The sequence below is a fragment of the Amblyomma americanum genome, chromosome 7, assembly GCF_052857255.1.
Source record: "Amblyomma americanum isolate KBUSLIRL-KWMA chromosome 7, ASM5285725v1, whole genome shotgun sequence".
In the NCBI taxonomy this organism is placed as follows: Eukaryota; Metazoa; Arthropoda; class Arachnida; order Ixodida; family Ixodidae; genus Amblyomma; species Amblyomma americanum.
In genome coordinates this window covers 111,715,682-111,786,596 of record NC_135503.1, presented here as the reverse complement: position 1 = coordinate 111,786,596, position 70,915 = coordinate 111,715,682, and the positions used below count along the sequence as shown (strand labels likewise).

At 44.9% G+C, this 70,915-nt stretch overlaps 2 protein-coding genes across 2 annotated transcripts in view; both read left to right on the top strand.

The window, feature by feature from the left end:
• The window catches only part of LOC144098010 (zinc finger MYM-type protein 1-like), an 11,070-nt gene extending 4,150 nt beyond the window's left edge, over window positions 1-6,920 (top strand). Inside the window, exon 4 of the mRNA XM_077630582.1 lies at window positions 6,868-6,920. Within this exon, the coding sequence (XP_077486708.1) occupies window positions 6,868-6,920 (53 nt within the window). The remainder of the gene's footprint in view (window positions 1-6,867) is intronic.
• Window positions 6,921-21,883: 14,963 nt separating this feature from the next.
• LOC144098009 (uncharacterized) lies at window positions 21,884-38,823 on the top strand. Its single transcript, XM_077630581.1, has 8 exons — window positions 21,884-21,959; window positions 23,419-23,527; window positions 23,906-23,997; window positions 24,981-25,085; window positions 25,988-26,026; window positions 33,256-33,303; window positions 35,559-35,612; window positions 38,695-38,823. Exons 1-8 carry the CDS (start codon window positions 21,906-21,908, stop codon window positions 38,821-38,823), a joined length of 630 nt encoding a protein of 209 aa, XP_077486707.1. The 5' UTR covers window positions 21,884-21,905.
• Window positions 38,824-70,915: the final 32,092 nt, after the last annotated feature.

Here is a 70,915-nt window from a genome sequence, read left to right as displayed (position 1 = left end):
CCTCAGGGAGGTGGGCCTGCGGTGGAACCGCGAAAGTGACTACGCGAAGTGTTCTATGGACAACCGTTTCATTAGCAACCTGTGCGACTACCTCAGCGCAACGGTTCTTCACTCCTTCTTTTAACTTTCAATCCCGTTCAATTCCTCCCCCCCCCCCTTCCTTTTTCAACCTATGCCTCATGGCACACTTCTCGAATAAAAAAAAAAAATGTCCCTCAAAAGAGCCGCTCCAGCCAATGGCGTAGACCGATTCTCAATTTTGACCGACTCACCCTTCTCTCTCTTCATGGATCCCGTTGGATCAATCGGGAGTAAACGCACTCTAATCGAATTGACCGCGACATTATAAAATCGGTCGATGCCGTCGGTAGAGGCCAACGCTCTGTGACGCTGGCGTCAAAACCACCTGCAAGTTGCACTCTAGGGCACTGACGTCAATTTGCGGGCGCAATTACAAACAAATTGTGGCGGCGCTGGCTTTGCTATCAGCCATGGTAAAAAAAAATCTAAAATGTTGCGTCGGTTGTAGTGCACAACACAGTTAATTGAACACAATGCCACGTTATTGCAGGCTGGGGAAAAAAGGACCGATATTCTAATTAACCAGGTTACACCTGCGGTGGTTGATTATGAAAAATAATTTTGGGTCACTTCCTCCTTATCGCTTCCCTTACGGCGCGGTTCAGGTGTCCAACGGTATATGAGACAGATAATGCGCCATTTGCTTTCCCCCAAAACCAATTATTATTATTATTATTATTATCACTGATTTGTCGCATTTAGGAGGTGCCCTGAATTCCACTTTACGAAATCTCCTCCCGCATGTATAATTTCTTAAGAAAAACCTTGAGCTAAATTAAACTGAGTTGAAAGTACAAAGCAAAGCAATGAACTAGAAATATTGTTAGCAGAATGCTGCTGCATACAGACAAGCTTAGAAAAGATAAAAAAAACGATATTAATGGAAAGAAAAACATTACACGCAGAACTAAGTCTCTTGAGGAGAGAATTAAGGTTTCGTAGCCGACTTGGCACCTTCTTCGCGATTGAGTAGCTGAATCGAGTGAAACGCTTTTTAACCTTTTTTCTGTTTGCTCGTACAGTTCCGGGAAAGGGGTCACCGCCGTCTAATTCAACTGAATGGGGGGCGGGGGGCAGTTACGTGCGAGCAATGCGTATTGGCGAGGCTGCGGGGATTGAAGCTCCCATTGGAATAATGTGAGAAACGACAGCAGATACAGAAGTAGAGTATGCGATACCAAAAATGTAAACCACAGATGCCCGCTCGCGAAGAAGAGGTGGAGCATCAAATGGGGGCCGAGTAACAAGCTAGTAATATTAATAGCAATATTAACAACAAAGATTAGCATGCATGGTTATTATACGAAATCAGTGGTTAAGATAGATGGCAGTATAGCTTCCGTTTCCATTTGCATCATTGTCAATTAAACAAGCCACAGCATAAGATTTTAAAATAACACAAAAATCATCATCTCTTTACCTTGCTATATTGTTTTGTTTAAAAGAAAAAAAGTGAAGAAATGATATACTGCAGCGTTTCTGTGCTGTTTTGTGGAAGTGCTGGAGTGTCAATACTGATACGAAGCTTGGTTTTTGATATGATCGCCGACCATCAAGCAGATTCTGCACTTTGTCCGCGTGATAGTGCGGCTATTATTGAAAGTAACTGGGGCGCCTACAGCTTCAATATACGTTTATATTGCTGCATTGATTTATTACAACAACAAATAATTGCCGGGAAGGGCAAATCTTAAAGGTCGAGACCCAACCGCAATTTTTTCTTTGTGAAGGTAATGCAGTATGAGCAGTGACCATCACAGTATCGCAATGATTATAGGGTCTTCTTAAAACCACATTGCAGGAAACGGTAGAACTGAGCAACACAAGGTCGAGATGAGGGACATACGTGGTATTCGTGGGCTGACGCACCGTAAATGTTCTAAAAAATAAGCACTGAATGAGGATAAGCACTGAGTGAGAATAAGCATTCACTTGAGACAGGCTCCGGCCGTGAAAAAAATTTCTGTGGGTGTTTGAAGATGAATAAACATTGTAAAAGGCTGCCTAATGGGCGAGTGGCATAGGAGAGGCGCTGTCATATGTTTCCAGTCTTTGTTCATGTCCCAAATTGTGACCTATGATTTAGTCTTCAACTTACGCAACACCTGATTAATTTAAGCCATTTTCTTCACTCAGCCGAGTCTGTTATACACATAACATTGTAATCAGTGTTTATCAAAACATTCGAATGCATGCGACCTCACCAAGTGTAAAAGACTGACAACCAGACTGACAAAGTGCCCAAAAGTGTAATCTTCTACTTGGGCAGAAGGTTGTATTTAGGCTACGTACTTACGATCGTGATCAAAAGTTTGTGGGATGCATATTGCCGCAAAAAAGGTTTTTGTAGCTTTGACTTGTGATTTAGTCGCGTGCTATTCCGACCAGCGTAAAGGATATCCATGTCAGCTCATATATTGGCACAATTCAGGCTGCCAAATTACGTGACTATGCCGATAATTTTTTATTCTGCACACTCCCGCAACTTAAGGTTTTGATGGCTACATGTCGCCGCTACAGGGGCGAAAGCCAAGTCGGGTGACCATCTCGGACGCCACAATGACTTTTCGAAAGACAAGAAATGCAGCCATAAAATTTGATCGGTAACCTTGCTTCCTGGACGTCGCCTAGAGAGATAGTGATCAATCTAGTGCGGAATCCACCATTTTTCGTCTCTTGCCGTAGAATGTGGGAGCAGTCCATCGGTGCCTACTTTCGTGAATGCAGCATTGTGCGAAATGTTTGTCATACTACTGGAACGTGATGCCCTCCGTGGAACTGATATCTGTTTTCAATTTTTGAAGATGTGGACTAATAGATTATATAAGTGGTAATGTAGTTTTTGAGCCTAAACTCCTAAAATCATGTACGATAAAACAGCGTGACGACGACCGGCGCAATTTCATTGCCTAAAAATAGCACAAATTTTCGCGCTAGTATATTTTGCAACTAAACCGCTACTTCAAGCCCTTAATGATGAGCTTTAATGGCGCGAGGGCGGTTTTGGATAAAGCGTGCCATGGTACCAAGAATTTTAGTCTCCACAAGGTGGGGTCAGAGACTCATTTTCCAAGCATTTCAATAAATATTAGCCGAACACCAGGCCTGGAAAAAGCTTGTTTCGATTGTACCACCCATTGGGTTAATTTTGTATCCAGCCCACCGGCTGCCCTTTGCCAAATCGTCTTTTGGGCGCCGAAACCATCTTCGATCGAACTGCCAACGCACGTTGTCCAACTTGTATGCGGCGCTTCTCCTATCATTTGAGTAGCTTGGCGTATTACATAAAAACCGTCACACTCGGATTCATGATTAATTCTCGAAAAATACTTTCGCGATTTAGTGCTTTTAATCCAGTTATCTGATTTGAAAAGTGAAAACGTGATTAGAGTTTATTTCCTTGTGCTGTACAACCAGTCTTATATTTTGTTACAGAGAAAAACCCACTGACAGAATATCCATTTTTGCTGTAGCATTACGGCACTAAGAGCAAATTACTATTATTGCCAAATGATTATGCGCTATAACGATGATAGAGTTTGCGTTTTTCGATGTTTGACGATAACCATTTTATTTACATCACTTTTGTCCGGTTTTCGTTTTAGAGTGTCATCCTATGCTCTCTCTTCGAGTATGAAGACCACTTGTGCAGGAGAGAAATCAGGGAGGCTCACCGCATCGCGATTTTTACAATGTAGCCGAGTGCCCATAGAACGCCAGATGTGACACACTGAATGCGGCTATTGCTGCCATCATTGGACTTCCAATAAGACAAAACTGTCGAAGAACGTTAAAAATATTGACAGAGGAATTTCGAAAAAGTCTCTGCGGAGGCACGTTGCCTAACACAAGTAGTGATTTTTATTTGTATATTCTCACCGCCTCTTTCACTGATAATTGTGCGGGATGAACGATATACCTATTCATGATCACCTCGATCTCTCACATTAAACAGAGTGATAGTTGCAGTTTTATGAGATTTTCTTTAGGTACTTACAATTTCAATAAAACATAATTTTTCAGGCATAAATGCAATGGTTGCCCAAGTTGTTCACATTTTTTCTCAGTTCATAAAAATGCTGATACTTGTTCGAGAGTCTCGTGTTGCACTGTTTTGCACATTTGCATTGGCAGCTGTTATTTTGAAGTTGAAATATTCTGCAATTGTTTTTGACAAGCTCGCGATACACTCGTACGATCACCCCACGTGAGCAAGGAAAATCAGGACGCCGTAATAATATATCCGCTGTATGTAAACGACCTACAAATGATATACTTCCTCCATCATACCTACCTGTGTGAGACAAATACGAATGACACTAAAAACTTGCACGCTTGGAAAAATAGATTCGAGTTTTCTCCTCAAAAACTAGCTGTTCTGCTCTCATTGAGTCGGGCCCTACGGGTCGATTCTAATATGCACTTGAACCAAACCGCGCACTACCAATTAAACAAGAAAACAAATGTTTAGGAGTCACTTTTGAATGGAAACCGATTTTTACCACACATTAGCAACATTAAAAAGAAAGCTTCTCAAGCACTCAATGTCCTAAATGTGCTCTCACAAAAACGGGGGGGGGGGGGGGAGGGGGGGGAGGTCTGTACAGCCTGCTTTTTGCAAATATATCACACTCTGCTTCGCTCTAAGCTAGACTACGGGAGCATAGCGCATCATTCAGCAAAGGCATCCTACATGAAACGATTAGACCCTGTTCATAATCTTCGTCTGCGCCTATCATCGGGAGCATACAGAACATCGCCGGTACCTAGCCTTTAGGTTTAATCTAATGAGCTCGTTCTAGAGGATCGAACAATCGAACTTACATGCACGTACATCCTAAACATTCGTTCTCTGCCGAAACATCTCTGCCATCCCATTGTCACCAAGTGCCCATCCAATCGATTATTGAACAACGAACCATAGTTTATCAGGACTTAGTGTACTGCGCTTTGAACATAAATTCGAAGAGTTAGCTGTATTGGATGCCCTACTGAGCATTGCCCAAATATATGAATATTTGCACCATGTTACAGCGTTCCTTTAGTATGTGACTTCCCACTGGCACATTTACACAAAAAGAAAACGACATATCAGCACATACTACAAGAAATCTTTGAACTGAAAGAAAAATATGACACCTACATTCAATTTTACACTAATATGGCTAAAAACCAGTCGTATTGGAAATGCAGAACTGCAAGGAACGAGTAAAACAATGATACGGCTTCCAAAGTGTGCACAGGTTTTTACTGCTGAGTGCAATGCCTTCTTTGTAGCTGTAAAGCAAATAGTAAAATAAAACACCAAGAACAGCATCATCTACACTGATTCCCTGCGTATGATCGAAACACTGCGCTGTAGAAATGCTGCTCAATTCTTATAGGTATCATCTTACGTAATAAGTAACAACACGAAAACATAACATTAAATTTTTCTCGGTCCCTGCCCACGTCGGAATTTTGGGCAATGAATAAGTAGATGCCTGCGCTGCGCAAGTACGATTTGGTGAAGTACAATACGGCAATTTACCGCACTAGGATTGTTTGAAGTTAATGATTAGTAAACTCAGAAATCAGTGGCAGGCCGCGTGCGAAGAGCAGATTAACAACAAACCGCATTTTGTAGGCCCAATTTTAGGAGAATTAAAAATATCTAGACTCCAGGAACATTTGAAAGAAGTTATTTTATGTTGAATACATATCGGATACACACACACCTTAAACACAGGTTCTTGCTGGCAAAGCAAAGCAAACACCACTGCGAAATGTGGGGTGATGAACTCACTACAACCACGTTTTAATTTCGTGTACAAAACATGAAGGAACAAGGCAAAAATATTTTACAACATTTTTCAATGAATTTATTCCTTTAGACCCCATGCTACTTTTCACTGATCAAGCACCTAATGATTTTTCAAGTGTTTTCAAGTTTCTTAAGGAAGCCAGTATTTTACACAATATGTATCTCCTTCAGCACAGCACACCCTAACTCTGTGTTTGGTGAATCGTGGCCGTAGTTTTGTGCCATTAAACTCCATATAACTCACAAACCAGCTTGACACAAATCGGCAAAAAATAGAAAGTCGTCCAAGGTGTAGAAAACGGATGCGAGAAGGCCATAGCATCGGCGATCAAAGCAGCACAGACAAGCAACCCCCTTGAAGCCCTGAAGGCGAGACCCATCATCCTCTTGAAAGTGTCAAGGGTATTATGAAAGCCCACAACCATGACTTTAAAATGACAGGGACAATAATCTTTAACGAAAGCGGTTTTTGATCATGGTCGATGACATCTGCAGTTATCTCCAAATTACAGGAAGGAGATTAACCGTTGAAATGGCACCTTTCGTCGTGAATACAACAACTTGTTTATTCATGCAGAAGCGCTTTAAATGGAGTAAAAGCACTTGATATTTTTTTAACGGGGGTTAGTTTAACTTATGTGCTCCACTCTCCTGACGGGATTCCGTCAAAACAATGGGCGTCAAAACAATGAATATTGGAGAAATAGGCACCGCGAGGGTTTTTCCGCACAAATTAATGCCCGGGTTGACAGGCGAAAGTTTATTGTGGAGTGCGAATTAGTAAGAAATCAGAACATTGTATGGGCACTTGAAAGTTTGCGTATCGATATCTGTATCGATGTTCTCCTTAGAAATCGCGCAAAAATGAGCTGAAAGCGCGCATATATTTCTGCCTGCAACATTTGAAACACGGAGGCTCGAGTAACAAGTGCAGCGTCGCAAACCTGGTCTTCCCTTCCTGCACCCCTACCCCCGCCTTGCAGGCGCGCCCCCTCAGGCCGGGCTGCACCCCGTGAAGTCCGCATCCCGCTCTTGACGCCATTGATACGTCAAAACGCAATGCAAAGAGTTAACAAATGAATAATCTTTATTTGAGAAAAAATCACGGCCGTCGGATGAGCGCGAACACCTTGAGCAGGATACAAAGCCCTTTTATGGAAACCTGTATAGGTGCCAAAACCTTGACAGTTAAAGATAACTGCGTTATGAATACCACCACTTAATCCCAACTGCAAAGCGCTGTGCTGTTAATTCCTACTTTTTTGTGCATAAAATTATGTTTGGTTCGTCGAAATGTAATCTGTCGCCTTTATGTATTTCTCTCACTAGTTTGAACCATCCACCAGCCGTTTTCTGAAAAAGCCAGATATCCATCAACTTAGGGAACAGTACCTTTTACTTCTGCTTACTCCATCTGTCTCCAAGTAGGGCGGAAGAAATGAATGCATATATTAAACGAATACGGCACGGGCCTTTCTCTTAACTCATCACAGCTGTTTTTTTTTACAACGGCAGTACCAAGCACTTAATTCATTTTTTTGGCCCGTCTTATGCTCGCTGGTCGATGCGCCGCAGTTTTATCACCCTCTACTCGAAAGCAATCCTCTTCTGGAAAGCTGCTTTTTCGAGGTGCATTAAGTCTTTTCCCCTAAACAGAGACAGGGTTCCATCAGTGGAATGAACGATGACCGCTTAGTGGAAAAGCATTACAACGAGACACTTCATCAGAGTAGTGGCTCTGCTTAGTCCTCCCCATCACTGTTTGGGAATTGTAGAGTCGTTATTTTTGGACAGAGAATATCCGCACAAGCAAAAGCCTTCGCGATGCACTAATTGAAGCTGCTCTTACTAGAGCCAGTACAGGTGAACACACTGGACCTAATTGGACCTTCCCTGAGTTGTAATTTTGTCCGAACATTGCTCTTCTTACCTGTGTTCTGTGTATGTTTTCGGACCGTCGTGCTTTCAGGGTAATTTCGCACAACATTGGGGGTTCCGATTCTACCAGAGGAAAAGCTGAGTCCATCAAGAACCAAGTGCACCGTATGGGATGTTTATGTCCACTTCCAACAACCAAGATGTTTATGTTAACTTCCTTGGTCGCGTAGAATCAAGTTTTGCTTGAGTTTCTTAAGCGAATTTGAGAACAGCTAGCAGCAATATCATAGCAGTATTATTGTAGTAATATCAGTTATATCGTAGCAGAAATATCGCAGAATGTGCACATCTTGCAGATTTTGAAGCTTACAGGAAGAGAATATGCTCAATAGGGACAACTAGAATCTCTGACATACTAAGCGCGTGCAATCGCTCAGCCTATACTTAACAGCTGAAGCGCCTGAAACAGACCTGCAGCACTTCATGCAAGGAACGCGATTCTTCAATTATTCTCTGTTAAATACGCAAACTACACTAATCGTTATTCACCACAAACTGAAGTAGCAACGGTGTCTGTTACCTAGTAGTTCAAGGTGTACCGAACAATATGGCATCAATATTCCTTCTTTACGTGGCCTTTATGCCGACAGCCAGAATTATCACCGTTACCAATTTTGACCTAAACGTACGGTTAGTTGGAAGGCGCTATGACGTAGCTGTGGCAACGTGCAAGAAAACATGGGACACGTCAGCGGTTCCTGGATGCTACGTACTGGTTTGGCCGCAAGCCGATGGATATTGCTGATTGAAAAGTTCCAACATATGCTGGCCAGGAATATATAAAGCAGCATGATGACCACTGTCTTTGTGCCAGCGCTTAGCGCCGATTGCTTTACCTGTCTCAAAGCTACATTGAGTTATTTCTTTTTTTTACCTCACCAACTAGGCGCTCCTAGAAAACAGCGCAGAAGGCAGAAGTATGATACAGAGCCCCATTAAAGGCGTCTATGGCGTCTATCTGCAAACAGTCGAATTCTGAACGCGTTTTGTGGAAGCGAATGGCACTGAAAACACATCGATTAGGACTTAAATATTTTATTACACTCAGAATTGCCCAACGTTGTCTCACGGACACCTCCCAATATCGAAAACGCGGACCGTGTTAAGAAATCAGGTTCTCAACGTAGTGTGTTTTGGTGCACGCATCAGCGCTAATTCCAGTCCCTGCAAAGGAACTCAACCGGATGTTATTTGGAGTGGGCTGCGTGTGTAGAATGCCTCTATTTTACTGTGGACGTACAACGACCCTATTCGGATGCTTCAGGATGTTCATGCTGCCAAGATTATTGTCGTTATGGAGACGTGTGCAGCCATCAAACATGCGGTTTTACATTACGCCATTCCACCGGTCATCTCCTACGAATACGAAACTTCCTACGCTCTCTCCGGGCTGACTACACCGGTCTCTTTTATCAGCATGCTGGTCGATTTTAGATCAGGGTTCTTGTTCCCAGTCGCGTGCCTCGGGTCCGCCTTGTTGGTTGTAAGTGTCGTTGATTTCCTGGAAAACAAATTGCCTTGGCTGAACCCAACTCTTGATTCCTTGATGTTGTTTGTGGCTTCGTTGTATGCAACCTCTTCACCGCTTCCCTCGACTAAACTTGAAACCAGCAGCGCGCTTTATGCGAAACTTCAGTCGGCCCTCAAGAAACGAGCTGAGTTCTCTCTTGTAGCTAAGTATCTTCGCCACGCAGCCTAGGCCTATTTGTCTAATAAACCGGTTTCCTGATTGGTACGTAACATCTCTGGCGCCAGGAGCTGTTGAATCCAAGGAAGGAAATAGGATAATTATTGCTGTAACATCCATTAGGAAGAATTATGCGAGCGAAGGCTTACAGCGATTTTGTTCGTAGGATATTTGAAGCGAAGCGACTCTTTCTTTAAGAAAAGCGCCAAAGCGGCCCGCAGACAAGTTACGCACTCTGATGCTCCTGTCGAAAAAAAACGCACTAGTTCTAATGGCCTATTATTTCCCTTTTTTCTAGCATCGATGGGTGCTGCTATGGGGATACTCTCTGCTGAGATAGCAATCGGTTATTTTTGGAGATAAGATGTGTGCAAGCTACTTTTTCATCGTGCTGCCTTAATGTATGCATACTGATGCGGCTGTTTCCTGATCTCAAAACGGATTAGCAGCCACTCACTTCTGTGTTATGCATGGGTTCTAGTTTCTTTCTGGTACAACCTAAATTCACTTCACTTCACTTCACTTTATTACCTTAAAGACCCCACTTTGGGGGTGTTACATAAGGGTTGGGAGTACAAATATAGGTTGAATATGATTGCTTACATGATATTTATGAAATGCATATTTAAATTGTTCACAAAACTTGATTGGCAGGTGATGGCATCAACGTAGTGGGGAATGCCATTCCAGTCTTCAGTAGTGTGAAGAAAAAAGGATGCGGAAAAAGTGACGGTGCGGGTGCGTTGGCATGACACTTGCAGTGGATGGCCGGTGCGATGAGATATGCGAGCGGGCGGTGTGATGTCGGGTGGTTGTCCGAGGGAACTGTAAAAAAAACTTATGAAACAGACTAAGAGAAGCAATGCGACGACGATGGGCAAGAGTTGATAAACCTGATTGTCGTTTAAGTGACGATACACTGATGTCGTATGAATAGGCAGAATGAATGAACCTCGTGGCGCGATTTTGGACAGATTCTAGTGAACTGATGAGATATGCTTGTTGCGGGCTCCAGATAGCAGATGCGTATTCTAGTTTTGGTCGAATGAGTGATTGGTAGGCGAGAAGTTTAATACTTTGAGGGGCGTGCCGTAGATGACGTTTCAAAAAACCCAATGACCGGTTAGCTGATGCGACGATGTTCGTTACATGAGAGCGCCAGGAGAGATCCTGGCACAAGGTGACACCTAGGTACTTGTATGAGTATACAGATTCTAGTGGAACGTTAGCAACGGAGTAATTCTGTAACTTTATCGGTTTCAGAGAACTTTTTTTAGCATTAACCAAAATATGAAGTGGTGGATTTTCACAGTCAAGGGCACAGTCATCACCGTTATGCGCCCCCACGGTAAATTCACTGCTGGGAAATTTTCACTTCTTTAATTGTTCACAGCCGCTTGCTGCAATTTTAAAGCTGGCGTCAGCTTATTCTACTGTGTGTTCTGTTTGCTGTGCTGCAGGTCGCTTCTCTTATTTTTTTTATGCGCTATACTGTTCACTCGAGTGTTCGAGATGAAATCAACTCTAATTGCTGGGAAACGATCAAATCGGTTCCCATTCAATTAATAACTGTTGCTAATGCAGCAATTAAAAGGCTGTCCTGGCGCGGTATGATGCTATCAGTTATAGAGCGGAAGGAAATTTTTAGTTAGTGACATCTATTCAACGAGCGCAAGGTAGGCGACATAAGGAAGTTTAATATGGAGAGATTCGAGCATGCTCTAAAGAACGGAGGTAGCCTAAAAGCAGTGAAGAGGAAACTAGGCATAGGTAAAAACCATATGTACGCATTAAGAGACAAGCAGGACAAAGTCGTTAGCAATATGGGTAAGATAGTTAACGTAGCCGAAGTGTTCTACTCAGACCTTACAGAAGAAAGCCTTAGAAGCAATGAAAAGGGGAAAAACAGCTGGGGAGGATCAGGTAACAACAGATCTGTTGAAGGATGGAGGGGACATCGTGCTAGAAAAACTAGCCACCATGTATACGCAATGCCTTATGGCCTCGACTGTACCAGAAGCTTGGAAGAATGCAAACATTATCTTAATTGATAAGAAAGGAGACGCCAAGGAATTGAAAAATTACAGGCCGATCAGCTTACTGTCCGTTGCCTACAAAGTATTTACTAAGGTAATCGCTAATAGAGTCAGGGCAACGTTAGCCATTAATCAACGAAATGATCAGGCAGACTTTCTTAAAGGATATTCAACAATAGATCATATTCACACTATCAGTCAGGTGATTGAGAAATGCGCAGAATATAGCCAATCTATATATATATAGCTTTCATTGATTACGAGAAAGCATTCGACTCAGTGGAAACCTCAGCAGTCATACAGACATTGCGTAATCAGGGGGTAGAAGAGCCTTATGTCAAAATACTGGAAGATATATACAGCAACTGCACAGCTACAATAGTCCTCCATAAAGTCAGCAATAAAGTTCCAATAAGGAAGGGCGTCAGGCAAGGAGACACGATCTCGCCAATGCTGTTCACCGCATGTTTACAGGAGGTATTTCGAGGCCTGAATTGGGAGCTGTTGGGAATAAGAATAAATGGAGAATACCTAAATAATCTGCGGTTCGCTGATGACATTGCCTTGTTGAGTCACTCAGGAGGTCAACTGCAAATCATGATCAATGAGTTAGACGGTCAGAGCAGATAGATGGGTCTAAAAATTAACATGCAGAAAACCAAGTTAATGTTCCACAGCTTAGCAAGGGAACAACAGTTCACAATTGGCAGAGAGAGCCTAGAAGTTGTGACGGAATACGTCTACTTAGGGCAGGTAGTGACAGCTGATCCGGATCATGAGAGGGAGATAACTAGAAGGATAAGAATGGGGTGGAGCGCATATGGCAAATTCTCGCAGATCATGAGTGGCAGTTTACCAATTTTCCTCAAGAGGAAACTGTACAACAGCTTTATCTTACCGGTACTCACCTACGGGGCAGAAACGTGGAGGCTAACGAAAAGAGTTCAGCTTAAGTTAAGGACCAAGCAGCGAGCCATGGAAAGAAAAATGATCGGTGTAACGTTAAGAGACCGGAAGCGGGCAGAGTGGGTGAGGGAACAAACACGGGTTAATGACATCCTAGTCGAAATCAAGAGAAAGAAATGGGCTTGGGCAGGGCATGTAATGCGAAGGCAAGATAACCGCTGGTCCTTAAGGGTAACGGAGTGGATTCGAAGAGAAAGCGTAGCAGGGGGAGGCAGAAGTTTAGGTGGGCGGCTGAGATTAAGAAGTTTGCAGGCAAAGGACAGGGTTAATTGGAGAGACATGGGAGAGGCCTTTGCCTTGCAGTGGGTGTAGTAAGGCTGATGATCATGATGATGATGACCTATTCAACGTTTAGCCGTTATTTCTGTTTGTTTTGGTGCAATTGAGGTTTAATTCTTCAGAGCATGCAGCCATCAGAGCTCCAATTTTGAGAATTTTTCCTACGAAAAATATTATCACCTATCCTTAATTCCTGGCGGTTTCAGGCTGTTCCAGGGCAGCTCTGCGGATATAGGGCATTCTGTGCCAGAATGCGGATATTTTAGTTATAACATGGAAGATGCCTGGCGGCGATAGCCGAAACCAAGTGATAAGTTTAATGTTAGGTTCTCTCTTCACGCTTTTCCAAAGTCGATTAGACGCAAAGAAAAATTCTCGAGCTGCGCTTAACTCAAATGTAATGTTGAATTTATGCGCGAGAAATTAAAAATGATTTTCAGTGATTAATTTAGTTAATTTTTTCTTATGAAGCGCAATCGTGGCCGCAATAGCTCTGTCGTGATGTGAAGGAACGTGGCCAAACACTCGGGCAAACTCTAGCAGATTAATTTATTTTTGAATTCTGAGCTAGCATCTCGTGTCTCGCGCATGCCGCATTTTTCTTATTTCTTCGGCGGGCAGCCGTAACAATGCACCGCCAGAGCGGGCCCCGCCGTCACAAAATGAGTCGTACTTCAGAGGCATTGAAAAGCATGGTCGCGGATGTTAAAAAGCCGCCCAGTCTGCAGGGCCATACAGAACGCTCCCGTTGTCGTGGGTGACTATGCGGCCGAAGACGAACTTGCGGCAGTGACTGTACCGACAGTCTAGGAATTGCTACCGCTCGCAGCATGTGGCAGCGAGTTTGCCGTTGTACACACAGGGATAGAGGGATAGTTTACTAAGTGTGGAGTGCGTACCGGAGAAGGCAGATTCCTGTTCGTTGATTTTTGCAACGTCGCCATAAGAAGTTGGTAGTTCGGAGCACTATCAATGACCGGAAATGACGCTTGGCAGTTTCTTGTCATGCTGCTCTAGAGATGGGCGCATCAGGCAGCCAAGGTAGACATGAAAAGCGGCGCAGCCTGAGACAAGACGTAGTAGTGACATCACAGCTTATGTCCTCGCATTTTAGATGCCATGTAATGTGTGGCTTACAAGACAGGCGCGTACAAGAAGTGAAGCTTGCAGCTTGCGAAATTTTAACAGGTGCAATCTGCTGAAAAGACTCGCTAATCCAGGCTTGATGTTTCGGTTGGATGCTCAATACAAGTATTGTTGCTTAAGTCAAGTATGCCATTATTCTTTTGGCGCGCGCGATTGGCGGTAGCAGCTGGCTTTGAGCGTTAGCCCTGCGTAAAAAAATTGTCACTAAACATATTTTAGCTAAAGGGTTTCACACATGGGTAAGAGGACTTGGCCGAGCTTCATGTAACGTTTGGCGCGGCTTTCGTTTACTTGACTAGCAGTGCTGTGCCGAGAACATCAGAAAGGTAAGCGAGAGCTGATTCTGGCCAGTGGGCGCGCATCCGTAGTAAAGAAAAGGTTTTTCATACTTTTTCAAACTTTGTAGTGTGTATGCCAGGCAACAGCTTGCCCGATACGACGGTGTTTGCTCAGGAAGAGGGTGACAAAAAGTTCTATTGTGGTCCAGCACGGCAGCCTAAAGTTATTCGCGTGCTTCGAGGAAAAGTGTTGGAGAAGGGAGGACTGCGGCATAACGTTGGAATCGGTCGAAGAGTGCCTCTCCAAAGTACTCCTGTGGGAAGACCAGGCTGCCTTGAACTGCCTCTGTCAGACGTCGACGAAAAGGGACTGAAACGTCGAATGTCGCTAGTCGTATTAGCGTACGGCCAGATGTGTGCTTGCTGGTGCCAGAATTGCGTCATTTTCTTAGTGTTGTGGTCCATGGAGGTTGGAGGCCGAGTGGCGGCGTAAGTTAGAGCACTGTTTCATTTTATGGGTCAGTAGGTTGCGTGACGAGCACAATGTTGGGCGAGCTGTTTGAAATGCATGGCGGGTAATAGCGTAAGAAAAAACGAAGGATAAGGCACCACAAAGGCGTGCGCTCGTCCTTGTGGTGCCTTGTCTTTCGTGCTTTCTTGCTCTATTACCTACCATGCAAATGGTTGCGCGTTTGAATCACATCCGCATTATGAATCACATCCCTAGTATCGCGATGCGAAATGGTACGAGCAACCAATCGACAATGATTAAGGTAACAGAGCAAGAGATCTTTTATCAATGAGTAACTGTGCTCTTCCTTGTTTGTAGAGTTGTAGAATACAAGTGAGTACGAATATCATCCCCATGAGTTCCCTACAACAGCTTTTATTACAGGTACCCATGGGCTAAGTGTTGAAGTAAATAACGTGTTCAACTCCTTGTTGCTGCGCACATGAGAGAATAGAAACGCGATATGGGCTGAACAGCGAACTGGATGTCAGTGTGTGTATTTAGACAACTAGGGGCTCTTTACTGTCGCCTGGCGTGGCACAGCCCATAGGGAGAGCTTAGATAATACGAATAACATTGAAAAATTCGCAATGGCGAGGGGGCGTGAGGTTTTAGGCGTCTGAAGAAATGCGACCACACAAAGTGCCGTAGCGCGGTACTACGTCAACGTGTGTCTTGACAAACACGCTTTCTGAACCTGTGAATGGAACAAACCTTCTTAAAATTGATGTTCTTAGTGAGTTGCTGCGCTTATGCGGATAAGAGCGCGGGATTCAAAATACAGCAAAATGGAAAGACAGCGAGAAGGTAGAGATTGCCCTCTGCATGTCCACTTTGCTTTTGGAATGCAAAGTACAGCAAAATATTGCCAGGTGGCGCTGAAGCAAAAAGACGTTGACGCTGCTGGCGCGCGGATTGAAGGACGTTGTAGTTCGCCGTTTCTCCCACTGAAGGGCGTGCTGCCGAGCCCTCTCTTACCGGATCCCTGTCTTGTCACCAACACCGCGACAAAACTGGTGGAGGTGCGGAGTACGGGACATGAGATGTCCCGTACCCCAACGGTTAGCCGGCGCTCCAGTTCTATACCCGTCAAGACGCCCGTCCACTGTGCTCCCCACCGGATTCGAGGCTTACCACGTGAGCCTGACCCATCGGGTATGTCCTCGGAGCAACTTGGCGCCGCCTCAATGCGTGGCGCGACCACCCCAATGCCTGGGGCGCCCACACCCTACTTCACGCTCCAGAATCCCCGCATCCCGAAGTCCTTCAACGGTGACATCTTTGAGGACGTGAAAGACTGGTTGCAGCAATACGAGCGAGTTGCCGCATTCAACCAGTGGGATGACGCCGCCGACCTCAGAAACGTCTACTTCAGCCTAGACGACGGCGCTCGGACCTGGTTTGAAAACCGTGAAGATCAGTTGTCCTCTCGAAGTGAGTTCCGGCGTAGTCTCCTAGATACATACGGCAGCTCACATCGTCACGAAAGGGCAGAACGCGCTCTGCAATCTTGCGTTCAGCTTCCAAATGAAAACGTTGCAGCGTATGTAGAGGACGTGACGCGCCTCTTCAGGCGCGCGGACCCTGCAATGCCCGAGGACAAAAAGCTACGCTATCTTGCTGGCCTTGTCCGCAGCCCTCCGAAGACTGTAGACGAGTTTCTCACTGAGTCTTCCACGAATAAAAGGGTTAATTCTTCAGCAAGGAGCGTCCGCGTACGATGGACCCGTGTCCGCCGCCTCCGTTTCCGGAAAGTTTCCATTCCACGGCACCGACACCTCCCTGCTACGCGATCTCATACGTTCGATTGTGCGCGAATAACTCCGCCAGCTGCACAGGGTCCCTCCCACAGCTCTAAGCTCCATAGCAACCTTTGTCCGCGAGGAGGTGCAGCAAGAGCTCCGGCCGTCCTTTCCTGCCGATGAGGCTCGTCCATCCTCTCATCCTGTCTCGCCTGACCGTCGTCTCACCTACGCCGAAGCACTGCGGTGCCCTGCTCCGGCTTCGGCGTCCTTCGTTCTAGCTTCTGCTGAAGTGCCGGGGCCGCCTGCACCCGTGCTGCAGCACGTGGAAGCTCCCCGACCATCCGCGCGCAAAGCCGACGTGTGGCGCACATACGACCGACACCCCGTATGCTTTCACTGCGGTGAACAAGGTCACCTGTATCGGCACTACCCCTACCGCCGTCTGGGCCTCGAAGGCTTTCCCGCCGATTCTCCTCGACCGCGCTATGGTGAACGACCCCGGGCCGCCGCGGATTTCCTTGAAGACCAACGTTGGCTTCAGTCTCATCGCCAGCAGGCCCGATCTCCATCCCCAGGGGTTTTCCTTCACCATCTACTGTGAGTTTTTCCCGGGCGGCGCAAGGCCGGTCGCCCAGCCCACGGTGGGAAATCTGAAGCCAGCGACCTTAGGGGGTGGGCTCGCTGGACATCGCTGTGCGTGGGACCCCCCATCGATGCGGACACGACATGCAGACGCCTTGACGGTTTCGAAGTCCGCGGTCATCGTTCACTCCGACACAGCGACGCTTCCTCGACACAACGACGCTTCAAATGTTTCGAGGTCCGCAGTACCCGCTCGCTTCGACACATCGACGCTGACACATGACGGCGCCTGGACGATTACGACGCCTACGCTCTCCTGTCCCTCCGACGCACTGGCGTCGTCAGAAAGCACACGCCACACCTACGAATTCCCGGTTCCAATGCCTGCAGAAAACGACGCCTGTGCCCGATCATCCCCTCCGGAGCCTCCAACTCGCGAGCGGCTTTCCTTAGACATACCTGTGATTCTGGATGGTCGCCACGTTCGAGCGTTATTAGATACTGATGCTGATTATTCTATTCTAAGCAGCCAGCTCGCCACCATTCTCAAATGGGAGGTGGCCGGCTTGGCCGAGTCACGGAATGTCTCCTCTGCGGGAATGATGCGGCCAGCGCGGAGGCAGAGGCGCCGGGACGCGCTGGTGGTTTCTCGCCCTCCAGTGCTGCTTCGCGCTGGATCTGCAAGTAGCAAGGCCACCCTTGTGGCCCTCAGAGGCTCATGTACGGTTGTTTCCGATGCTGTGTCTTGGTTGTATTTGATTCCATCGTACAATTTCTACATTGATGCTCCATCGAGAACTCTAGACGAGCCACTATGCTGGCGAAGCTCCTGTATGCGAGCGGCGCAACTACGCGGGAGCGGGCCGCATTCAACGCTAGCGCGTCTCGCGTTACTCTCCGCAGCGGTGTGCACTTCACACCGTCATGTGCGCTCCGATGCGCGCGCTCATCCCTATGTTATTTGGATACAAATCAAGCACTTGCGACACTCCTGACATGCCGGCTCGCCGTTCCCTCCTCGTGGTTCATGCGAGACCGCACGCTGAATACTCTCGTTTTTCTTCTCTTGGCTGAAGTGCACCAAAGCGGGTCTAGATGCTGAAACTTCGAAAACAGATGCAATCTCATTTATTGCATACCACCCGCCGAATGTTACGCGATACCTTCTTTAGCTCCAGGCCTAAAAATCCACGACAGCGAGCGATAGAAAACTGAAGTGGTTATCTGGCGATAAGTGCCATGCCAATTCAGAAACCGTGTTTTCAGTATAACAGGTGTTTACGCGCGTTGGCTGCGTTTTTATGGAGGAAAAACGCTAAGGCGCCCGTGTGCTGTGCGATGTCAGTGCACGGTAAAGATCCCCAGGCGGTCGAAATTATTCCGGAGCCCTCTGCTACGGCCCCCCTTTCTTCCTTTCTTCTTTCATTCCCTCCCTAATCCCTTCCCTTACGGCGCGGTTCAGGTGTCCAACGATATATGAGACAGATACTGCGCCATTTCCTATCCCCAAAAACCAATTATTATTATTATTATTATTATTATTATTATTATTGTAACAGGCGTTAATAGACGACGCAACTTGCGGCGTGAGAGCTCAACCACAATAATTACTTTCTCGCTTTGGACAAAAATTACCTCGGTGAAAATTTCAGAACTTTAAGACAATAAACTGTTCTACGTAGCCTGCGATTGCTTGTAAATTTACTTGGGCCCCCTCAGGGTGAAATTAAAGACTGTTTTTGGCTCAAAACCATTTTTATTGCAACTTTAGTATTTTTATACTTTGATGTAGGCATTTTTGAAACTTGGAAAGAATCCACCTTGGCGCAAGTAAAACCATACACACAAAAGAAAGACAAGGAGACAACGGACAGGCGCCAAGCACACAGGTTGGCGCCTGTCCGTTGTCTCCTTGTCTTTCCTTTGTGTGTGTGGTTTTACTTGCGCCAAGGTAGATTCTTTCCAAGTTTCAAAAATGCTTAACCAACTTGCCCCGCAACATGCCTTATTGATGTAGGCAGTTTCATGACTTCTAACACTGGTTATTGGTACTAGACATCTAGAAAAGCAAAACGGGTTTTTCCGAACTTCCGACAGCGAATGATGTTTAAAAGGGAAAAAGGATGATATTGTACATTTTCATACCTTCTTTCGATTTCTTAAAGATAATTATGCAATATAAAGGTGCTTGCTCTGAAGTATAGCGAAAGCCGGAATTTGTCAAAATGTCAATGAAAAATAGTGTGAAATGTTTTACAAAAATTTGAATTATTTATCAATTATTGAGCGGTGCTTGTTTTCTCGCCCTTTCTAAATATTCAAACTGCGCTCACCTCCCGAAAAAGATTTTTTTGTTTTTGTGCAATAATATTTCAAGCTTTGATTATGCACATTAGGGTAAGCTTCCGTAAATTTTTTTGAACAAGTTGGAGATGATCGAGATCACTGTCTGAGACTTTTGGCGTGGAATGACCCCATAGCAAAAGCTTCATAACGATAGCATAGCAAGATGACCTAAAAACGCAGCTTTAAATAGCGCTTCATAATTGCCATCGGGACGGCACAAATGCGCAGTGGTCACGCGAATCAGTTTTTGCATTGTGGTCACAACAGGCGATCCCTATTTTCATTTTCGTGCATAATTAAGTTATTTCTGTGTTTTATATAATTGGTTTTTGGGGAAAGGAAATGGCGCAGTATCTGTCTCATATATCGTTGGCCACCTGAACCGCACCGTAAGGGAAGGAATAAAGGAGGGAGTGAAAGAAGAAAGGAATAGGTGCCGTAGTGGAGGGCTCCGGAATAATTTCGACCATCTGGGGATCTTTAACGTGCACTGACATCGCACAGCACACGGGCGCCTTTGCGCTTTGCCTCCATAAAAACGCAGCCGCCGCGGTCGAGTTCGAACCCGGGAACTCGGTGTTTTTGATTACAAATTCGCGCTATCAGAAATTTTTTGGCCAGTGCTGTCTTCCAAAGAACGCTGAGAGTTGCGGAACACGAAGCGTGGATTTTATCATCGTTGAAAAAGTTAGTTTGGTCTAAAATAGACATTAAGTAAAATCTTGAGCTCTGATCTTAAACCTCATGATAGGAAAACTTCGCCGCATGTGCACGTGGTAGACGCGCGCGAAGCCATGGGTGAGTAGAGGGTCCCATGGGAAGATAACTACCGAAATTTTTCTGGCATCCTGAAGTGAGGATGACACTGGGAAGGCTGTTTCATTCATTGTTTTTTCCTGATCTAGATATAGTATTGTTGATGCCGTCGATGACCCTAAGGCTCAACGCGTGAGTTGTTGACATAAAAAAAAAAGATTACGTGTCTTGGCGATGCGAATTTCGGGCGCAGATCCAAACTTCCACTGCCGGTCTCTTTGAAATTAGATCTCGTCACGTGTTCTAGTTCCACCAGTCCACAAACAGCCATTAAGATTCAGGTATGCGGTTTTCGTCGTCGTCTCCCTCATGAATAATGTATTCCAGATAGCAAGCTTCTTTAATAAATAGGTATCTAAAAAATTACAGATATTCTTTCACCGAAGCTATGCGCTCACTTCCGTGGTTGCAGCAACTCGGTCTTTCAGATGTTAAACATGCGCTGTGCGCCCTAGTATTCGTTCAAATAATAGCGACAATAATAAAAAGCGCGCGCAAAAGACAAGCATATCAAGAGGAAAAGGCGAGAAAGAAGTGTAGAAGGTCTCAGCTTGGACTTACCGGAGGTCTGTCTTCATATTTCACTACAGGCGCTGCTCCTTGAAAACTTAGAACAAGCCGAAAACGGAATTCAGGCAAGTAGTTGAAAAGCAGTTTATAGAGCACATACGGCCGACAACGTTTTAAAGCCCAATGCTTTGCGGTGCAACTGCCAAGCGGAGTGTCAGTCGAATGCAAGCAATCTGTTGGTTCGCGCGTTTAGTTAAGAGTCCATGTATGTTAAAAAATAAATCCTTAAGGTGTACAGCGAAATACAAGGTTTGACTACCAGAAATATAGGTATTTAACATAAGGAATGCTGAAGGAGCGAAACCATGATTGGCCCAAAACTGGTCTTCTCTCATTTTAATGTTTTTGTCACATCGAATAGGGTGAAGCATTTTGTATAATGTCGTTTTAATGGGTTCAATTTGAGAAATAGCCAACGGATAAGTAGGGAAGGAGCAGATGCACATGTCAGATTACCGGAGTGTGGAAGCAAATGAGGTTCCTGAATATTTCCAGAATTTTGTGTGCGACTTAAATGACCTCTTGAATACTTCATTATCACAATAGTGTTGCAACAGTATTCATGGTTATCAGCGAAGATTGAAACATAAGCTCTTCCAAAGGTTTAGTTCCTATAAAAAAGGTTTTACCAGTCTGCGTGTTTGTTCACCCTGAAAGTTGCTTTTTTCGGCATCATTTGCTTGGTAGTCACCTAAGAGAAGTTGCACCTTGATTTTTGGATTTAGTTTGGGACAACACTTTATTTTATGGCTAAGAAGAACGTTCAGTTGGGCGAGTTGGTATATATGCATCTTTTGTAAAACAGCGCGAATAACGACGGACAAGAACAAGAAGCTCGTCCCGTGTCCTTCTTGTTCTTGTCCGTCGTTATTGGCGCTGTTTTACAAAAGACTTTATTTTATTCCTGCTCTTTAACTATTTCCTTTCATGGTTATAAATCCGGAGTGCTTCAGTGTCTGCAACCGAAGTCGATCTTTCAAATACTTCCACACCTAAAGTTCTGTGGACACACTAAAACTTGTAGCTAAGTGCCCAAGCTGGCGGCTTCAGCCTTTTGTTTTTGCTCCCGGTTATTATCCATATTATCTTGTATACTTGTAGTTTAAGCCGTTGCAAGAGGAATGTGCTGGAGCAACGCCAGGACGACACTTCTATTCGTCTCTCTTGTATGCATGGTAAGTGCTGATTGTCATCCTAGATTTTGGAGTTTCACAGAACTATTTGTGCTGTTTTCTTGCGGTTGAGGATATTTTAAAGCTGTTCATAGCCTTATCGGGTCGCAGTGGGTGCCGGGAATTGCGAAATAAAAATGCAAAGGCGCTTGCACATGGAGGGGATGATGTCATTGTCGGCGGTATTGTACAGTGAAAGAACAGCAAGCAGTGCATGCAATCTATGCTTGTATGCTTATTGCTTCTATGCTTGTATGTCATCTACGATTATTCGGCTATGCACTGAAACCAATTATTTTATTCTGCAAAATAACATAGGTAAAACATAGGGCCGCTTGTCTTACGAGCGTTTCCTTGATCAGCTACGTCCACTGGCGACGAGAACAGGGTATGACAAAAGTGTTGCCCTTCAGAAGAGCATTGTATATTTACCACGTGAGGTTGCATGTGCGGATTCCGCGCTTAACACTTCTTCGTTCTTAGAAAAGTGCCAATAACACTAACAAGATCACTTTTATTTCCGCGCTGGCGTTTGATACACAGCAGGCATGATATATTGGAATATAGCAGCCGTTTGGATATCAGTACTAGGTATTACAGGATTCAGTGCTGCCACAGTCTTTGAGGCCTTGGCACCCTTTTCGTGCGTCGTTTTTTCTTAGGGGCCCAAGATTTTAGCTGCAGGGCTGCTGAGAATGGTAGCTATCGTAACCTACTTCGCTGTCGGTGATATCTAGCGGGAGATGTCACGACCACAGCGCTGTGGCAAATTTCGCCCAAGGCGAGAGACATGTCTAAAGCAGTTTTGCCCTCAGTACGCCCGCTTAAAGCTCAAAACTCTAAAGAAATGCCCTCCATAGTGTCGGTATGCTCTTGCCCAGCTGTATCGCGCATGCCGTGGCGATCTCTTATGTGATTCACATCGAATTAACATGGTGAAAGGAATGGACGTGATGCCTTTTTAGTAAGATGCGCAGGCACGCCTTGCCAACGCCGTGTGCTTTGTTCGTAGGAATCCAATTAGGGCATGATATTTAAAAAAGTTTTGTTGTTTAAAAGGGAATTTGCTTTTTTGCAATTGCGAAGAAAACAAAACGCCTAGTTTTTAATATTTATATCCTGCGTTAAAAAAGACAATGTGGATCGGAAAGTGAAATAGCTACATTGATTTGATTAATGCTCTCCCAAAATTAAGCTCTTAGCTGAAAGGCATTCATAGATGTATTTCTGTTGCCAAACATCTTCGAAGCTTGCGTAGGTGACTCTGTGATAACAACTTGGGAAACGACTGAGGCCGCACTGAGCTACCAACAGTTGCAGACCAATGAAGCTCCTGTTTTTATACATGACATATCGAACTGTGTATAATTGTTCACATAATATCAGACCAAATCAAAGCTGCCTTACCAGTGTGCAGTGAGCTTGTACAGATGGCATTCCTATACTGTCTTGCTGCTTGCAGTGCATGAACGGATTCAACCTGTCGTCGCGGGCGTTCGGCTACCGGGATAAGCTGAAGCAGAACAATATATCCGCATATCTGCCAGATGTCACTGACCTCTCGAAATGGTGTAAGATATACAAAACGCGCACCTTCTTGTAATGCGTGAAACACGAATTGCCTCTGTTACATTCAGCCTGATTCAGTCGCTTGTTTGAGGTCTTGCCTCTGTTCACACTTCGGAATATAATAATTTCATGAATTAAAATGATAAGAGAGACCTGATATATTTTCATTGTTGCTGGCATATTTTTAGTGCGTCGATATTTGAACCTTTTTCAGTCATACCACCTTGTCCTCTATTTTGTGATAGCTTTGCAAAACGCTATTATACTTGCTTAGACTCCCATTAAAGCCACGTGACCAAATTTCAGTTATATAGCAGACTGCACGCATTCTGTAATTTCGCCTGTAAGGCGCTAACTTTTTTATGCTATTTTGTCTGCAGTAAACGGGCGAAAAGCCTCGGACTCAATCATCATGGGCCTGGCTGGAGTTAGCTTAATCTTCGACTTCGTGCTATTTGTTGGCGCTGCAAGGGTATGTACTTTCTGCAGACGCAAGCCCCAAGAAAGATGCACTGAAAGCTTGTGCTGGATATTGTTGCCTGAATTGGAGGTGGTGTTCGTATGCTCAAATTTCCAAACCTAGTGAATATATTAAGCGCCGGAGGATTGAAAATAATTGTTTATTTCAGTTTGTGGTATTGAAACAAGAAAAATTGTGTTCTGATTGTTTTTACTGAAATAAAAGTCCCCTAACAGGTAAGCGTTAATCATATGTGGGCATTAGGTACACGTTATCGCACAGCACTGCCTATCACTCTGTTTAGAAATTGCCTTACTTGTGCCTTGACGAAGCATATGCAGCTGGGATTAGATTCTGGCAACCCGTTCCAGCATGCTGACTTCTAACACGCACGGCGTGCGTGTGTTGTAAGTGATCAATGTCCTGCACATACCTCCTCTGCCTTGCGCTCTCAGATACAGGGTATGAGAAACAAGGACGCGTGAATAGTAATTAAAGGGACCTAAGCTGCATCAAAGGCAAAGGACCGAATACACTTCGAAATAAGCCGGGCGTATCTGGGTGACATTTTATTGAATGCTGTGAGGTTATTTCGGGCATGCAATTACAATGCCATATTTAGTGCACGAACAAACAAGATGCGTGACACAATAAGAGAGTGTGAGCATTCATACAAGAAGCACTGAACATGGTGATTTCGTTCAGTGCCACAATTCACTACTGGCATGCTTCTAACGAAAACAAACGTCCTTAAGATATCGAAGATGCTTATTGAGTGTACGAAAGCCTAGAAAGCTTTGCAAAGAGCGATGGTTCTAGCTACAGTCATGTTAAAAATGGGAGCCATTTTTATGATCTACACCACTATGATCTGCATATGCATGCTATGTGGTACTTGAATAAGGTATCATGCAACAACAAATTATAAACTGTCACATAGTGCGTTTAGGCGCTTACTGTTTCAAATCACTTTCTTATTCCACTTCCATCCTCAGGAACATGCTGGAATGATAGAGGTGTCCGGGTTCTGGGGTTCTATCGACTGCGCCGCAGACGCCGTCATTGGATTCTTATCGGCCAACTACACCCTACCACTAATTGTGAGTAGCAATCTCAGGTGTTCTTTTCTGCTATGAATAGCGTATATTTGTAATGTTAGGGATCGCTAACAGCGATGGCTAACTTGCAAGTGTAGTGGTCTGTGGCAATTCTTGCGGTATCCTAATAACCAACAAACAATGCTCATTCTAACCTACGACGTATGAAACACGTCAACAACTTTAAATTGCTAGCTACTTGTTGCCCTCAACTCACACCTAAAATTTTGCACTGAAATGAGTGGCAGGGTACGGTATAACAGCAGCACGGCACGGTTAAGATCCATTTATGGTATGCACAGAAGCTTTATGCTACTGATAGGGTGTGCTTAGGTAGGAAAGTATTCAGCACAGGAAGGTTTACCTCTAGTTGCTTCGTGTTACCCCCTGTAACTTACAGCGCCCTCTACCTTTAACTTGCGCTTGGGCACTAAAGTGGAGCAGCTTCGGCTGTGCGTGGCAGAAAAACCTTAATAGTTCTTCTTGGAACATGGGTTTAATGGACACCCTTCGGTGATCCTGTGTGTTTGTGAGTGTGGTAGTGTTATGAATGCTTTGGAAAAGGCCCATTCTGCTTTCCTGACAAGCTCCCTAATGCGAAAATTGCTATAAGAAGGAATTGCCACTGCGTTTTTATTCCCTGGCTTCCCAAAGCTTATTGATGACAACATGGCCGAAATTATAGTAGTATATTTCATTCCTCTTTCAATTGTCCTACCATTGTATATTCCTCGAGAAAAATACGATCGACTTCTTCATAAGTTGTGAACTGCTGCACACAGTGGCATTGAACGCTGGAGAAAAAACTTTAATAACAATCTGGACAAGCTACCACGATACCTTTCCGACGTAGATATTGATGTGCAAAAAGCCGCCTTGCTCTCAATTGATGTTTTGTATTGTAGCTTTTGGAAGATGAAAAAATGGAAGATGAAGAAATGGCGGTAAGTATTTACTTAGAGTGTAAATTCTTAGTTAATGTCTTGTAAATACAGCAATGAAATGAATCTTGTATAGGGCGTCAAACCCAAAACATTTTGCAAAGAACCGCATCATTCTGGTATTGGCGTTAGCAGTGTTCACTTAGGGGTTTGATATATTAATCGAAATCTCTGTATACGATCATTTTTGTCTTTTGTCCCTATCAAAATGTTTCCTCCGCTGGTGAAAATAAGAATTCTTAAATAAATATTTGTGGCAGAGTGCCGGAAGGCTCATGCGCTGAGCGAATTCGACGAATTGCACGCTTCTAATCATTCGTCACCATCAGCTGCAGATTTAAAGCGGTGGGTGTCTTGCAACCTCTTCTAATCCGTGGGTAGTTTAGCAGATTCTGTCTTTACGAATGCTTGATGAGATTTGAGAGGCCTTTGTATCTGAATGTAACAAATTCCAACTTTCATAGTTAGTTGGAAATTTAATCGAGGCCTTGGCGTCTGCGGGTCTTCCGCTTCTTCGATGTCAGTTGTTCTGCTGTTCTACGCTTCTAATAACATGCCTTCTACGACTGAAGGTGGAAGGAAACTAGCAGTGGGCGGGTGGCTCATGGGTTTTCACTGCGAAATAACTATGTCGATCGGTCAACCCCGAGCAAGATCTAGGAATGTTTGTATGCTTGCGGTGTTTGTGGGTTTGTACCAAGTGAAAACAATAAATAAAAATATAGCATCCACTTCTGGGATTCAAACCCACGGCGGCAAGAACATATCGGCTGCGCAGGCGGCTGCTCCAGAGCAATAGGCTACCACTCCAGTGGAACCTCGCCTTAAACTGCAGAACAGTCTCACGCTGTGCATTGTACAAAGTCTTCACCCACTAATACTGCAACCAAACTAATATTCGCGCTTGGTGATAGGGACAAAGACATGTGCGCTGCATGGGTTGGCGTTGACAACGCTGTGGCAGAAACGCGGCACTAGAGAATTACTAAAGCATTGCCAATTTTGCTGCACAAAACGCAGCACTAGCTGCACCTTAGGCCACCGGCTTACGTTAGGTAAACTGATGATGAAAAAGTTGAACACGCGCATCACTGGCTCCCTGGGTAAGTGGAAACCTTAATCGGCTTTCAGTTACGTGACGGTGGTGCACAACGACCAAAAAATAAAACAGAGCTTTCGCGCAATATTTCATGCTTAGCATGCTAAAGCACCAGCAATTTTTGAAGGTTGCTTCCTAGAAGTATTTCGCAAAACAGAACCTAAAGTACGTATTTTGTTATCTGAACTAAGGGCAGCCGCAAACACAAAGACACTGGGGATTGCTGGAGCTTGTCTTCGTTTGATAAATTCTAGAATTCAAGTTGTAGACAGAGTACAGACAACTTTATTAGTCGTAACGAAGAAAGACGGAGAATCTGTATTTAATGAGCTAAATGAAATGCACTTTAACATAGCCAATATATTTATCGAAACAAGGCTTTCTTTAAAAAGCCTTGCGCCTTTTAAAGAAGCTTAAGTGTTTACAGCAGCGCGGCCACTGCACTTTGTCAAAAAAGCTTATTCACACCCCCATTGTCCTTGTTTTCTGACACAAAACAATTTCTTGCGAAAGTACAGGCACTGGCCGCTGTACTGAAGTTTGCCCGTACCGTATGTCCAGACGCATTAGTACCGCCCATCCTGTATCTGTTCAGGAAACTAATGCTCAGTACTCTAGAGAGTCTAAATTTCTTGGTATTGTCAAAGAAACGCACTTTGACGTCTTTATACAAACAACCAATCACCCATAAGCCCAACAAATACCAGGCATTATTACAGCGGGCACTCAGACACAAGGGAAAAGGACGAAGCAGAAAGCAGAACAGGGGCAAATGAAATAAATGTGCTTTCAAAAGTCAAAAGTGCTCTGAAATCAGCAGATCCCAAACAATATCAGTGGGAATAAATGCGCGCAACCTGCACGCACCCTACCGTGCCCGCCGTAGGAGGTAGGTCCATGCCTCTTGGACGATCTCGCGAATTATGGCACTGTGACGCGCAGGAACACTGAAATGCAGAAAATGACCGATCTGGTGACTCATTTTTATGAACATACTTGACCGACTAATGGCGTAAATTTCTGAACAGAAGGCCACAAACTGCAGCTGATATGGACCACCTTTCCTGTTTTGATAAACTAATACGTAGCGATCTATAATCTTCTTGTGGCACATCGTCAGAAGGCTAAATTTATGAAGCATTTTGCAATAGACGTTTCATAAACGCAATGTTGCTGCCGGGGACCTATTTATCATCCACGTCATTTTCCCCCCTTAGGTTCCTGAGAAGGTAAGCTTAAGCGTGCTTTAAATCCGAGGAGGCAACGGCTCGCGCTTCAGCCTAGAACGCATGGCTAGATTTTCCTAGAACATAGAGATGTGAACAGCACATGAGCGGAGTTTAAAGCTACCTCATGCGCAAGCAACCGTAGGCTCTTGACCGTTAGGTCTAGTGCGGGAACATTCTTCAGAAGTAGTTCTGTGTGGAAGAAATCAGCATTTGCTCGAGATTTAATTGTTCGCACGGAGACGACACAGTTATCCGCACACATAACTGCTGCGTGGTACTGATCATGTGGAATGCCTATGTTTTTCAGATGTGAAATTGTCACCTGTATTGACTTCTTGAATATTGTAGTTCTGTTTGACTTCTGAGAGGCACAATTAAACGGTCTTCCTTAGAAGCCTGTGTTTCAGCCACGAGAAAAAACAATGCACCGTGTGTCACCATCATTGCGCAAATTTTTGTAACAGCATGTCTAACGAAGAGCAGATTGAATAATCGTAACAGTCACCGCGTTGAAGAGGCGTTCCTGGCTTTTTCTGACGATTTGAAAATTGACCTACGTTGAGGGTGCGGTAAAATCGACGGCAGGAACATTTTCAACACCCTTTTAAATGACCATGCGTTAAATGGTCTCCGTCATGTTTGCCACCGAGTGTGCCCCAACGCAGCGCACTAGTATTGTTGAGTCCCGTTGTTTGGTTCTACCTCATGGGAATAAAATCAGATGTCAGCGGACGTGGGGTTTTTAAAAGCAGCTTAATCAGTTATAAAATACCATGAAATAAAAACCCATAGAAAGGGGCCAAATTATATGCCTCATGAAATTATCTTCTTTTCTGCAGGATTCGTATAGGCTGCATCATGTCAAAGGGCGATCGGCAAGCGGTTTCCTTTGTAACGGCTCCTGCACTGTGCAGTCGGAATTCTGTGCGCTCTCTAGCTGTTGCTTTATTCTGTAAATTAACCAAGGATCTCGGGAGCGAATTTCTAGAGCAATGAAAAATTCTGAGTGGCCGATTCAGTAAGCGATCAATAAGGAAAACAATTATTGTGGGCAAATTGCTTCAGATATACCCCTCCACACTGGTCTAGTAAGAGTCAGGTTTTGAAAATGTGTATGAGTGACGACCATTTTTTCAGAGAACTTCACGTAGACTTTTCAGTGCAGCCGAGATTATTGTTAGGTTTATCTGCAGATAATTATTTAGTTCATTGCGCTGCACCTTGATTATTCAGGTAAATTTGTGAGCGAACTGCACACGTGCTGAAATATTGAGCGGTTATCAAGGTCAGATAGCTCACCGTTATGAGGAACCGCTCAAAACCGCGCATTTTTTTCATGTTCACACTAAAGCGTTTATTGCGTGCGACAATAACGACTGTCACGGTTCATTTGGCAGGATACTCTCTCGTACAAATGGCGAACATACTTTCTCGATAGTTACACCAGCGTTTATATAACGTGCCTATCTACGATCGTTATTAGCACATCTTTTCCGCTTGCTACTTTTTTATGCCATCCAAATTTAAAGGCGTGTTTGTATCTTTTCTCCTATTTTGTGTTAAATGTGCAACGTATACTGTTGACAAAAAACCTGAATTTTTAATTTTCTGATCTTCCTTTCCTGTAAATTTTGTATATTTGTCCTCTTCGGCGACAGTTTCATTAGATAGCTCCAAGTTATCGGCTGCACACTTCTTAAGGCTTCTTTAATTTTTCAAATAATTCCTCTCACATCTTAGCGATCATGTAGTCAACCGTGCAGTCTCCAAATAAAGAGCATTGTGTCCATGAATTAAAACCAAGTGGTTCACGCATGGGCGAGAATGGTCGTTACTTGTGTTGTCTCTGTCCGTCTTAGGCCCAGGGCCAATCCATGCATTCATTTGACTATTCGCTGTATGCCTCGATAATGCTTGCGGGAACATTGCCTCTATCTCAGTGAAACTGCACCAAGTACATAGAACTGCAGAGTTAACAAGGTATTATTCTAAGCCTCGCAGCAACATTAAAATCTACTCTATCACAGATGCAAGGCTGTCGAAACCTTTACGCGGTTATACTTTACTCCCGGAGTAATGTCTAGAAGGTTCTGTGAAAAGTCACACCAAAATATTTCGGAAAGACTGGGGGTAACTCCCGCTGCATAACTAATGCAAAAATTCTGTGCCTGTTCATATACCGTTCATTTCTCTAGGTTAAGCTCCTTTTAGCTCAAATGCACTAGAAAGTAAAAGATTGGGCAACAGCCGCTACATCACAATTGGTAGACAACCGTAAGCAACATTAGGAGGAAAGCGGATCATGCGAACTCGCAGCAAATAGTTATTTTTTATCTTTTAAATCAGTTATTTTCTGTCATTACTATTTTCTAATTACTGAGCAGCACATATAAAAAAATTTCCCTATTATATCCTACGTTTCTGTGAGTGTGGGCTTCCTTTCGTGGCACAGCCTTCGTGAAAAGTATACTGCCGAAGGGATTGGCTTCTAGATGATGTCACTACGGCGCGAAAAGAACAAGGACAAAAGAGGCACAAGAACACATCAGGAAAGGCGCCAGTTTAGCTTCTAATCTCTCTTTCACACTCAGGGACCGTAATGTTACGAAGGCGGGGGGAACTTATGTCCTCAACCGTCCCAAGCTTGGAACTGTCAAATTTTCTTAAGAGCCCTGCTACACAGCTTGGCAGCAAACCACTTGGGCTGCATATTTTCGACAAAGACAGTACTTCATAACGAGCCCGTCTGTTCCCGCCATTTTATGTTTAAGACTATTTCTTGGGTTAGTCACGGAAATGAACGATCAGGATTTGCTTATATGTTTTCACTGAATACTTACCAGGACCATTATGTTTGAACCACTCGCCTTCGGGATACGACATGTAACCAGCGTTAGGTAGCTTGAGAAATTATTAACACAATCGTTACGCCACTGCCAATGGCGCTGAACAAGTTTTCCACCGCCTCTGAACTGCCAACAAGAAGTGCAGCGGATCGCAGTAGCGTACGGATGATGTAACTGCCTGATCCGTGGCTCTTGGGAAGTGCACTATGCATCAGGGTCTGGGTTACAACCTGCGGTTCGAAATCGGTTGCCCAGGTAGCCCAGTTAGTGCACAGCACTGTGGCCGTAGAGTTGCCGAAACTTGGTTTGCGCCTTTGTGCGTACTAAAAGCGACGGCGTGCTTTATTTAAGTATAGGACAAGAGAGTAAACAAGTGACGACACGGGTGCAGAACCAACAGAATAGGTGCGGAAAAAAAACTGCCATTTGTACCTATGCTCACAGTAATTTGTATACATGTATGAAGTTGTCTTTTCGCTATGGAAGAGGTCATGCGTGCCGGAACGGCAACTTCTGCGACTCTGGCAGTAAAAAAATCGGTTACCTTTTATAATACATTTAGTTCTGTAGAAAACCGCAAAATGCACATAAGTACTCGAGCGTGCTTTTGCATTTATGCCAGCACCACGCAGTGTTAGCTTTTAGGTCTTTGCTGACGCTGCCGGATATCTTTCCGTCGGATGAAAATGGGGGACGCCCGCATTTGCTTTCTATCCGTGGTTGCACAGTCAGGAGGGAGCGCTCTTCTGTCTGTGCCGGTTTTCCGCCTTACTGTTGCTCCGTGGGCACGGCTGAGCTTACGAAAACGCTGTTCATTTCCGCTGCCGCCTGATACAGGTCGGAAGAGCTTGCTTAGCATTTGAGGATTTCGATTCGCGTTCCAAGCCTGCCGCTTGAGCGAAACAATTCTAATAATTTGTTTTTGTTTTCTCGAGTCTGCATGGTAACATATGCTGATAACTTTAGACAGCTTGATTGACCCCACAGAGATGATTGGATGGCAAAATCAGACAATGAGCAAAAAAATGTGTCAAGAATACTAAAAAAACACCCAGACATTCTGGACAAAAGAATCTTTGAGCGGGAACCCGTTTATGAACGCCATATTTTATGTAATGCACGATTTCAATATAACAAATTATACATCCGCAGATCAGCCGACGGAGGTCTTGTATCTTTTTCTCTTCATGTTTTTGCTGTCGAGAAAAACGCTAACTATTGATTTCCTATCGCTGTTAGATGCGATCGGTGGAAACACTTCTGAAGGAAGATTTTGTTTCCCATGTTTCCTAATTAACCCTGTCATTTGCCAGGGTTTAGCCACGGCCTAATCGGATAAACCGCGGAACCACAGAAATCAATCGATGCCATTGGCTGGAAGGGCTTCATTTAGGGGCATTTGCCGCTTTATTCTTGAGTTGTACCTGACTGAAGTAAACGCTGAGCGTTTCGCTTGTTCCTCGCTCATGCCGTTTTTCTGAACTGTATTTTCTTCAGATGAGGCTCATTTTTGTCGCATTCTCGCTCATCTCAGCCTCGGAACAAATAAATTGAAAGCCGGAAATGCTACAGAAACATCCCTCTCTCGTATCAAGCTGCCTTAGAATCACGGTTTCCGGCGGTGTGACGGTAATTCAGATTTACTAAGAGAGCAATGACATCACACGTACGTACTGGACCGAGTCTGTGACGTCGCGGTGTCACGTGGTGTGTGACTCCGTACAGGCGGACACCACCCCATGTTCCGAGGTCATTAGGAGTGACATAAATTGCGATTATGAGGTTGTAATTGGTCGTATTAGTAATTATAACAAACAAAATGAAAACTTTTGCAATTACAGTAATTTCTTTCTCTTCGGTCTCCTTTAGAAATTTAGTCGTCGAGTGGAGGAATCGGCCATTGACGTGAAGTGTGAAGTTTGCGGCGGCGCTACAAATAGATCTAGAATTGTGATTGTGCATGTTTTGACATGAGTTTTGGTGGAAAAATATTCTGAAATGTTTCAGTGGTTATAACGCAGAACGGAGTTAACTGACGACACTACCGTGTTTTTGCAGGCAGTGGAAAAAAGAACCCAACTGCTAATTAGCAGGGTTCCACCAGCGGTGAGTGATCACAAAAAATGATTTTCAGACATTAAGTTATCGTACTCGGGAGACACCATTTAATTCCTGGTTACGAGACCTATTGCCGAATGTATATTTTCGTAAGAGAAATCTTGTGTTCAATTAAATTGATTCTGAAAGTACCAAGCAACTACGGATTAAAAAGACAGGTTTGCAGAATGCTGTATAGAGAGAAGTTTAGAAAAGGCACGAAAAACGATATTCTTAGGGAAAAAATATGACACGCCGAACAAAGCTCCTTTAGGTCAGAATCAGGGTTTCGGGACCGACTTGGAACCTTCTACGGGATTGCATGGATAGACCAAGTGAAGTGCTTTGTAAACCTTTTTGTGTTTCGGTGCTACATTTCCGGAAAAGGGGTCGCCGCTATGTGAGTCACTTGAAAAGGTGGTGGGCGGAAGTTACGAGCTAACAATGCTTGTTGGCTGAGCTTCGGGGAATGGACATTGCGATGTCGTGAAGCCTATATATCTACGCTTAAGAAAAGCAGTCAGTTCTCTCAACAAGAGACTTTAGTCTGAGCACTCTTTCTACTGCGCCTCCCTGACAGGCAGATGTCTGTCTAAATGTTCACCGGCCGGCCGATATTCTTAAAAGAGTAGCCAGTAATCAAGACCTGTTCAACTACAAGGTGTCGAATATATAGATAAGAACGCGAGGAGCCATTTTTTGAAAAATTTAGAAGATTTACTTGTTCGCTGCATAAAAATGCCGACGATGGACACAGATACGAGAACACATAAGTCCTCCATATGACCGCTGTATTCGTGCGCTCAAAAGGACTGCGCGCTGGAAACTGGCGCTTTGGTTTCAGTCGCCATTATTTGGGAGAGAGCAGAGGAGCAGAGGGACGCATCTGCAGAGTGGTCGTGTGAAAAACAGGCGAGTTAATCAGTGGAGCCATCTGTCGACGAGTGGTGCAATAATGTCAGCCGACCACCCTGTCTGGCCAACGTTAGGTCTGACAGCATCGCTGCTAGGCCCACCAGTTCTGTTGCTGTTCGAGGACGCTCAAGAAGTTGACCTTGAGTATATGCTGATGTACTTGCCGCGCACAGAGTGATTTAGTGCGTTAGCAGTTGTTCAGTCGGTGTGTGGAGTATCGCGGCACAGCCGCGCTTTATGATTAAAATGTGTCGTGATTGAAGCCCGAATTGGAATAATGAGGGAAACGACAAGTACGAAAGGAGAGTATACGATTGCAACAAAATTAACACAAACTGACATAAAAAAAGCTTGAACGGGTGCCGAGAAAGGCGGTTCCCTTTATCTACAATAATGTCTCCGCACGTCAGTCACATGACTTTTAATACGAGCCAACTTGCCGCAACTAACCCAGCGTAACCGATTTTCCCGACTAGAATTTATGTATCAGATTGTAAATACACACTACCACGTTAACGTCTCTGATATAATAACATTTTCGTCCGGACATGCAACGAGGGAGAGGCATCAACTAAATATGGTACCATTTCGTGTAAAAAATAATTGTTTTAAATCTTCTTCTTTCCACAGGACAGTAAGAGACTGGAATAACTTAAATAATACGAAACATACTCAACCTTCCCTTTCTTTTTTTTCCACCAGTCTCGGCTGGCGGTGAGGAAGCTCAGATATGCCTTGTTTAGCTTTTGCCGTGCATTTTTTGACTATTTTTGCAGCGCATTGCGTTAACAAATAACATTTGTTGTAGTAACCTGGCAGTGTGCTTTTGTCTTGACTTTGTTCTGTTGCCTGCGATTATTTTTGAGCTGTATTATATTTGCACCCTGCTAAAATGTCTTGTGGATTGCACTATCTGTAAATAAAAGAATAATAAATAAATATAATAAACCATTGAGGCACACTCGTTTATCGTAGATAAAGCCCCAAATGGGGGCTGAGTACCATGCTACTACTTGTAATATAGTAATAATAATAACAATATTAACAGTTACATTAATTACGCGCAGATGTTATGCTAGATCATTAGATAATAGAGGTGGTAATACAGCTTCCCTTTCCATTCGCATCGTTTTTTGGTGCTGGTTGGGCACTTTTGCCAATTAAACTAGATACGGAATAAGACATTCAAATAAAATGAAAATCATCATCTCTTTACCTTGACGAATTGTTTTGTTCCAAAAGTAGAAACGAGGAATAAGTGATACATTGAAAAGTTTCTGCGCCATTCTGTTGTGAAAGTGTTGGAATGTTTATACCGATATGAAATTTTGTTCTTAATATCACCGCAGACGGTCAAGCAGATTCTGCACTTCGTATACGTGATAATGCGGCTATTATTAAAGGTAAGAGTTTATGTTATTTTTTACGTGTGGTAAATGGGGCGCCAAGAACTTCAATATGAACTTCAATTACTGGATTGCTTTACTACAGCAGCAAAAAATTGTCTAGATTAGCAAATCTTAGAAGCAGGGACTCACCCGCAATTTTCTTCTTTGTACCGGTAATTAAGGGATTAGCAGCGACCATCACAGTGTTGCAACGATTAAAAACTGATCATAAAATCGCATTACAACAAACGCGAGAAGTGAGCTTTACATGGTCGAGGGGAGGACCACGCAAGACATTTGTGAGCTCACATACAATAAATGGTTTCATAAAGGAGGACTGACTGAAAGCAAGAATTCGCTTGAGATTGGCTCTGTCCCGGAAGAAATTTGCTTTGGTTGTTTGTAGATGAGCAAACGGTGCAAAAGGCTGCGTACAGCCCGAGTGGTGCAGGACAAGTGGTGCCTTATGTTATTAGCCTTAGTCCATTTCACGAATTGTGAGCGATGGTTTAGTCTTCAACTTACCTAACAGCCCGGTGATTTATTTTTTTCTTCATTCAGTCGGGTCTATAATAGACGGAGCATTGTAATCAGTGTTTGTTAAAATGTTCGAGAACATACAAGCTCGCCAAGCGTAGAAGACTGTCAACTAGATTGAAAAATTGTTGCGCATAAGTGCAATCTTCTACTTGGGCTGAAAGTCGCAGTTAGGCTATGTAGTTACAATCGCGGTCAAAAAGTTGACGGGACGCGTATTCTGGGTAAGCAGTTTATTGCAGCTCTGACTCATGCTTTAATTGCTTGCTACCGTTACTAGCGGATAAGGCATGAACGTTCACTTATATATTTCCACATTTAAGGCGACTGAATTACGTGACGGTGCCGAAATAATATTTGGCCGCACACCAGCGTTCCATAAAATTTTGATCGATATATGTGGCGACTACAAAAACGAACATCAACGCGAGAGAGCATCACGCACATTACGGTGATTTTATAATAAAAAGCGATGCACTCATAAAATTTGATTGCGAACATCGCTTCCTGGTCCTCTCCTTGCGATAGAGCGGACACCTTAGCGCGCAATCCATCAGTCTTGTCTCCTGCCGTAAAATGTGGGCGCAGTCCGTCGGTCTCGGGTTTCATAAATATAGCGATAGTGTAAACAGTTGGTCATGCAACTTCATTGAAAACGTCATTTAGCGAATTTATAATGAAGCGATCAAAATTTGTTTAAGCAATGCGCCTGATGTGCTAGAAAATAAGTACTGGCTTCTCTGCGTAGACCATTCCGTGAAACTGATATCGGTTTTCTGTTCATTAAAGACACCGAGAAATAAGGTACAAAAGTGGTAATGTAGCTTTCAAGCCAAAACTCTTCGAACGAGGCGCGAGAAAACTGCGTGAGCCGTTCACATAATTGAACAAGACCGGCGTAGTCTGGCTGTCTAAAAATAGACTATAAAATTTACGTTGTAGCATGATTTTGTGATCAAATCGCGACAGCTTTTATGGTGCGAGGGCAGCTTTGGTCAAAGAGTGCCATGGCACCAGGTATTTTAGTCTACACAAGGTGGGGTCAAATGCCTATTTCTCCTGCATTTCACCCAAGAAAAACCAAGCACGAGGTGAGGAGAGAACTTTGTACTGAGTGTACCACCGATGGTTACCCGGCGGAAATGGGGATCGATTCCCGCACCTTCTGCAAGCCAGACGGGAGCTCATATCATTAGGCCACCTCCGCTGTCAACTTCATATTCCTTGAGGCGGAAGAATTCATTTGATTCACAATAACAACTAGAATACCATGACTTGGCTGTAACGCATATAATGGCGAACCCTAACCACCATAAAACTGTTCTTAGGCTTCGTTCACAGTTGGGCATTCGGCGGCGAGAGCGAGCGAAATCCGCAACGCCGAAATGATGTCTCGTTCACGCTTCCTGGCCACACGTCGCCACTCGTCGACTGTGTGTACACAGGCATGACAAGAGGTTAATCGATGCTGTCTACGTACCATAACCGTATGCACGCTTATGTACGCTAAATGCAGCTTTTTTGGCGGACGTTACGACATTTCTAACATTCTCATTTAGAAAAACAAGTTTAGCCTAGTGGCGCCATCTGGTGGTTAAGAGTGGAACTATTGTGAATATACCGACGCCCCTTGTAAGCCTAAAAGAGGCAGAATCATCGCTCAAAATAAAAAAAAATTAAGCAAATATATCACTCCTACCTTTTGCTTACGGGTGCGATGAGGCAAAGCGAAAGACTGCTGGCCCATTTATGGCCAGGGAACGCGCTGAGAAAGGCAGTCACAACGACGAATCCAGTCCGAAGTAAGGCATCCTGCATTGTAGGGTATCCTCCAGGTTTGTCGCCGCGGGAATGCAACCTGGTACTCGCCGTCCTACTGGCTGATGAGAATCAGAGGAATTTTTTCCGGCGGCGGAAATCGGTCCTGGACCGATCAGGCTTTCCGGTTGGTATTTTGGCGGAATCTCTGCCGCGGCAGTGGATACCGGAAGTTCTCGCCGCCGTATGTCCAAGTGTGAACGCGCCTTTATAGACTCACAATATGCAGTTTTCAGTTACACTTTGAATACGTGGATTCTCTTGGGTTAATTATATGTCCAGCCCCCTTGCTGGTCTTTGCCAAATCGTCTTTAGGACGCCAGGACCATTTTCGCCCACTCAGCCAAGGAACGTTGTGCAGTCGGTATGTTCCGTTTATTCTGTGACTTCAGGAACTTGCCGTATTCCATAGAAACCGTGAGATTCGGATTGATACTCATTTTCAACCTTTTTTTCAGGAACTATCGGTTTTGTTCCATTTTACTGATTTTTAAAGAGAGAAACTGTTCATATTTTATCGTCTTCTGCCGTACAACCATTCTTCTAATATTCTATTGCAGAATGACTTCACAGACGGAATATCGACGTTAAGGCTTTAGCATAAAGGAGCTTAGAGCAAGTTAAAAAAGCCATCGGGTCAAACCACTGTTATTGCCAAAAACTGATATGCTGTAACGATGACAGGTTGGAGCTTGGAAAAGTTTGACTTAAAATACGCATTTGATTTACATCTACTTCACAGAGTGTCATCCTATGCATCCTCTTCGAGTATGAAGACCATTTGTACCGGAGAGAAATTAGGGAGGACCATCACACCTTGATTTTTACCAAGGAGCACACTGGCCATGGAATGCCAGCTTTGACATACTGAATTCGGCTGCTACTACGAGCATTGGACTTCTAACAAGAGAAACTCTGTAGTAGGATAACGTCATAAATAATGGCAGATGAGTGTCATAGAAGCCTCTAGGGAAGGAACGTATCCAATTTCTAGTCGTCGTGATTTTTTTTTGTAAACTCTCGCCCAATCTTTCACGGGTAATTGGGTGGGATGGAAGATATGTGAGTTAACGATCACCTTAGAAGTTCATGATAACTCAGTGGTAATCTAAGTTCTATGGCACTTTCCTTTCGAAATTACAGATTTCATTAAGCACACCATTTTTCATGAATAAATGCTACAGCAGCCTAAGTTCGCCAAAATTGAAAAAATATTGTCAAGTACAATTTTACACACAGATACGCATCTAGGTTCACTTCATGTTTGTTTTGGTCATTGCACGCCACCAATATGTAATGGAATGCATCGTATTAAGAGTGCATCCCAGTAGCTGTTCTCACTACAAACCTTGCTCACGATATCAAGGTTCGTACAAGCCGTCTACCAGTAAGGAAACGAGAATAACTTTAGAAAAACTTAGGTCTTAAAATGTTCTTCTCTATGACCAGCGTGTCAGCCTGGTATTCATTTCTCCAAAAAGGTTCCGATTACCGGAAAAAATGTAAATAAAGGACTCTCTCTCGAAAGTTTCAGCCCAGCAGCAAAAGGGGAGTTTCCTTGCAAAGCGTAAAATGGCTCCTGTAATCGAAGCCGCCTGAACTCCTATTTTAAATGCTTTATTTCCCTATAATGTAAATTACTGCCATCTTACATTGGAAGTTACATGTGAATCTAATATAGACAAGGTAATAGTTGCCGAACAAAATAGTGCCTATTGTTGCTAATGCGCCCTATAAATCAGGCACAGGAGGTGTTTGTATAAAGCAAAATATAAAAACAAACTCTCACTGCTACAGAACGGGCTGCGTACTTGCTACTATTATCTGAAACATGCAAACAACTTATTGTTAAATGTAGCGTTTTTAAAACAAAATATCTCGAAACGCAACACACATGCTGCTGAAGAAAAGTATATCCTTAATTTGAGAAGGAATTATAGCATTCAGATGAACGCAGACACCTTCAACAGGTTACAAAACCCTTCCATGGAAGCCTATATAGGTGACGAAAACCTCCAGTTGCAAACCCAACTGCAAAGCTAGCTGCTGTTTGTTGCTAAATTTTTATGTATAAGATAAGATGTTTTGTTTGTCCAAATGGAACTCATCGAATTTATATATTTCTCTGATTTGTTTGAACTACCCCCCCGTCGCTATCTGAAGTGAGCCAGGTATCCCTCCAGATTGGGAACTACCGCTTTTCCTTATGCTCACTCCATTTGTCAAGTACGCCCAAAGAAATGAATGTATATGTTAAAAGAATACGGCGTGCGTTTTTGTTAAATCAACGAAGTTATTTCTTTTTAGAACGGCAGTACCAAGCACTTAATTCAATTTTTTGGCACGCCGAATGTTGGTTGGTCGATACGCCGCAATTGTACCACCATGTGCTCGAAAGCAGTACTCTTCTAGAAAGTCTTCTTCGAGGTGCAATAAGATATTTTTTCCCCAAATAGAGACAAGGCTGAGCGCTGACCGCCTAATTGGAAAACTTGATATCGACATCTTTCATCAGTGTAGTTGTCGTACTTAGTACTCGCCATTTTTTTGGAAAGTGTCGAGGCGCTGCTTTTGGACCGAGGATATCCGCGCAAGGTAAGGCTTTCGCGACGCAGTAATTGAAGCGGCTGTTACCACAGCCAGTAGGGGCGAGCAAGTGGACCTAATAGGACCTTCCCTGAGTGATAATCCTGTCTGAACATTGTTTTTCTTGCCTGTGTTCTCTGTGTGCGTACCATTGTGCTTTCAGGGTAACTTCACAGAACATTTCGGGTTCCGGTTCTACCAGAAGTATAGCCGAGTCCATCAAGAACCAAGCGCACCGTATGAGATGTTTATGTTAACTTCCAACTACCAAGACGTTTACGTAAACTTCCTTCGCCGCGTAGAACCACGTTTCTCTCTAGTTTCATAAGTGAATTTAATAACAGCTAGCAGTAGTATCGTAGTAATGCCAGTAATATCGTAGCAGTGCTATCGCAGAATGTGAGCACCTCTCTGGTTTTGAAGCGGCCTGAAGACAAAATGCTCAAGAGGAAGCACTTGAATTTCTGACACATTGAGCGCGTGCAACAACTCAGACTTAACATAAAAGCTGCAGCGCCTGAAACCGACCTGCAGTACTTCATGGAAGGAGTGCGATCTCCAATTATTCTCTAATAAAGTACCCAAACTATACTAATAGTATTTCAGCACAACCCGAAAAGTAACAGTGTCTGTTACCTAGTGGCTGAAGGTGTACCGAACTAATGGCATCAATATTCGTTCTTCGTGTGGCTTTTATGCTGACAGCCGGACCTATCAGTGTTACCAACTTTGACCTAAGGGTACGGTTAGTTGGAAGGCGCTATGACGTGGCTGTGGCAGCGTGCAAGAACACATGGGACACGCCAGACGTTTCCTGGACGTGACGTACTGATTTGGCAGCAAGTCGATGGATATTGCCGACTGAGAAGTTCCAACATATGCTGGCCAGGAATATATACGGCAGTGTGATGACCACTGTCCTCGTGCCAGCGCTTAGCCCTGATGCCGTTACCTGTCTTAAAGCTACATTTAATTATTTATTCTCTTTCTACCTTACAAACTGGGCGCTTCTTGAAGACAGCGCAAAAGGCAGAAGTGTGGTAAAGAGCGCCATTGAAGGCTTCTACGAAGAAAGATTTATCAGCAACCAGTTGAAGACTGAACGCGTTTTTGTAGAAGCGAATGGGAGAAAGAACCCGTCGAAAAGCACCTCAAATTTTTTTTACTCTCAGAATTGCCCAACGTTATCTCGCGGACAGGTCCCAATAGCGAAAACGCGGACCGCGTTAAGGATTCAGGTTCTCAACATGGCGTATTTTGGAGAACGCATCAGCGCCAATTCAAGTCCCTGTAATGGAACTCACTCGGACGTTATTCGCAGTGGCCTGCGTGTGTACAATGCCTCTATTTTACTGCGGACGTACAACAACTCTCTTCGGATGCCTAAGGGTGTTCATACAGGCAAGATTGATGTCGTTATGGAGACGTGTGCAGCCATCGAACATGCGGTTTTGCATTACGCCATTCCACTGGTCATCTCCTACGAATACGAAACTTTCTACGCTCTCTCCGGGCTGACTACACCGGTCTCTTTTATCAGCATGCTGGTCGTGTTTAGAGCAGGACTCTTGTTTACAGTCACGTGTCTCGGTGCCGCCTTGTTGGTTGTAAGTGTCGTTGATCTCCTGGAAAACAGATTCGCTTCCCTGAACCCAACTCCTGACTCCTTCATGTTGTTTGTGGCTTCGTTGTATGCAACCTCTTCACCGCTTCCGTCAACTAAGCGTTGGGGTACTACCAGGATGCTAACTTACTCCGCTAAGATCCTTCCAATTCTTCCCCTCTCGAACTGCTTAAGTAGTGAACTGAGCGCCAGTCTTAGCGCTCAATCTCATCTGTATGTTATCGACACGATCGACAAGACGGAAGATGCGCTCGACCGTGACGATCTCTTGCCATACGTCGTTGACAACTCCGTGACGAAGCTGGCATTAGAGAAACTTGAAACCAGCAGCGCGCTTTATGCGAAAGTTCAGTCGGCTTTCAAGAAACGAGCTGAGAAGTTCTCGTTTGTCGCTAAGAATCTGGAAGGCTACCTGATCTGCGCCGCGCAGCCTGGGGCTACTTGTCTAATAAACTGGATTCCGGATTGGTACGTAACATCTCTGGCGCCAGTAGCTGTTCAATCCAAGGAAGGAATTAGGATAATTATTGCTGTGACATCCATTAAAAAGAATGATGCGAGCGAAGGCTTACAGCGATTTTGTTCGTAGGATATTTGAAGCGAAGTGACTCTTTCTTTAAGAAATGCGCCAAAGCAGCCCGCAGGCAAGTTACGCACTCTGATGCTCCTGTTGAAAAAAAAAAAACGCCATAGTTCTAATGGCTGACTATACCTATTATTTCCCTTTTTTCTAGCATTGATGAGTGCTGCTACGGTGATACTCACTGCTGAGAGTGTAATCGGTAATTTTTCGAGGCAAGATGTGTGCTAGCTACTTTTTCATCGTGCCGCTTTAATGTATGCATACGGATGCGGCTGGCTGGTGATATCAAAACGGATGATTAGCAGCCACTCACTTCTGTGTTATGCTTTCTTTCTGGTACCGCCTAAATTCTGTAAGTAATTTTATCGGTTTCAGAAAACATTTCTTAGCTTTAACCAAAATATCGAGTAGTGGATTTTCACAGTCATCACCGTTGTGCACGCCGACGGTGACTTCACTCCTGGCGAATTTTCGTTTCTTAAATTATTTACAGTCGCTCGCTGCAATTTAAATTCTGGTCTCAGCTTATCCTATTGTGTGTTGCATTTGCTGTGCTGCAGATCACTTCTTTTATTTTGTTACGCGCTATACTGTTTACGCGAGTGTTCGAGATGAAATCAACTATAATTGTAGGGAAGTGACCAAATCGTTTGCCATTTCATTACTGACTGTTGCTAATGCAGCACTTCAAAGTTGAACCTGGTGCTGTGCGATGTTCCAAGTTCTAGCGTGTACGTAAGGAAAAATTTATTTAGCGACACCTAGTCGACGTTTCGACGTTACTTCTTTTAGTTGTGGCGCAACTGAGGTTTAAGTCTTCAGAGGGTGCAGGCATCATAGTTCCATTTGGGGAATTTTTCCTTTTCCAAAAAATGTGAGCGGCAAAATTTTGATAAAAAGGAAAATTTGTGGAGATTCAGGGATTCTCAAGAACGAAAGCTGTTAACAACCCGGAATCCCTGACGATTTCAAGCTGTTCCAGGGCAACTGTGCTAAACTTGTTAATTCTGTGCTAGAATGTGGGCATTTTAGTTAAGACACGGAAGATTCTTGGCAGCGATAGCCGAAACCAAGTGATCAGTTTAGTGTTGTGTTCTCTATCCATGCTATTCCATAGTCGGTTAGTCGCAAAGAAAAATTCTTGAGCTGCGCGTAGCTTATATGTTAGGATCAATATATGTGCGGAAAATTCAAAACGATTTTCAGTCAGTGATTTAATTCATTGGTTTTTATGAAGCTCAGTCTTGCCCGCAATAGCTCTGTCGTGATGTGAAGGAACGTGGCCAACCACTCGGGCAAATGCTGGCCGACTCATTTATTTTTTAACTCCGAGCCAGCATCACGTATCTCGCGCCCCTCACATTTTTCTTATTTCCTGCGCATTGTTCAAGCGGGCAGCCGTAACAATGCACCACCAGAGCGGCGCCCACCGTCAGAAAATGAGTCGAACTTCATACGCATTAAAAAGCATGGTCCAGGATGTTAAACAGGCATTCCAGTCTGTAGGGCCAAATAGAACGCTCACGTTGTCGTGGGTCACTGAGCGGCCGAAGACGAAGTTGCGGCAGTGACTTTTCCGACAGTCTAGGAATCGTTACCGCTGGCCGCTTCTGACAGCGGCTTGGCCGTTGTACACACGAAGAAAGTGGGGTAGTTAACCAACTGTGAAGTGTGTACCGGCGAGGACAGATTCCTGTTCGGTGATTTTTTGCAACGTCGCCATAAGAAGTTGGTAGTACGGAGCACGATCAAAAACCGGAAATGATGCTTGGCAATTTCTTGGCATACTAGTCCAGGGATGGACGCATCAGGCAGCCGACGTAGGCGGAAAAAGAGGTCAGCTTGAGTGAACAGGTAGGAGTTGCATCACAGCTTATGTCCGCATTTTATGTGCCATATAATGTGTTCCGTACAAGCCAGGCACGTACAAGAAGGGTAGCTTGCACCTTGCGTATTTTACTGTAGTCTAACGGGTGCAATCCGCCAGAAATACCTTGGTACAGTACTCGCAAATCCAGGCTTGGTGCTTTGGTTGGATGATCAAGCCAAGTTGAGTAGCCTAATTAAAGGATGTCATTGTTCATTGGAGCGCACGCGATTTGCGGTAGGAGCCGTCTTTGAGCCTGGGTCCTTCAAGAAGTATTGCCATTGAGCATGGCCGAGCACTTTCCATGGAGGCCCATGGACGCACCGAACGGCGTAGGCGGGGGGGGGGTGGGGGGGGGGGCTGTGTTCATACTTGTATATGAATAAATATGAAGCATCCACAATGGCGACAGGCCGTGGGGTTGTGGGCGTCTCAAGAGGCCCGCCCACACAAAGTGCCGTAGCGCGATACTACTGAAACGCGCGACATGACAAACACGCGTTTAAAACTCTGAATGTGACAAGTTTTCTTTTTATAATTGGTTTCCTTAGTGAGCTACTATGCTTACGAGCAGCAACACCACACACAACAGCGCAGGCAATAGAGCGCTGGCTGTCCATGTTTCACTCTACTTTCCTTGACGTACATAAACAGAGCGGCATGGTATTGAAGTTAACTGGGAGCGCTGGTACCGTCCCCTCGCATAGTTCTTCGTAAACTTTCATTTGCTGCGATTTCTTGGAATTTCTGATTTAGCGGTGCCAATGTGAATGACCATGAAATCACCTGGACGTAATGTTTCATTGATATGCGGATCATTTTATCCATCACTGTACACCTATGTATCACTGTTGCGGAATATGTGTTTTCTATAATTGTGCATTTCTTGAAATGTTCCACTTGCTCTCGCCTTGCATACTGATCTTTAATTTAGAGTTGAATAAACTTGGTTTGCAGTGTGTCAGATATTTTTTGTTTGGTTCCTATAAAAAAATACTGGCTGAATATAGCTTGCTGTGGCCAAATGCCGAGAGACATCTTACAAAGTAACCACTTCCGCAAGAAATGAAAATGGCATCTGTTTATTTTAAACGACTAAACACTCGTAACAAAACTGTTCATACCTGGGCGCTGGTGCATCCTTTGATGCCTTACAATGAAATCCTTCTGCTTTTATGTTGGTCAGCTTGCATATATGACGAAATGTACGCTTATAAGTAAAGTACTTTTAGCTCAATCAATCAATGAGTATGCAATATATTCAAGGCAGGGCAGGCTTTTGACAATTAGTGCTGAGTAGTGTAGCTGCAGACTTGCTTAAATAATATCGATGGTTGATGGGGTTTAACATCCCAAAGTGACTCAGGCTATGCAGGATTCCGTAGTGGAGGGCTCCGGAAAAATTTCGACTACCTGGAGTTTCTTAACGTGCAGTAACATCGCGCAGTACACGTGCATCTAGCATTTCGCCTGCATCGAAATGCGACCGCCACGGCTGTGATCGAACCCCCGTCTTTCGATTCAGTAGCCGAGGAACATAACCACTGAGCCAACGCGGCGACGTTAATTATTATTGAGAGCAGTGTCGCCTCATAAAAAGAAATGTGTTCAGAACGTGACTGGTCCCGTAGCCGTGTATGCAACCCGTGCAGTTTCCTCAAGTGCGAAAAAACGCAGAAAGATTATCTTGCTCGCCTTTTGAGCAAGCGTTCTCGGCCATAGGCTTTGTTTATTTTTATCCAACTCTCCCAGACTCTTAAAAGCGGATCTCAATCAGGCACGTTACGAATCAATGCGTTTTTAATGCGCGCAGAGATAGAGAAAGAGAGAGAGAGAATCCTGCATTTAAAGTGGCTATTAAAGATGGCTATTAGAGCTGTATAAGGCACAGAATGAGAGATTACACAGGGTACTCACGTCTTTCACGCAAAATAGTGAACTGCGAATTTCAGCAGACAGGAGCACTTGTAATTCAATAAGAGTTGCAAGATAAGTTGATATAAAAAGTGCCTTTAAAGGAAGAAATGTACACAACAAGACGCCAATGCGTCTAGTTGTGTACATGTGTATCCACGTCTGAGTCACAGCCTGTTTTGAGCTGCAGGGTGGTTCAGAGTGTTAAGTGACGAAGAGGCGCATAATGATGATAGCTTGTAAGGACGGTACAACATAAATGGCAAAGTCTCGGTGAAATGCTGTCTGCCATGATGAAAGAGATCAGCGAATGAGTCCTGGTCCACGAAGCATCCGAGCCGCAGGTCACCAGGAGCCGACGGCCAAGGCCCTTGGACGCTTCGAACGGCATGGGCAGGGGGGCTGTGTAATCACACGGGAGCGGTGTCTCGGGTCCGTCGGGTCTGTAGGTCGGGTGGGCCATGGCGTCTGTTCCATTTCGTTGTGTCGGGTGGTCGGGGCGTGGGAGCAACAGTGAGGTCGGTTCGCGTCTGGCAGGCTGGGGCACTGCCGGAGCCTGCAGCCGACGGATGGTGGGTAGGTAGGTCTCAAACATTACTGGCACATACCCACTGCGTGGGAGTGGCCAAGACACAGGCAGTTAATTGCTGAATACAAGAAATTTTTGACGGGAAAAGGAGTGGTAATAGCATGTAGGCTGATATATTGGAAGACGCAAGGACTAGGGTCCTGTTAACTTGGATATCGAAAACGGGACAATAGCTTGATGTGCATAATAGTATACAATGGCTGTAATGTTTCAATGTCGTACTGACTGAGAGCGGGAAAAAGAAATTAGAATGGGAGTCGCTGCGTTTCTTTAAGGAAATTTTGCACAGCAGAGCGCACACTCCTGTCGCTTCGTCCAAGCAAAGAAGCGCCGATGGAAAGAAGAAAAGCGGAGGACACGGGCAAACCCAGTTGGTGAAATGAAATTGGCAAAAGACGCTTCTTCAATTGAGACAAGCGGCGGCAGAACATCGGGAAGTTATCTACTGTATCATGTTCGGCACAAAAAGGAAACAATGGGGAAACCGCCAGGCCAGATCTGTGAAGGTAGAAAGTTAGAAGTGGAACCCGGCAACGCACAGCGTGAAAGAGACCTCTAGTCTGCGCGAGCGGCAGTTTTTGCTACTCCAAGGATGCAGAAGAGGCTGATATTCGGGAGATGATGTAAGAGACGAGGCAGAAAATTCCTGAAATATTGTGCAGCTGCGAAACCTCATCGCAGCTGTATATGTACAGGTTGGCAAGACAGCAATAATTGGGCTGCAGAGAGAAGCCCTTGCTAAGGAATCTACAACCTCATTTAATTGAAAGCCCATCTGGCCTGGTACCCAAAGCAACCTTACCGAATTTAGATGGAGCGGAATCAGGAACTTAGAGGCTCAACGCCCGAAACTCAGTGGGTAGGATAATGAAGAGCGAATGGACAGAGAGTCCGTCGTAACCACGACCTGGGAAACGGTAGTTTCTAATTTTCGCAAGGCTCAGATTACTGCTAATAATTCAGCCAGATAAAATGGAGTGAAGTCAGGAAAGACGGAGAGAAAAAGGCCAACCAAGTAAAGGCAAAAAAATTCCCACACCTGCCTTCTCGCGATCCTGCGAGGCATCGGTAGCAATAAGAACATGAGAGGGCAAGGACCTTAGGTGGTCCTGCAGCAAAACATGAAGAAGCGGGAAGGGCTGACGCTTTGCATTGGATGGGAAAATGACATCGAATTCAATCCGGTTAGAAGATGAGTTGTTATACATTTGGCGGACGTCTGTGAAATGAATGTTTATGGGATCAAGGAGGGACTGCACGAAACATATCTGAGGAGTATGAAAACGAGACCAGGCGGCACTAAAAAAGGCCAAAGGTTGACTAAGAAATATTGTACTGGAGGCGTGACGAGGTGAGTCGCACACTTTTAAAAAATGATTGAACTGTTAATAGGCGAAACCTAGCTGATAACGATGCGATTCGCACCTCAAGGTGCAGAACAGCATTGGCGACATATTTTGGAAGCCCCAGACAGAGGCGCAACACATTACGCTCCAAGAGCACAAGAGGGCGAAGTTTATAGGCAGGAGCTCCTGAGAATAAAACACAGCCGAACTCTAAAATCGGACGGACGTACATCTTAAAAATCATCCCAAGTGTATGTCTTCTCATGCCCGACCTAGCACTACAAAGCACGCGCAGGATGCCAATGGCCCGAACTCCTTTTGCAGAAACTTGCTCAATGTGTGGCCGCCAGGATAGAGTAGAGTCGTATATTACTCCGAGTTAATTCGCCGTCTGAACTTGAGGAATTATGTTATTTCTATAGACCAGGCAGATCTTTACAGGAACAAAAACCGGAACTACTCACAATGTGCATTTCTTCACATTGAAGGACAGACGAATTCTTCCTAACCAGTTGTCAAGGATATTGAGGTAATTTTTCAAGGTTCGATAAAGAATGTGAATTTCGTCTGCTGATGCAAAAATGCCATATCATCGGCGTACACATAAGTTTTCTCATTTTGAATGCATGGAATAGAGCTTAGAAAAAATTTAAAAAGAACAGGTGAGAGAACTGATCCTTGTGGCACACCTCTTGTCTATTGAAATCTCCTTTGGGAACACCTTTCTGGCAGCAGTAAAATTTCTATTTTCAAAAAAATGCTGAAGTCCAGGCTACAAAATAGCTTGGGAATTTGAGTTTCTGTAATCTGAGTAACAGAGCCAGGTGCGCAACGCTGTCGTATGCTTTACTGACATCCAAGGTGACAAGCGCAGCAAACTGTTTTCTATTGCGAGCTAATTTAATACGACTCTCTAGGTCAGTATGAGCACACCAAATTGAACAACCCGGCCTGAAACCAGTTTGACACGGATTCAGGAGAGCATTTCCCGTAATGAATGACATGACACGCTGAGAAGGACCCTTTCCACCAATTTCACTAGGTTCGATGTTAAGAAAATAGGGCGTATGTTGTCTAAGGTTAAGTCCTCCCGTTGCTTTTTAATCATTGGAACTATTTCAGCAAAAGGCCACTCATGAGGTATCCAAGGACCTTTAATGGAATGGTTAACTAGAGCCAACAGGTCTTCAGGAGATTCATTGAACAAAATATTGATCATAGATGAAGTGACCTTATAGATAGTGTAGAGCAGATCTAAAGCGAAGCTCTAGGCCACACGCAATATCCTCTAAGGATTTTGCAATGTCAGCAGGGGACTGAACGTGGGATTAAATCATGACAGCTGGTGGTATCACCTTGTTGGGCTTCATGAAACTTAGCAAAGCTCGTTTATTTCCTGATTGCGAAAGGAAATCATAATTATTTGTATTATACCCCTACTTTGCATGGGCGACAGTGCGCTTAAGTTTTGCTTCAACATACTTATAATCGAACCAATTTTTTGGGCATTGATTGATGAGAAGTTTCTTCCAAACACCTTTCCGTAGTCTATATGCACGCGTGCACTCAGCATTCCACCAATTGTTCGCGATTGCACCCTTGGTTCTCTTAACCAAAAATTCGTACTTTTGCCTTGCAAGGTTTTTACATAGATGTGTAGCCTTGCAAGGTACTTTTCATAGATGTGTAGCCTTGCTTTCGGCACTTGTCTCACCGCAAGGGTCTGAAGTGATTTGGAGAGCTGATTTTAGCGTGTCTTTAAAGCAACTGTAATTTATTAACGTGCGGTGATATCGCTCAAGAAGAATTTACACGCAAACTTGAAACTAACTGGTAGATGATCACTGTTTGTTGCACAGTCAAAGGTGCCCAAGACGTAACAGACTCCTAGGGAGGAAAAAGTTAAATCCAAGGCAGAGCGGCATTGACTTCGAACAAACGTAGGCAATCCGGAATTGTTGCAGGAGAAGTTGTCAGAAGCCCAATCAAATAGTCTAGAACCAAAGTTTTCTGTTTTAAACCCCCACGTCACATCGTGCGAATTGAAGTCTCCAAGTAATAAAACCTGAGATCAGCTACTAGGCATGAGTGAGTCAAGGGGCCGAGTGTCACGCACACCATACGGGAAATATGCATTAGCTACCTTAAAGGTCTGTTCACCTGGGACACTGAGGTCAACCGCAAGGATTTCACATTCATTGTCCGCATATTGGAAAGAAATGCACGCCCTGCGACAAAACATTGCAGAGATGAGCACTACCCCCCCCCCCCCTTGATGACCGGCCATACCTGAAAGGACGGTAATTCCTAAGATGATAATTGAAATTTGTAGTTAGCCATGTTTCCTGTAATGCAACCAAATCTGGTAGAAGCTGAATGCATAGGCAATTTAAATCTGTTGAAGCTGAGAATAGAGATCTGCAAGTCAACTGGAGTACACTTGAGAACCCTATCTTGGAGGGAGTGCCGCCTCCGCGACTGCTTTTTCTAGAATACTGCTCTTAGGATTTTGACTTGCGTTACTTTTCTTTGTCTTCTACTGGGGGCAAGATGAACCTGCAATATTCAAAGGAGACCGACTTCGGTTCTGGGCGCGGAGATCAGACTCCATACCCACATAACGCAGTTGGGAGGAGAGGCGTGAGAGGTCTTTTGTTGCTCATATTGTTTTTTGCCCTGTGGAGCGGAATTCATTAACACAGAAGGAGGAGCAGCTTCCGAAGCCAAAGAAGGCAAGGGCGGAGTGGTGGGCACATGCAGCATACTGGTCATCTGGGTAGCTATTACCTGCGAAATGCACGTGGATACGGTTTCTATAATGCGATCCATTGCATTTGCAACAGCTTTCTCAACTGCCACTGTAATAGCCTGAATCCAACTGCCATCCTTTATGGGTTGGCATATGGCGGCCAACACTAGAGTAGCGTTCGGCTCTCTGCTTGTCTGCGGCAAAAGCTCCTCTTCGCGCGCATCTGCGCTTGTCTATAAGCTCGAGCACCTGAACTTCTTGTGCACGTGCAGGACAGTCAGCCTAATCAGCAGGGTGAGCACCACCACACAAACAACATTTCTCTTGCTGTTAGGGATATTCCTCTCTGCCATGACCTTCCCCACAAGCACAGCAGCGTAAGGCCGATTTGCAGGCTTTGCTGCTGTGAACAAATCGCCAGCAGTTTTGAAACTGAAGGTGTAGAGAGTTAAAGGCAACTACTCGAAACACCAATCCCCACCTTAACTCTGACAGGCAGAATATCCCTGCAAATGTGCAATCACGGACTCCGTAGGAATTTTTACTCCGTCAACCGTCCTGCTGTATCGATGGACAGCAATCACTCCTGCAGGCGAGAGGTTCTCAAGCGTTTCCATAGGGCTCATTCGAGAGTCGACTCCTCGGACCAAGCCCTTGGAACACGCTAGATGAGGCGGAATAAATGCGCTCACCGGGTGGTTGGCGAAGGACGTACACTTCAGCAGGTCTTCAATACAGTCCTTATCCGGTGACCTGCACAAAATGTCACCCCTGCCGAACTGCCGGACATCAGTAATGCGCATGAAGTGCTTCGATGCGGATTGAAGAGCCGCCTGTACTGCCTCCGGGTTGTTCAGTCAGATAGCGCCTCCATCGGAAGGCACTAAAGCGACCGGAATGCTCGAAACTCCACTGCGGAAAAAGAGATCAATTGGAAGCTGGTGTTGAGGAAGAGATGCCGACCAAGAGGAAAACTCCTGGCCTGGAGAAGAAGTAGACATTAAGCTCTCGTCCCACGCCAAATCAGCCCAGAACAGGAACAAGCAGGCACAGACAAAAAGAAGGAGAAATTTAGCAAGCTAGCGCAACACGACAGGTACTTAGTCGCTACCCCGCAGCCCAGAAGAGCCCGACTGAAGGATGTAGACGCAGGGTTCCGAAGAACGACCACCAGGAGGATGTGAGTTGGGTGATACCCCGCAAACTCTACCAAATGTTAAGTGGTGGCCAGCCGAAGAGTTCGGTGCGGTGAACGTTGGACAAGAGGCGATTTAATGTACGATTTAATCACTTTGAAATGGTAGGTTTCGAAGAAATCAACATCCTTAGCTGAGGAGACCTGCTGCGCAATTAGGCCGCTACTTCACTGCCTACCAAAAAACTGTTTTCAAGCGCTTCTACAGCGATAGGTGTTGAGCGCCCTTTCCTGAGATTCGGGCGGAAAATCTGCAAGCGTCGACCAATCGTTCTAAAAAAATGTCGTTTCTGCCCCGCTACGGGAGCCTTGTCCAAAAATTAAAGATTGAAAATGAAGGTAAGTTATATGTGTTTCATGGTAGGGCGTGAGCAGCGGGAGCATATCGGGGGTGGATTTCCTTCTTTGCGATTAAGCGTGTGTGCCGTCATCTGAATATGAAAACATTCCAGGTAAAGGTTTGTCGTCTTGCTCTTTTCTTTTCCAACTACCTTCGCGCCATCCCAGTGGACGTCATGGTCCTCGGAGGCATCATGATCAGCCAGTGCGTTGGTTGCCACGCGTTGTTCTTGACATCAAATTGCTGCTGCGATATTTTCCGCAAATCGCCCGTTTCCCCAATGTCAACATGCTCACAATCAGCGCAAGGAATCCTGAACAGAATGTCCAGGAACTTCTCCTTCTTTACTTTGTCTTTCGCTGTAACCATCGCGTGTCCGAGCTTCCGCGTGGGTACATAAGCCACGCCGACTTTGTAGGACCGTAATACGCGGGATAAGCTTTCAGTTAGTCCGGGGTTTCGCATCGTATAAGTAGTAGTAGTAGTTATTGTTTCATCTCGTAGTCGTCGGTGTAGCTGCCAGATGCGCTGCCATGGGACCCACTCAGAGGATGGTTAGTGTAGAATGAGGAGGGTATGGAGGGAGCTTAGAAATGTGCGAGCGGTGGGTTCTGGTTACGACAGCCACCCTTTGCGCCTTTTTACGCTCTCGCTAAACCTTCCTCCTTTCACGGTAACCGCCCTTTGAGCGGCTCCCATGGCAATGCATCTGCCAGCTTCACCGACGACTACGAGATGCAACAACAACTACTACTTCTACTAATACGACGCGAAACCCAGGAAAGGGCGTTTAACAGCTGTCAATGTAACAAAAGGTTTTTTGCACAACCCACATAAGATCGGTTGCTTACGAATGCAGCATTAAAACTTTATCAATGCTTCTGACTCCATTATTCATAAGTTTGTACTGAAGAAGTTTACCATGCATATCGAACTCAGCATCGCCGTTCATATATTTCAATTTAATTTCAAATAAAATCTGCCTTGTAGATGTGCTCTCCAGGGCTCCGCGCACTGGAGCACGCCTGTCCGGTTTACGACGTTGTTGAATCCCTCAAGCCGTCTCCCGATCTGCACCGCCGCGGACGCGAGACTGTCCATGACCAGCGCGTCAAGTCATGTACTACCACACCACCATCTTACAGTCACCGTAAGTCGCCAGTATGATGACGAAGTTGATGTCCTCAGGCTTAATGGCACTTGTCTCCACTGGGCCCATTGTAAATACGAAGATGATGACTCACGTCAAAACGAAGACGAACATGCGCTTAAGGGGCATTGCTATCGCCGCGAGTGTCAGCGCTAGACCTGCCTGACCTCAGGCCATTTTTACGCTACTCCCTTGGTTCTTATCTCTCTCAGTAAACACCCTCTTGCACTACAATTAATTCAATAGTCCAATAAAAAGGGCATCCTAAAAAGAAAGAAAATTATTCGCGATTATGCGTGTCGTAATCCGGATGATCAGCACTATCTGTGAACACAATCACGATTGAAATACAGTGCTGATTGTCGATTCCACTGATGCGGGCTGCTCTGTCCTTTGCTCGAGCTCGTGACTGCCAGTTGGTGGCAACTAAAAATTGTAGAGAAATAACTGTGTACCTGTGAGGGTTGTGAACGTCGAAATTCCGCTGTAGAAAATAAGACCTCTTCCTAATGAATAAAATGTTATATGTTACTTCAAAATAATTCTATTGATAACAGGCTACCTGGGCGGCAATTTCTGCGGAGCATATTGAAAAAATATCCAAAATGGGTCCCGCCAGACTGCATTTCTGCTCCGCGAAAAATTCCCCCAAGCTGCGATATGACTTCACTCTCTTGCACTGCTGTTTGGACGGTGCTATCACAGAATGTGTCTGTCTGCATGTTGCGCAAATCGCTGGTTGCTAGGGGCTCGTCGCAGTGGGAAGCAATGACGTATACATTAAAATAGCAAATGATTTGTAGTAGGTTAGATTCTGTTCACACTTGTTTCTATTGTGTTATTGTTTTCCCTCGCTCTCTTTTTAAGAATGAGCTGCGTTATTAGATGCGTAGAGTGTACTATTGCCCTTAAGGTCCTTATGACTCTTCCTTGAGAATGAATTGTTGGTCAAATTTTTAGGAGAAATTTCCCAGGGGTAGTAACTTTGAAATAAGGGAGTCATTACTCATTAGCATACACCGAAGCGCTAGCATACGCTATACGCTTTTACTGAAACTTCGTAAATAAAAAAAATCATCGTGGTCCGGGGTTCAAATTCACGACTACTGCCTGGGCCGGGCACTCTCTCAAACTACTGAGCTAATCAGGACTTGTAGCAGAGAAGTGCGACAGCGAACTGATGAGAATTTTGAAGTAGGAATAGAGTTGGTCTAATGTTTAGGGCATGCACCCAAAGTGGAGCAGATTTTTAATAATAGAATAATTACGCATTAATATTTATCCAGGCATAGCGATAGACTACAAAGGGAAGGTATATACTTGTGCAGAAACCTCGTATTTGAAGAAATATTCCTGTTGTCCTAATATTCGAACCTGGGACCACCGCTTGTCAGGCCCATTCCCACTATCAACTCACCTAATCAGGACTGCTAATAGATGGTCGAGAAAGAGCGAATTTATCGAAAGCTCAAAATGGGAGCTCTGTTGATCCAGTGCTAGGGGAAAGCCTCGCAGGAGGAGTAGGCCTGTGATAACGAATTATATACTTATTAGCGTGTACTTATTAGCATGGCTATTAGTGTACAGCTACAAAGTAATTTATATACAACTATGAGAAACACCACAGAAACATTCAACCTGGTCCGGAATCCGTTTGGGTGTATTTTTCAAGAATGCCAAAGTAAAAGTTGGGTCATCTAATATATAATGGGTGTTTCGGCAAAGTTCATCTGAAATTTTCAAAAACAGGCTTTTCTATATAGAACGGATATTTCTACTTAGCATTGTTAGCGGCATAGCACATCAAATTACCTCTTAGACGTGCTATCTAGTAGGCTGATCAGCAAATTCTGAATAATTAACTTTTTAACTGTTACTGTTAGTCTTCTTATTTATGGGCAGATGTGTAGCCTTCCTAAGTGATATCCTTGAAGTCTTTTGAAATTCGGGAACGCAGTTTCCTTCGGTGCTTTGCGACAACAAATTTTGCCTACGCTCGTTTGCGAAAGGGTGCAGGCAAAGCAACCCCTCCAGTGCACGTAACCTGTAAAAATGGCCAAACATTTTTGAGCCACAGCACCAAGGGCACCTGTGTTTTCGCCATTCTAATAGCTAATAAGTTATTACTTAGGATTGGCAACACGCCCTTCAGTAAACAAGGAAGCTAACAGTTATAGTTAACAAGTTAACGATTCGATATTAGTTATCCATTTTCTAGTTAGCATGTTTAAGCGCTGTTCTGAAGCGCTGCAGCGCTGACAACGGTATGACGAAAAGATTCGTCTTGCAACAGAAAAATCTATTTCCATAAATTGCAGAACTCAGGTCAGTTACCCGGCGCAGGGTCGTACTAAAAGTAGCGTGAAAGAGATTTTTACACATGATTAAATAGTATCACGGAAAATGAACTTTTGCTACATTATTCCCAGGCATTTGTCAACTTGACACATGGTGCCTATGTCATCATACACATTTTTCCGTGATCAGCAAGATTGGAAACATGTCTTCGGTAGTTTCATGCTCCAGACTAATAGAATCAGGAACGCAGTGGTACAGAGAGAGAAAGAGGGTTTATTGATAGGAAAGGCAGAGAGGTTGGCCCGAAAAATAAATATCTGGCCTGCTACTCTGCTCTGGGGGAGGGGAAGAGGAGATAAAAGAAGGTCACGATGGGGGACGATGATGATGGGAGGAGGGAGATGAAAAACTACCTTAAAAAAAGCACACTTTCTGACATTACAAACGCGAGACAAGGTCCGTGTCGCTCAAAAAGCGTGAGAGCGCTCGCGTTACCTTTACAGTTCTAAAACTATCTGGCCAAGCGCCGATGATGAAATCCTCAGAGAGGAGCGATGCGTCCATAGGCTTCAGAGCAGATGCGAGTATGAGTCTTTCACGTGCATACGCTGGACACGCCACTAAAACATGTTCTATAGTCTCTAGCACGCCACATGTGGTACATTCCGGGGAGTCCGCTAGTCCTATTAAGTGCAAGTATTTGCGCGTGAATGCCACATTTAAACGTAGTCTAGGGATAACGCATGCAATAGGGCGAGGTATTCCGCGAGGAACTGAAACGGTCATCGTCGGATCTAGCCGTTTAAGGCGGATGTGGCGGGTGTCTGGCAGGGCCCAGTGCCTAGCCGTCGCCCTCCTCATCAATTACGAAAGGAGACAAGTTGTGTCCACTATAGAGAACGGTACAGCTGTACGCAGGCCACTGCTGAAGGCGCTCCTTGCTTCAGCGTCGGCGGTCTCATTTCCATCGAGTCCGCAGTGTCCGGGGATCCACTGAAACACTATACGGTGGACGTTTCCCTGAGCAAATGATACGAGATTAATTATATCAAGAGCCACAGCTTGGTAGGCTGTGTGGCGTAGGAAGCATCCTAAATGTGTAGCGCAGGTTTACAGTCGGTGAAAATGCACCACTCCTGAGGCGGTTCTCCGCAGATGTGGCGAATCGTTCCCCGAAGGCCCACAAGCTCTGCAGCGGTTGAAGTAGACTTGTGTCCCAAAATGAATCTGCGGGTCGTCTGTTGTGCAGGGATTGCGAAAGCTGCTGTTGATGCATTTGGAGACGCAGATCCATCCGTGTAGACGTGCACACGTTTGTGGTATTCTGACCAGATGTAGGCAAGTGCGAGTTGCTTCAGTCCGCTAACCAGCATCGCAGACTTCTTGATTATGCCAGGGACATGCAGGCAGACTGAAGGCTGAGCCATTACCTATGGGGGCTGCAAGGAATAATGCGGCAGGGCATAGTCTGCTGGCAATTCGGAGCGATGGAAGCGCAGCGCGCGTGCAAAACTGCTGTCCGGTCGCTCATCAAAAATCTTCGTCAGCTGGTGACAGCGGTGCCGTGTAAGCGCACGTAAATATACACGAAGTGGTTCATGTGACAGGTAGACCGATATTGGGCACGCACGAGATTCCTCAATCGTGCCTTTGTTCGAGGCACAACGTGGTAATCCGAGGCATATCTTGAGCGCCTGTGCTTGGACACTCTAATGTCCGCAAGCAGGAAATACTCATGTTAGAGAGTACAGGAATGCTGTAACGAATGTAGCCTTATAATAAAGAGGGTATAGTAAAGTCGAAGCAAGGAGCGCTCCGTTGGGCCCCATTTAATGCCTGCTACAAAGAGAAGCACATGGCAAAAAAGAGTGAGTCTTTTCTTTAGCATGTTTATATTCCTCGACCATGACATATCGCGGTCAATGATAATGCCCAGAAATCTGTGGTGGGAGACGTATGGTATTGCAACCCCTTGAAGAGTTACCGGGTAGTGGCAGACAGACTTGCGCGTGCAGTGGTACAGGAATCCGCTCTGCTGCCTGGGATCCTCGACCTCGAATTTAATACTTCGAATATTCTAACATGTAATGCAATTGTAATATGCTCGCGGATTCGAGCATGAAGAATAAATCATATCAGGAATCCGGGGCTTGGTGGTATGTCATGCAAGTGGAGCTAGAAAAAAAACGCATAATAAGTTTTTTTATTTTTTATTCAAGGCAATTAAACGCAACCGCGGATTCTCTCTGTGCATGCAAACGTCCTTGTGTGCGTTTCCTGAAGTTAAAGTTGCCCACATGTGCGTTTAGTAGAACAAATAAAAAAAAGGATAAGTCGCGAAAATGTGCATTGCTATACTCGCGGTCAAATTTCTGTGGCTCCGCAGTCAAAGGTAAGGTGACGGAGAAGAAGACGGGTCTTTGTGCGCGGGAGGAGGAGTGTGATCTACATCAGCCCTTGAGACCCCGCAGCGTCTTTCCCAATTCCCTCCTTTGCCCCGCCGCTGCCCTAGCGCGAAGATCCTCCCCTTTCTTGTCCAGCCTTGGCTGCACAGTCGGGAGTAGCGTTTTCACGCCGGTAGGAAAACATCAGACTCTAGAGGCATGCAAACCACTGCACTGTAATGGTACACCAATTTATTAGCAGGTAAAAGACGATTTTTCAGCCGCGCAAACGAAGCCTTCGTAATATTAGGAATATTTTAGCTAGACTACTCGCACTGAATCGCGGCACTTTTATTTTCGGTAGCTTAACTTTCGGTGCCTTCATTTTGCCCATCTTATTGATGCCCTCCTGCAGGATATCCCCAGAGACTTCAGTCACGGCTTGCACTACATAAGAAGCGTCAATAGCCGCAGTAACTTGCTCAGCAGTAAAGCCAGGTACCAGTTGGCACACGCCCCATCCATTGTCATATTCAGCGCAGGAACAACCATATTCACACCTTGGTCCGTGCTCGCTGTTGCACTGGTTGGAGGAAAAATACATATATTCTTATGTCGTTTTTCGTCTTGATACAAAAAATAAGTGTATCCGGTTGTCGGTTGTGGCAAAAGGCTTAGTCGTATAAACACTCAGTACACAATAAAGTAACTGTATCAACAGTTTTGATTCAGCATTTAGCGCCTATTTACCCAGATGGCAGAAATAATTTTTATTTGTTACCTTAAGTGAAATACACTGCCTAGAATATAGCTACGTTCCCGCTACCAAATTTCGAGGTTGTACGACAGTTAGTAGAGACGCGATGCACAAAATGAGCTTGCCAAAAACAAGATAATACCAAAAAGGGACAAAAGCAGAAAGCACTTTCTGAGGAAGCCTAAGTAGCTTTTTATCCTGATGCATATAAGATTACTCTCCCATAATAAGAAATCTATCAATATATCTGGCACAGGGTCCTTCTGGTTGTTTGAAATTCTGTGAAGTTGTTTTTATTGCATAAGGTTCAAACCGTAATGCTATCTTTTAAGGGTAGTTTACTTCGAGAGTCGAAAAGCATATATTAAACAATGTTAATTTTATTCGAAAAACTCTAGGACCGCTGGATTTGTACTGTTTTTTACCGGCAACATGAATTTAAAAATTCATTTACCTCCAATGTACAAGTTGTAAACGACCGCAGCAGAGAGAAGGAGTTATCTATTTCTTTGATGCATTCCAACGTAGTGCTCAGCAGGAAGTGTAGAAAAAAACAAATATTTCCTGTTTGGACAGTTTTATACCATCAAGTTCACTCTAGGGTTGGCAGTCGTCCGACCATCTGCGTTCTTGCGTTTGGAATGTGGCATTTGTGCCTCATCTAATTTTCTACACTGCAAATCCTTTCACATATTTAAGCAGCTTAGTAATGTCTATATATAACACTTGAGACATGAAACAACGGATACTGGTCGTCATGAAAACATGACAAACAGGTGACTAACACATAAATGCCCTTTTTCCAATAATCTGTTTTGTGGAATGACCACTTTAAAGGTGCGGAAAAAATATTCCACGATTTTTCTCAGGTGCATCTCGTCCCAATAATCATTTACCACGGCGCTCAAAATACACAAATGTACGTCGAATGCAGATTCGAATGCACTTTTGACAAAACGACTCGCTCACAACATTAAGCAGCGTATGAGACATTAAGCCGAACCAAGGCAAGATATTTAATGCCATCATACACACAGAAAGTCTCCTAGTACATCGCACCCGAAACTGTGCGTGAACGCCGCAAAACTGTACTGGAGGTGTGAGGGTGGTTTACCTCCAGGCTTCGTGTACGTGTATTTGTCTGAAGATTCTCCGAGCATATATGGAACACATATCCGACTCCGCGCTTGGAGCAAGTGGGGCTTATCAAGACAAGGTGTTTCATTTTTGCTACAAACCTCTGATTGCGCGACGAGTAAATCAACAAATAAAATCAGGCTGCAAAAATCAGCAGTTAAAAAACGGCAAAAACTTCAACCATACTAGATCCCGCTGTATGTATGACTCTTAAGAATGCTAAAGGCAACTGCACCTTTCCAATTCTCCGGCGAACATAGCTGTATACCATCTGATTTAGCAGCCCATAAAACAAAGTATCCTGCAGAAGAGGAATTATCCTATTCACGACATTTTCACTGATCTACACGTGTTTCAAGACTCATGTGGATGGGAGTGTGTCCAAAATCGTGGAGAATGGTTAGAAGTGTAGTGTAAAAATTATATGGCTTGCTCGAAAGCCTTCTTTCTTTCATAGAAATGAAAGTAGTGTAGCAGTCTATAGCTTTATGCGAGATGATAGGAACAATTCTTAATTAGAACACTCTAGATAAGCGATCATTAGCATGTCTTCCTGATTCAGGAAGAGTACCTGGTCAGCAAGTTGGAAGAACGTGATCGAAGCGTTCCTGGTGATGGGAATGGTGTAACAAATGGAAAGTAAGCTGCCTTGCACACCGAGGGCTACAGACACTCTCGGAAATAAGCAAGCATAGAGAGATAACCTAAGAGGTGGTGGTTTTGTATAGCGGGGCAACATCCAATTTTCCCGTGTTACTTTTCTTGCACTTAGAAGCTGCAAGCTGACTTTATCATGGTTGGTTTAGTGGGGAAATGGAGGGATGGTCAAACTATCAAGGCTTACGCGGCAGAGTACTGCTTTAGGTTAGATCGAAATCTGGTTGATGGACGACGGTGTGTTCCCCTGTACATGTGTGAAGATTTTTTTATGCATTTTAGCACGTTAGCATTCGAACCCCCTTGTTGGAAAAGCAGCTCCCTCTGTCCGTCCTTCTGTCTCGAGCCTCAGTAGAGAAGTTGCGAAGTGGAGAGAGGGAAACTCATCTCTCCACTTTCAGAGGACAGTGGGGGAGTGAAACCTGCCAGAGGGAACATGAAGAGATGGTGGCGGGTGATGGTACGTGGGTGGCAGAGTGGAGAGAGCGAAATCCCCGAGAGAAAGCAAGAGAGAATGAAGGTGAAAAGACAGTGGCATTGACGGGCAGGGAATAGTAGAGAGAGAGAGAGAGTCCCAAATTGATTGCTGGACTGCATCCAGAGAGTGGAGCGGGCCTACAGCGCGGCACACAGAGACTGGCGGACTGTATGGTGGCACCCGCTAGCACTGTCTAAACTCCTCACAGAAGCGGCTGCTCCCCCTGGAGGGCGCACAATAATAGCGCGTACTCTGAAGCATCAATCGTATTGATCGTCTATAAATTTTATAGAAGACTATTTTATTTAAAGGCGTCTAGATTGACCAGAGAATCTCAGTTGGCAGTGCGTCAATTCTTCGCCGACTCTTTCTCTAATTTATTACCTGCAAGTCCTCGTGATCAAGCTATGCTTCGAATCCGCTGAGGCCTATACTTTGACAGCGTTTGTAAAGAGGTCAACCGTATACCCAGGAATCTCTGGGCGTTCTACTGCACGAATTGCACGTAGAGTTTCTGTGAAGTAATTAAACGTTGATGTCATGGCAAAGTTAGCTTTTTGAGTGTGTGTATGCTATGTATTCAGACGTTTGTGTGAAACTCTAATATTGTAGAAAAAATAGTGATGAGTCTTGTTGAAGCGCAGAGCATGGCTTACGCTTTGGCATGTGCGTTTTGAGAGGACATTGCTGTGTAAAACACGATTAAATTGTTCGAAGGGGGATGATGGAGAGCGCCTGTGGCTTTTCGGCTGCAGTATGCGTATGGAGGGGCCCATAATGCAGATACAATGGGTACAAGAATGGCTTAGTGTTTGTAAGGATACTAAAGGTTATGGCTTTGTTATAGTAAGAATACTTTCCTAATTACTTTTAAGCTGAATTCAGATTCTGAGGAAAAAAGCAATTTTCTCTAACAAAAACACTGCAGAAAGCGATTATGATGAAAGAATTACTTAGCTACAATAAGTTGCGTTTCCATTGTCTCATCTGGAAACTAGAAATTACAAGCACAACAAGCGGCGCTCATGGAACCGAGGTGTGACCTACCGTACGTAGTACAATTTTCACCGCGCTATTTTTCAGGCCTCTTACGTTGCCATGACCGAATTACTGCGGGGTTATTCTTGGCTACACTTGGCTATTGGTACACGTTTACGATTTCTTGATACAGGCTATGCGTGCATTACATTTTCGAGCTCTAGTATTCCGCACGTAGAGAAGTGCATGGTGGCTCTCTTCTATTGCATCTAACAGCAGAATGCGAATTTCATTCCTCCCTCTCAGGCAAAGCATCCACTTTCAGTGCTGGTGCAGCAGCCACAATAAACTTGTTTCACGTCTGCATAGCTTGCCCTAATACAGTTTCGCTTACCCTCAAGACTCTGAGGATAATCCTTTGAATATTTGTTTGTCACATAAGGCACACTTTTTGGACATTATATTCAATTTTTTTTTTGCAAAATAAGATCTGCGCCAAATACTCTTACATTTTATCAATAACACTTCGGGTCGGAAAAGCAGACGTCGCCTCATTTTGGCATCCTAGAACCCGTCTCTATTTAGGGGCAATAGCTGAAGAGGCCACCGCTGATATGCGCAATCATATAGCGAGGAATCGAACTTTAACATTCATAAAAACTAACAGGTAAATATCACTGAAATGTAGTTGAGCTGCGGCGGTGTAGGTGAAAAATATAAATGTTGCGCATTTGCCATAGCGGCGCAACCCCTGCAGAAATAAACATACGCTTGCCATAATTTCTCATAAAAGGAAACACGACGTTTCGGGGCCTGCACAGGTCCCTTGATCCCATAGAGCGCCACATGGAACAACAGCGGCAAAAGTACTGTTAAGATTGTAAGCGCCCTATTCTAGATCTCTGGAAGATTTCCACGTGTCCTGCTAAGAGGACACTTCGTGTTATGCATGTGAAAATATTCTAAACGAAGACCCGATTAGCTTTTTCTCTGTGGCATTGACTGATGCTTCGTCCCAATTGCTGCTGTGTCCCGTTGATGCGCTGTGTTCCGCCAAAGCATGAGCTGTAGAGCGGCCGTTCGTGACGTCATTCTGATGCTCTTTGAGCGTGCGTCTGAAATTTCCGGTTTCGCCAATGTAAGCAGCGTCAAAGCCTGTACACTATATCTTGTACACCACGCCTGGGTTGTTTTAGAGGTCTAGATGGTCTTTTATCCGGACCAGACGTACCAGACGTTGTTTCAACTTGCTGGCAGGCACATGAGAAATGTTGACGTCATAAACATTGAAAATGCTTGAAAGTTTTTCGCTCACCCCGGAAGCATACGGAATGCTCGTTCGGTTGGCTTCTGCGTTTTTCTGTTATTGGCCATGTCGGGAAGCGTGAGCGGAGCGCTCTTTGCCTTTTCATTAGCTGCTGAGGATTTACGTTGTTTTTCAAGTTTTGCTTAACTCTGTAGATTTTGCAGCGGTGTTTTTCCTGGCTCCATCACAGGGTGACAGCGCGATTAAAGAGCGATTTGGTGACTGACTGCTTGTGTCCAATTGGATGTGCGGACTGAAAGTTGAGGTATTTCCCGGTGTGGGTCGGTGTTCGATATACAGAAGTTTCAAGCATGGTTGTTTTTCTCTGTACGAGGACATCAAAAAAAGGTATTTTTCCGTTGGCTTCTTCTTCCATGGTAAAATGTACTGATGATTTAATTCAATTTTGATGAAGTAGGAAACGCTTCACATCTTCGTGATGCATAATGCTGACGCAGTTGTCCACATATCGTAGGAATAATTTGGGTGCCGGTTGAAAAGAGGAAATGGCTGCTCTTTCAGTGGCTTCTAATGCGAGGTTGGCGCCGATAACGGAGATAGAGGCAAAAAACTTATCATCGCTCCTTCTTTTAGAATCTTTTCATATACCTAAGACAAAGCATGCTCTTAACAGTACAAGTGGAAATCTTCCAGAGATCTACAAAAGGACACTACACAATCTTAACCGTGCTTAAGACGCCGCCAATCCATGCAGCGCTCTATGTGATCAAGGGACCTTTACCGGCCCCGAGACATCGTGTTTCCATTTTTCAGAAATTTTGGCAAGTGTATGTTTATTTTCATAATGTTCACTCCTCGCCAGGCAGAATTATGTCAAACTCTGAACTATAATTGGCTAAACCAGTTTTATTACTGACGTTGGATTGATATCCAGCAGCTGCTCTGTTGGTGAAATTTCAAGGACTGAAAGATAAAAGTGCGAATGCAGGCTAATGCTCTTGCAAAAAAATAGCCTCTTGGAAACCAATTTGACAATGAAAAACCGATGCAGTGATTCGACCTTTGAGTCTCATTCAAATATGAATTGATTTTTCCCTTCATGATCTTTTGGTAGAAGGAATTTATTGCAAGAAAAATATTGAGAAGTTCTTTTTACGTCTTAAACAAAGGAAAGATTAGGGAGATACAAGAGAACACATAAAGTGGTAGTTTAGGTTTCCTGTTCGTAGGGAAAGAGAGAAATTGCAGTATCTCTTATTTTCGTATGTGTTGCGGCGTAAATGCTGTGTACATCAAGCAATTTGTAACTGAAGCGCTAAGCTCTATTAGATATTTATATTATGATGCGAGAAGGTTTTTCAAATATTTATTTTTTAATGAATATGCATAAAAAATTTTAACACATTAAGATAATGTTATGATTTCTCTCAGGTAAATTCAGTGTTACCATTTCTCAAGCCTTTACAGGTGCACTGCATGGACCATTGCGGTTAATAAAGTAATTTTCATGCAGTAATTGTCAGTGTCTTTCCGCGAAAAAAATTCCCGACAGCAGAGAGACGAATAACACATTTACATATTTGGATTTTTGAAAAACCAAATTTTTAGTCATTTTGTGTTATTGATTGCCGCCTCGGCTTTAGAGTCCTTTCAAAGTTAGAAGTAGTTGCAGGATATGTGTAGGGCGCGATGATAAAGTTGGTTTCAGCATATCGGCAATTCGCAGTTCAACGACAAATAAAAATTTCACCCGCAAAAGACCATTTGAACATTGGGAAACCGTTTCAGTGTGAGATTTTAAGAATGCTACAGGCAGTATAAAGGATAAAGAAACGAAACTCGGCACAGTTGTGACAAAATTCGGCGCATATTCGAAAAAAAAGGGGCACAGTGCGCGCACCGCAAATAAAACAAAAAAAGCGGAAAAGCAAACCCAGAGAGTGCGTTACTACAGTGTACTAGAATAGGGGCAGTGTGTTCAGGCGGCGGAGCGCGCCACGCACCGTCGTGAAGCCGGCAGCGTAGACAGGTCCCGGATGTATGTGGTGGCGCTGCAGTCGCACCGGCTGTACGGACGCGTTCTCCGTGTGTTGCGGCGGGTTGCAGCGTGCTTCTTGAGCTCCACCTTGCTTGTGAAGAAACGGGGTGTTTCGGCCGCACGGGCAGTGCTAGCAGTGTGATGTTTTGCTGCGGTGTTCGCGAGTGAGAGCCAATGCCTAATCGCCGACGGCAACGTCATTGCTTTGCGCCGGGGTGCGACACCGGCTACAAGTGGGCCCAAGGCGAGCAGCCTTCCCTTTTCGCCGTGCCGAAAGATGAAGGAAAAAGAAAGGTTTGGGAACGAAACCTGCATCGAAAAGATAAGGTCCTTGATGAAAGTTGCTCGGTCTGCGAGCGTCATTTCGATCCTTCTTGTATCCTACGGGATTACGTCCACATTATAGAGGGGAAAGAGGTACGCATTCCGCGAGGAAAGCCAGAGTTGCTGCCGGATGCCGTACCTACGCTCCTACCAAACACGCCGGGCTATTTATCGAAGAAGACGCCGACGCCTCGGGCGCCAAGAAAGCGGAAGAGCCCTACGGTGTGTTCTGCTGATCCCAAGAGGCCTTGTACTGAACAAAACAGTCACAATGACGCTGTAAAGGAACTCGCTTCACTTGACACGCCATATTTGCAAGGCGACGCACTTGAACCGCAGCTGTTTGAGGCAACCTCTGTGTTAGGCCTTCGCTCTCTCGATGTGCCTTCGGTGTACTGGAGTTCACACAACGTGCCGGGCCATAATGGATTTGTATACTGCAAGCTCATAATGTCCAAGTCCGAAGAAGTTGTCTGTGAAAGGGCGGTTATATTTACAGAGCACGACGGGCCTGAAGTCAAGTACACGGCGCATCTCTACGGCAGCATCGTCGAAAAGGGAACCATTCTGAGTCGTGAAAAAGCAGCGGACGTTCTTTTTAGAACTGATTCGCATCGTGTCTGCCTTGGTGCCTTGCCAACGAGCCAGATGCCCAAGTCCAACTTAACAGAAGGCCTAGAGCAGCAGGTCACCATCCGTAATGGGGCATACTACAGCAAAAAATGCGCAGGAAAGGAACAATCTGAAGGTATGATTTTTTGTGTTCTGTGCGTAAAGAATATAAATGCACGCAAGCACATGATAATTTACAAAGTCATTTACTATGGTGTGTGCCATACTTTTTATAAAGTCAGACTAATTTCAATTCCCGGAATAAAGTTTTGTTTCACTTGCTCTTTGCAGGACAAGCATGCATCTCCTGCCGGTACACCAGAAAGGCACTTCAGTCACGAAAATCAAGGCTGAAGGGATTGATAAGAAAGCGCACCCGGACCACTGCTGCTAGACTCCGAGCAGCAGCACAAAAAAATAGGAGACTGTTTTCTCGCTGTGCGCGGTTAAAAGACCGGTTGAAGCAAATGCAGGAGGAGAACTCCCTAAAGCCTGAAGAAGTTTTACAAGAACAGATTGCATCCCTGCCTTTTGTGTTTTCTACAACAGCGGCTGCATTTTTATGAGTGCGAACTGCGCAAGAAAATGCACCTGGAATCCGAGTTGCTTCAACTCAATCGAAGCCCTTTACTACGGTGCTACTTGAAGCGCGAGTGTTGCTTGCGGATATTAAACCCATTAATCAATGTTTTTTTTACGTTCGAATAACTTCTGGTTACGTTGTAGCGTGGCTCAACAGATTTAACGGCTTTACCCCACTATTTCGGTGTCTCCAAGCCCTTTGCTGTCAGGTTTGTTAATAAATCCGTCTAATGAGCGTTGTGATGCGCTAAAGTACACATATAATTAATCTCTTATGTGAACGTCAGTTCCAAGCATGCATCTCCACATCCTCCGAGCATTTGCACGTCTGTTCGAGGCGGAGGATGATTACAACACTTCTAAAAACGCGCAGCGCCAGCGCTGCGCCGTTGGTTCCGTACAGCCCATGCTCCTGTAGCGCCATCTCGTGCTTTCTGCATGAAGCGCCTCAGCGGCAAGCGCTCCTGAACACACTGCCCCTATTCTAGTACACTGTAGCGTTACCTTGTGTGCGCTGCGGCCATTTTCACTCGGCTCACCGATGCAGCGGCAGAAGAAAGCTGGCCGCGCGAGCCGTCGATTTCTCAGAATGTCCGAGTAATTTCTACTCAATGTCGACGGAGAGGGCGTAGCCTCTACCGTGCAAAGTGATGCCCTCGCCCCTCCGCTCTCGCATCGGCGGCACGCTAGAAAGATCTGGATGCTTTTGAAAACTGGGTTCCGTGCTCGACCAATGGGGTCACGCGCTGAGCGCGAGAAGGAGAAGGAAATTGTGAAGTCGATACTGCGTGTGTGTACGCGCCTGCCTTGGCGCGAAGATCGAACAGACGCGGACCGCGCCATAAACGAGAGGCGTGGACCGCTGTCAGCCCAAGCCGCCGTTTAGGCGTTTAAGCGAGCCGCTCGACTCCCGGAAGAATATCACTCGCCCAGGCACTGGTCAGCGTGGCAATTTGCGCCATCATGCGGGACGGCTCCGTCGTTTTCCTCAGGTCGTCGGACTGTCGTAGTGTCCGGTGAAATAAATGTGTTATGTTTGCTTGTCTCCCATGCGTTAGTTCACTGTAGGTGCAAAGATTTTGCTGTATTGTAATCTCTCTCAAGTGTTACTTTGCACGAGTAGGATTCTATTTGTAAATCACTTTGTATCTGCTCGTACAAGTGATTGTGAAATCCTCTGTATCATCTCTTCGCTGTATAAAATTTGTTTTGTTTTGCGGCTCCGACCTATTCTCCGGCTTGCGACCGGCGAAAGCTGGGCACCAAACGACCACCTCCCTTGTCACTTGGTAGCTGGTCTCCGGCTGAGCTTGCCACGCTGAGTCGAGGGCACCTGCATTGTGACCGAGACCGCTACCCCCACACGCTCTAAGAGTGTGTGGGATGTGAACGCTAAAGTGCACGAAAAGGTGACATATTTTGGCGTCCGCGACAAGAAATTCGGTGCTTTGTAAGCGCAGAGAACGGAGAAAGAGTCAGAAGGAGTTTACGAATAGGTATTAAACGAGTGTTTAGCAGCAGAGCTATATTCTGACGTGCCACGCTGAAGCGGTGATTGAGGTTCATCGAGCAGACATTATGTACCGCATTTGAAGAGTTCAGGGTCAGAATGAATCTCAAGGAAATAGTCGAGCAAGGCCTTCAGAAGGGTCTGAAGGCAGCTGAGCTTGTTCAGTGGGTGGACCAAAATGAAAAGAGGTTCTAGAAGAGAGTGAAAGAGAATGGCAGAGAAAAGAAGAAAGTGAGAGAGAAAGAGAGAGCGCTAGAGAAGCCGTTGAGAAAGGGTGAGAAAGGGAATGAGAAGAAAGATAGAAAGGCAGAGGAGACGAGAAGAAGCAGCGAAGCTCGCCTTGGAGCAAGGAAGAATTTCAAAACGAGTATGCAGTTCTTGCGAGGAAGCTTGCTGAAGTCCGGCGTTTGAGGAATGTCAGGGAGCCAGTGGAGCTCCCCCAGGAGAGGCCGGGTGGAAGACTAAGGAGTCTGATTTGTCAGCAACCACGGAAGAGGTTGTAACTAGCTCCACTACTGAGATTGTGGCTGTGGAACAACCGGTTGCTACAACTGATATTGAAGAGAGTGAAGACCAGACCGGAGTGTCGCTTCCTCAGGGAAGTGAAAATGCAGCTGCCATCGAGGTAGTAGACCCTGAGGAGAAGGCCAACCTGACGATTCTGTCAGACGGCACCTTAGGGAAGTCGCCGGAACATGAAGAAGAAAGCTGGAGCTCCACCACGAAGTAAGATGGGTGCTCGCCTCACACCTGCAGTAGTGACCTTAAGAAGGAGCGGTCAAATGTGAAAGAGAAAGAAAACTTCGACGTTGTAATTGTTGATGGGAGCACACTCAGTGCAAACCCGGAAACCTTCACGAGTGAATCCTTGAGCAGCGAGGAGGCCTTTCCCGCTGAGGAAGGCGAAAGTGCTGTGCAAAGAATAGAGCACGACTGCACCGAAACTGACGAGTCCAAGAAAGAACCTGAGGAAACGGTTCTCAGCAGTAGTGACAAGAATGAGTCTCCAACCTCTAGTGAGCCGTGCCCTGCGCACGCTACACGATCCGAAGTCAGAAAGAGAAGGAAGAAAACATCTGACGGAGAAAAACGTTCATGTCCTCGAAGATCGGAAAGAGATTGAACTATTGGCTTCGCGGGGCGTACCCAGGAGAAGAATGAGGAAGAAAGTAAAAATAAAGAGAAACGAGTCGGACACCAACCAAGCAGCTGAAGCCAAACAGCAGAAGCCCTGTAGAAAATTCAGGAAGGAAACGGGAAGAAACAGAACCAAGCTTTTTGAAGACAGCTGAGTCGCGTGTAAAAGAGCTGCACGAAAATCGCAGCAAAGTGAGAAAGAAGCTGAGACGAACGAATCCGGCTTTCAGTAAGGACTCAGTATGGAACCGCGAGCGCAAACAGAACAGCGCACGCCGAGAAGAAGGAACACAGGAGAAGCGGAGCCGTCATGTGCAAACTGGCGTTAAATTTGTTCGCAACAGTCGCGCTAGCCACAGAAGAGGAAGAAGAGTCGAAGTCTGGGCGCAAAACCAGACAGGAGGAATTGTAGGAAGCTGAGCCAAAGCCGCGTTCGGAAGTGAAGCCTCAGCAGAAGGCGGAAGAAGAGCAGAGCTCGCGACAGAAAGAAAGGCCAGAGTCGCGCACGAAAGAGAATCACAAGCGCCACTAAGGGCAGTTGTACGATCGTTTCGGAGCGCCTTCCGCCTCGTCCGAATCGCGAGCGGGCCTGGCGGATCCGCCTCGTTCGGCGAACGGATGGAAAGTTGGTCAACTTCAAATTTCTGGCGGACGAGCGCATCCGGCCGGGGACCGGATTTCAGCTATTGGCTGCTTTTCCCGTGACGTCATTGACGTCCGAGCCCCTCCTCCCTCCGCCTCGGTTCTGCTCTTCCGGGGCAAGATAGCCATCCGTCGACTGAACTGGGGAGCGCGGCCTAGGCAGTGGCAGCGATGTCGCGAAGCGTATTATATTGGACACATCTTGCTATTACCAGTGTT

What these genes read in the sequence shown, in the direction of transcription:
- LOC144098009 (XM_077630581.1), top strand. Translation starts at nt 21,906, where the DNA reads ATGTGCTGGAGCAACGCCAGGACGACACTTCTATTCGTCTCTCTTGTA. An exon ending in CACTGACCTCTCGAAATGGT is followed by an intron (nt 23,528 to 23,905) that starts GTAAGATATACA and finishes TTTTGTCTGCAG; the next exon opens with TAAACGGGCGAAAAGCCTCG. An exon ending in TGGAAGATGAAGAAATGGCG is followed by an intron (nt 26,027 to 33,255) that starts GTAAGTATTTAC and finishes GTGTTTTTGCAG; the next exon opens with GCAGTGGAAAAAAGAACCCA.